The 57,679-nt window shown below is 32.5% G+C and overlaps 4 protein-coding genes and 1 long non-coding RNA gene across 17 annotated transcripts; all 5 read left to right on the top strand.

Annotated features, from left to right (window-relative positions):
• The first annotated feature begins 16,907 nt into the window (after positions 1–16,907).
• LOC114166532 lies at positions 16,908–18,247 on the top strand. Its single transcript, XR_003599949.1, has 3 exons — positions 16,908–17,009; positions 17,119–17,184; positions 18,221–18,247. It is a non-coding gene; the product is annotated as an uncharacterized LOC114166532 (long non-coding RNA).
• Positions 18,248–19,592: 1,345 nt separating this feature from the next.
• Positions 19,593–24,844, top strand: LOC114166711 (FRIGIDA-like protein 3). 2 transcript variants are annotated; one of them, XM_028051488.1, is made up of 4 exons: positions 19,593–19,723; positions 20,494–21,548; positions 22,314–22,486; positions 24,185–24,844. In XM_028051488.1, exons 2-4 carry the CDS (start codon positions 20,504–20,506, stop codon positions 24,608–24,610), a joined length of 1,644 nt encoding a protein of 547 aa, XP_027907289.1. In that variant the 5' UTR covers positions 19,593–19,723; positions 20,494–20,503; the 3' UTR covers positions 24,611–24,844. The 2 variants fall into 2 exon arrangements, with proteins under 2 accessions (XP_027907289.1, XP_027907290.1); XM_028051489.1 differs by having other exon boundaries at positions 19,598–19,723; positions 20,478–21,548.
• Positions 24,845–27,439: 2,595 nt separating this feature from the next.
• Positions 27,440–33,266, top strand: LOC114166688 (FRIGIDA-like protein 3). 3 transcript variants are annotated; one of them, XM_028051455.1, is made up of 5 exons: positions 27,440–27,626; positions 28,006–28,055; positions 29,359–30,416; positions 30,583–30,755; positions 32,664–33,266. In XM_028051455.1, exons 3-5 carry the CDS (start codon positions 29,369–29,371, stop codon positions 33,081–33,083), a joined length of 1,641 nt encoding a protein of 546 aa, XP_027907256.1. In that variant the 5' UTR covers positions 27,440–27,626; positions 28,006–28,055; positions 29,359–29,368; the 3' UTR covers positions 33,084–33,266. The 3 variants fall into 3 exon arrangements, with proteins under 3 accessions (XP_027907256.1, XP_027907257.1, XP_027907258.1); XM_028051456.1 differs by lacking the exon at positions 27,440–27,626 and adding an exon at positions 27,700–27,803; XM_028051457.1 differs by lacking the exon at positions 27,440–27,626 and adding an exon at positions 27,706–27,811.
• A 7,207-nt stretch (positions 33,267–40,473) lies between these two features.
• Positions 40,474–43,504, top strand: LOC114167306 (feruloyl CoA ortho-hydroxylase 1). Its single transcript, XM_028052360.1, has 2 exons — positions 40,474–41,019; positions 42,635–43,504. Exons 1-2 carry the CDS (start codon positions 40,532–40,534, stop codon positions 43,215–43,217), a joined length of 1,071 nt encoding a protein of 356 aa, XP_027908161.1. The 5' UTR covers positions 40,474–40,531; the 3' UTR covers positions 43,218–43,504.
• A 10,435-nt stretch (positions 43,505–53,939) lies between these two features.
• On the top strand, positions 53,940–57,628 carry LOC114165845 (ubiquitin-like-conjugating enzyme ATG10). Of its 10 annotated transcripts, none has more exons than XM_028050450.1 (8): positions 53,940–54,213; positions 54,561–54,636; positions 55,049–55,224; positions 55,304–55,349; positions 55,435–55,522; positions 55,657–55,749; positions 56,617–56,714; positions 57,180–57,628. In XM_028050450.1, the coding sequence occupies exons 3-8, from the start codon at positions 55,091–55,093 to the stop codon at positions 57,390–57,392; spliced, it is 672 nt and encodes a 223-aa protein (XP_027906251.1). In that variant the 5' UTR covers positions 53,940–54,213; positions 54,561–54,636; positions 55,049–55,090; the 3' UTR covers positions 57,393–57,628. The 10 variants fall into 10 exon arrangements, with proteins under 10 accessions (XP_027906251.1, XP_027906246.1, XP_027906250.1 ...); XM_028050445.1 differs by having other exon boundaries at positions 55,304–55,354; XM_028050449.1 differs by having other exon boundaries at positions 54,561–54,693.
• The last annotated feature ends 51 nt before the right edge of the window (positions 57,629–57,679 follow it).

Genomic DNA, 57,679 nt, shown 5'->3' with positions numbered 1-57,679 from the left:
AATCATTTGATGAATTTGATAAAATAAAAAATAATAAAAATAGATTTTTATTATTTTATTCTTGATTATAAAAATAATAATAATAATAATAATTTTATTATTATTATTGTTATTGTACCATATTCTCCTCCATTTTACTAAAACACATAAGTTTTCTTTCTCAAACATAGTTCTTCTTCTCCCCGTTACTCATTCCTTTTCCTACATCTTGGCTGCTATAATAGCACCTCCAATTCCCGTTTATTTCTTTTCTTGTAACCCAACATCCCCACTCTATTATGGACTTGTTGCATCCATATCGCCCCAACCTTCTCCTTGTAACATTTTATTTTAATTTAATAAAACCACTAAAATGAGACAATACAGGTTTGATAATCCAAAACAATTAACACAACATTTAATATAGATTATAAATACAATCATCAAAGAAACAACCATACATAAACAAAATAATATTTGTTATCATATACTCAGATTGCGGGTTCTACTACCTTCCTGTGGTGCATCCACTCCTGCATCATCCCTTGCTCACATGAATGAATGGTATGAATGATGATCATCGCAAAAGAAGAAAATACACAAACAACAAATAACACAAACAAAGTGAGGGTAAGCTAATGATAACTTTAAACATACATAAGTTAACTTCATACATAAAATGTGCACATAGTAAGATATCAAACCCAAGTTAATAGTTCACCATTCCAAAATCACATGGTTATCTTATCAATACATACAAACATAAGCTAGACTCGATTATCCAGAATTATGCATTGACTTGGACATAATAAGCCTTGCACCTATCATAAAACCTCTTAGTGGATTGCAGCAAAGGCTTTGGCTCCACCTGGCCTAACAAACTGATAAAATTCCTCTGAATAAGGTAAGTATGGCATCACATAAGAACCTCCTTTAACTCCCACTACCTAGATTACGACACTTTATGTGAGTTTGTAAGCCTATAGTAGAGTATAGGATGACTTCTGACCAACACATACCCCTAGTCAATGCATAACACTAAATTGATAAGGATTTGTACTTCTTTCTTAGAAGCTAAAACCCCAAACAATCATACAATTCAAAAATTTTCTCATTCCATTCCATTGATCCACTTTCACTCTCTTAAAGTCATCACACTTCCTTAGATTACAATTCACAACTATTTTCACCAACCTTTCCACTTCATACAATACTTGATATCATAGTATAACCTTCCCAATTGAAATTATAAATATTGTAACAAAATTCTATATGGTCCTCATACCCACAATCATGCATAGCTCATCACAACTTTACATTATCCATACTAGGAAATCTCTTATGCAAGATCAATTTTAGTCATCATACATCAACATACATGTTCATACATATTCATGTTCATTAATGAATTCACCACATACATAGCAATTGCAAACAACATACATTGTCGTACATTTTTTTTCATCAAATTACTACATACAATTCAACTTATCACACCAAAAATACAACCACAATGGTCCTCATCCATTCATCATTCACAAATAACCTACATTCTTGACATTTAACACACACACACACACTTGTGTGAGAATATGCAGATTAATTTGGGACTATATACACACACACACACACACACACACACACACATATATATATATATATATATATATATATATATATATATATATATATATATATATATATATATATATATGTACATATATATACATCTATACATATGTATATATACATATATATATATATATATATATATAGCATATTCTCACACAAGTATATAAAGATACAAAATGGTCACTTGACAATATCAATGAAAATTGTTTGGAATTTTATAAATAAAATTGCAAATTGTACAAAACTCCAAAAATTATGTTATTATATTCAAATATAAGTAATTGACTCAAGAATGCGTTGCAAAAAGAATCAACTCAATTAGGTAATTATGGAAAAAGTTATGCATCAAACAAGAAACGAAGGTTAAAGTTGTCAACCACCTAAACTACATGAACCTTACACAAAAAATTGTTCTAACTACAAACATTCAATCAAAGATCACAATGGTAAAAACAAATAATCATATGTCTAGGACCTCTTGTCAAACTTTCAGCTCAATTGGGCAATGAAGCGGGAATCACAATTTTCCCGAAATGACCTATAGAGTTGGAAAACCCAACTCGCCTAGCGAGAGAACTACTTGTCCAACGGGAATTGCCACTGAGCGAGGAAAGCTTTATGCCAAAATAAATTTTGGCACTCACTCAACAAGCGATGGACTGGCTCAGCGAGTTTGCATAGCGCAGAAATGTAAATTCTACAATTTGACAGCACCAAAAGACCAAAAACCCAATTTCGAGCAACAATCAAGTTCCAAACACATCAAATTCATGATAAATAAATAAATCCAACCAAAATCATCACATTCAACACACATACTATAGAAAACCCCAAATTTTATAACACCAAAACCCTAAAGCATATTAATTTAATAAAATTGAAGATCATATACCCCAACTTCAACAATTCACAACAATCAAACATGTAAGAGCAAGGAATTAGCTCACAAAAATTGACGTTCTCAAGCTCCCAAACATTGTTTTGTAGCCCCTTCCCACATAAGAACTCTAAGTGCTAAACTTCAAGGAGCTCTAAAACACAAGATAAAGATTAAATGCAGAATTTAGGCATGCCATTGAACTCATTGCAAACAAATAATCCTAAAAGATGTCCTAAGAACACATGCAGAGCCAAGAATTGTGAAAGCATGAGGATTAACTCTTGATTCAAGAAAAAAGGTAGACAAGGAACTTACCTTATTGAAGATAACTTGTTCAATAGGAATTCTCTTCCTCTAGCGTAAGATTATGAGAAGATGGGTGGAAGGAGTTTGCAAGAGGAGAAGCTCTTCTCCCCGAGCATGCTACTGCTTGAAGATGATGACAAGGAAAAGAAAAGAGAGACTGAGGAGAAAGGGGGTTACAAGTTTTACACTCCCCGTCTCCTATTCAATTATTTACTTGTTGTGGGACTAATTCTCGTGTTATGCAAAATAATAAAAGGAAAGAAATAGAAATGGCATTTGGTAAATTAGTTTGTTATTAAGTGTCTTTCCCATTAATATTCTCACTTCAACAAGGAGGATCTCGGGCTATCCTCCCTTAAATCAATGTATGCACTCTCCCTAAAATTGATGCTTGCACTCTCCCTCAAATCTTCTTAAACAAACGCGAGACACACTTCATCTTTCGAGCTTGCAAATTGTATTTCAGCATAATCAAGAAAATGTTTACTCTTCTAAGTAATAATAAGTTTGTTTTTAACCTTTAAATATAGTTCTTTTATAATTTAGTCCTAGGAAGTTTATAATTATTCACATTTTGATTTGGTTATCATTTTTATAAAAAAAAAACTTGAACTGACACATCAATTAACATAGGGATAAACAGTATTCTAATACAAAGAACCAAATTAACAAAATACCAAATTGTAAAACATTTTAACTATCACCCCACCCACGCATAGCACTCTCGATCCCCTTCCATCCTTCATTATGCACCATCTTCATTCACATTCACTGCCACTCTTATAAAAAAAAAAGAGAAACACACAACTTCTTCGTACAAGTTCTCAACACTTTGGATAGATACAAAATTGGAGATCGCCAAATATACATCAATGAGAGATACAAGAGAAGGAAAATCAAAGAAAAAAAGAAGTGTATGAGCAGCAACACAAGGGAACTCCAAGAGGTAAGTGTCGTGAGCCTTAAGTACTTGCATGAGCATGATCTTGATCATATGTGTGTGGAGCTTGTTGAGTGTTGTTGAATGCTTGAATGAACATGACGTAATTATATGTGAGTTTGCTGCATTTTATCTGCTTTTGTTGTAAAACATGTTGTTCCAATGTTTGATATTGCTTGAGTGAGTGCTGGGAAACAACTTAAACATCAGCTTCATCCTCAACCATTAATCTGCGTTCTTCCTCTCAAACATCCTCCACGCCATTCTCCTCTCCATAGATCTTCCTCCCCTGCATCCCCACTCGCCAGACTCTCACGTTTTCTTCCAACATCGATTAACCTTTTTCATCTGCATTTTTTTACCCACATTTTCATTGTTCACCTACGTAAAAGCCAAAGAAAAATGGAGACCCAAAATCAGCACCCACACACGAACATAAAAACCATAACCATCCCCTTCGGCTCTCACAAGAGCAAATTCAACCCCTTTCATCACCACCAATTCCAACCAACATAATCATTCATCCCCACTCATTCAAACACAAAATTAGAATAGAAAGGGATTCTAGGAGAGGCAATAAGGCTTTCAGCGAAGGCGAACATCGTCGCCAATGGTGCTTATCGGAGGAGGCTTGCGGTATGGGCACATGTATACTTCTGAGTCCTTACGCGAGAGAGGAAAAGAAGGGTAAAGGTTGTGATTGACGCTGGTAACAACTCCGGTGAATACTGGCATTATTGGCGACGTCGTTGGCGTTGTAGTGAGGTGGAAGCTCGACGAGGGCTGCAACTCGCGTGGATGATGGAAGAAGAAGATGTCATGTGGATGACGAAGGAGAAATGTTGTCGTTGTGCCTCTCACAATTGAAAATGAGAATGAAAACCCTTATAGGGTTTGTGTTTGAGGATTTTGAAAGTTGGGTTGACCCAAGTTTTTTTTCTCTCCTCAATGCACCCTTGTTTTAGTGTTTGTACCCCTATGTTACTACTTCTGATTGGGCATGTTTCTGGATTACTAGCTACCTCTACATTTACTACACACACTTTCAATGACTACCTCAGGTACCTCACTCATTACTCATGCACCCCCATATTTTCATTTTCTACTTTTATCCTTTTTAATTAAATTCCACAATTTTCAATTTTTTCTAAAAAATAAAAATATTTGAAAATTATAAAATTTACAAAAATAAAAAAATAAAAAAAAGTGAGAAATATTTTCTTTTTCTTTTGTGTTTGTCCGACCACTTGCATCGTATGACACTAATTTTCAAATAATTCAAAAACACCAAAAAAATATAAAATTTCAAAAATATAAAAATATCAACATTTCCAAATAGTCTTTTCTAAGAACTACGTGATCCTTGATTTTCCATTGCGAGATACGTGGAGCAAGGTCAACCCTTGTCAGGTTCACTTAAAAAAAAATCAAATCATTTTTCAAATAGTTTTCCAAATATCTTTTGAAAAACTACGTAACCTGATTTCTCACTTTAAATGAGAATACGTAGAACCAAGGTCAATCCTTGTCGGGCCCAAAAACCAAATATAGTTTTGTTTCTTTTTAGTATTATTTGTCTCATTATTTTTGGGGAAAAATAACATTTTGAAAACCACATCAACTTTACATGTTTAATTAAAGGTAACCGCCCTTAGACGGGTGTTATAGGGTGCTAACACCTTTTCTACACGTAACTGACTTCTGAACCTAAAAATATGATTTTTTGCAGACTTGCTTTAGATTTATGGTTGTCCATAGTTTTCCAGAAATAAATATGGTGGCGACTCCAAAATCTCTTTTTAAGCTCGTTTCTTTTTTGGTTCGTCATCCCGTTGCGATTCCGGTTGCGACATTGGCCTTAGGTCGTTGGGCCTGCCTAGCACGTCTAGGTCGTCGGGTCCGTTTACACCTCTAGGTCGTTTGACCCTCTTGGCCCGTGTGGGTCGCCAAGCCTGCTTGGTCGATTTGGGTCATCAGGACTGCCCGATCCGTCTTGGTTGTCTGGCCAGTCTAGGTCGTTGAGACAGCCTGACTCGTTTGAGTCATTTTGAGGGTAAGGTTGAATGAGAAGAATTTCAGATTCTACCTATTTTGAGGGTATTTGAATTTTTACTAATTTATCTAACTGAAATACTTTAAAAAAATGTTTTCATTTTAAATGATTTTTAATTTCTTTATCCAAACAAAGTATTTCATTACAAAGAAAACTAAATTCTTAAAAAAATGAATTATTTCATTAAAATGCCTTATCCAAACATACCATAAGAGTGTTAGGATTGTGGCGCTAGGAAAAAATATGCAATAGTTATCATACCTACATATATTTATGGATATTCATATATATTGTTATATTTTATTTTCTAAAAATTTAAATAAAATTACTTAATATATATATATATATATATATATATATATATATTTAGATACAAAATTAAATTTTAAGTATAATTTAAATCAAATTAATTAATAAAATAAAATAGTAATGTAAATAAATTTCATCTTTTCAAAAAAAAATTAAATGGGTTAAACTAAGATATAAATTTTAAAAAATTAATCTTTTATAAAATGAATCCAATCTCACAAGTCTAAATAAAATATATAAAATTAAATTTTAAATAATTATTTCACAATTAATATTTATTACATTAATAATTTTATTTTAATTTTTAAATTAAAAATAATACTTAAATAAAATTCATTAATAATTATTAATAAATAATAAGTATTACAGGCCATATATTATTATATTTTAGAAAGACTAAATAATGAGTATAGTGATAAAATTGTGAATATCCATTTGTTTAGGTCTAAATCTTTATCGGTAATAAAAAGATGCAGGTGAGGGAGTTGAGACTCAGTTCATAAATCTTTGGTAATTATTTTGTATATTTTTTATCTTTATTTTTTCTCTGTTTCTTGTTTTTTTTCACTATAATTCACTTTTTTATACATTTATTTTCCATTTCATTAGAGATATGGATGATGAGGTTTTCATATGGTTGAAGAAATTATGTCACAAAGTCTTGAAGGTTGGCTTTTGAATCCATCTTTTTCTCAATGATCATGTGGGACACATATGCATGCATGTTAGAAGGTGATATATGTCACATCATTTTAATAATGTTTTACGAAAGAAAATTAAAAAAGTAGAATGAACTTTTGAAAAGTAAGATAAATGAAGTTTAAGTTTAAAAATTATAATAAAAATGTAAAGAAGTTATTTACAAGATAGTTTCTTTTTCTTCTAATTTTCTCTTTTTAAAATTCTCATAGAGAAGTCTGTCTAAACCTACCTTTTATGTGTTATAAGTTGAATATATTTATAATAATTTGTAATAAAAAAAACTCTTCTAATATTTGTACATAGTTACTATTTGTACATATTTTTAATTTATTAGACTCAAAGTTGATATTAAATTTAATAACCTCAAATTCAACTTTACTTAAATTAATTTAGTTATTGTATTAAAGAAATTTTCCAAAATAAAAATGTTAATTTTGAAAGAGGATCCTTAATGAGTTAAATAATTCTTTTTATAAATAGTTTTTATTACCATTCTTATAAAAGTTTGTCTCTTGGCCTACATTACCGATATTAATGAAAGGGAAATGGTTGCATGACTATTGCATTTTGATTATTGCCTTTTGACTACTGCATTTTGACTATTGCATTATTTCTTGACATGGAAAATGAAATTTGAATTTTTTTATTTTCAAAAGTGGGAGTGGTACGTGAGGGAAGGAGAATGTTAATGAAAGTGAACATTTGCAAGTAGTGAGAGAACAAAAAACTAAAAAGCAATTTTGCTCTAAAACGACTCACAAACCATTGAGAGAAAGGTCAGAATCTTTAGAAACTCTCCACCCCTCCCTGAGATAGCCAAAAGTGGGAAGAGTGAGAGAAGAGAAAGGAAAAAGGGAAAACGAGTGGGAGAAGACAAAAACGGTTTTCATATAACACTCTCAAGCATCGAAAGGAAAGGTTTCTCGCGTAGGGGTAGGGAGAAGTGGTGAAGACGAAAGTGTAAGGAAGAAGACAACATTTTATGGCACATGTAAGACCTGTGTAATTTAATTAATTAAATAATTAATTAATTAATTAATGCGGGTAGTGGGAGCCTTTATGACATTAAATTCTGACTTATATGATGTGGAAAAGTATTAGGTCAAATGGTTGATAGTATTTATTGTGTTGATAGGACTTGGGTTCAAGTCCTATGTATACCAATTGTGTTTTACTTGATTTGTTATTATTTTTTATAATATGCTTGATCATGTTAGTGATAATATAATCATAGAATTATATTAATCATCATGAAACATGAATTGGTTGAATGGTTGTGCATTGAATTGACATTGGCATGGTATGGGTTTGAACCTTGGTAGAACTAAAGTATGCTTTCTTTTTGCAAAAATTAGTTTTTGTCTTGAATATGAAAGGGCAGAGGAAACCCTAGCGAACCAAGGCAAACAAATTGGGAGCAAGGAAGAATTAAAGAATATTCAAGTTTAAGCAAAGAAATTCCAGGTTAGGGAAGTTTTACACGTTCTATTTTATGTTAAGTTTGAATCGCATGATATATATTGTGAAAAGCATGAATACCCCTCGTTCTGCTCGAATTTTTTGGTTTCTGGAAATTTTCCAGAAATCGTTTAGCAGGCTATGCATAGCCGCCAGGCGACACATACTTGTTGCCTAAATCTGGGTTCCTGAAAAGGAACCGCCTGGCGGTAAACTCCTGACCGCTAGGCAACGCGTGAATGATGAACCCAATTTCTAGGTTTTTGTTTGAACTGTCTGTTGGTGATGAATAACCGTTAGGCGACGCGAGCCATGTTTGCTCGATTTTATGGTTTTGTGCATTCTGGGATGATTTTGATCGGAGGGAAATCAAGAGTTAATTGTTAAGGGATGATAGAATGTTGTACTTCATTAAATTTTAGTATTATTGATGGTTAAATTTGATGGAACAGTGTGAATGAAATCTTAGGGTTTTGATATTGGGGGTTTTGTAGAACTGAGCGTAATAGTTGTTAATTATACTAAAATTGTTGCTGGAATTAGTCAAAGTGATTAATGATGTCACTATCATCATGTTCTTGGAGAGAAACGACTAAGATAGGCAGAGGAGAGCATCAAAAGGGTGTGAGAGATTCTTCGCAGGTGCTGAAAGTCTGGGAATTTGCCAAGAAATACATGTGTCGCCTGGCGGCACGCCCCATGCCGCCAGGCGCCAGCGCATAGGCAGTGGTTCTGTGTGGCTGTAAGACGCAATGCTGGTTTTGGGTATTTTGACGTCCAGTGTCGGAAGAGAATTGAATTGGGAAATTTTATTTGGAGAATTAGAATTGCATTAAGTTGAGGATGGAGTTGGGGTAAGAAGAATTGGAACTTTAGCACCTTACAGTTTAATGCCTAAACTAGGGTCAATAAATGAGATTGGCTGGGAAAAATAAAAGAGAAAAGATTGAGGCATCAGGATTACTGTTAGGTGCCAAATTAATCAAGAATGTAATTAACTTGTCTAAGTGTTGAATGATGTGACATGAGCTTGAAAATAATAACTGAATAGTGGCAGAACCAAGCATGTTAAGGAGTTGGAAATGGTATAAACTGGTTAGTGGAAAGTGATAATACTGAGGGTATGAGCTGGTATACTTGGAGAAAACTCCAAGCTAAGGATATGTTGTTGATTCAATTGACCTTAAGTAAATCAACTTAAGGATATAATGAAATTGGGAGCCATCGAAGATAGAGAGGTTGTAATGATATAACCATTAGGAGAATCGACATTCTGGAAGGGTGCAAGTGCGCGATTGGGAATTAGAAGTTGAATAAAGTGTAGCAAAATTAGAACAGTGGATGTACTCGTATAGCGCCTGGCAGAGTGGTGTGAACCGCCAGGCAGGAGTTACAATCATAGGGAGGCACTTAACGAGTGGCGCTTGGCGGTCGTGAGGGTTTCGCCAGGCGATATCTAGAAGCAGTGGGCACCAGAGGCCCTTGGCGCCTGGCGGTACGCATCCCCCGCCAGGCGGTCTGGAAGCAGGTGGCGCCTGGCACTACGAGACCTGCGTCAGGAGATTTTGCTGCAGCAATATTGATGTTCTTACTCTTGACGTGCGTGATCTAGAATGCTTTAGTGATGTAGGTGGATCTGGTGAGGCTTAGAGCCGGAGCGGGGCTAGACTGGGATTCAGATTTTTAATCTAAATTTTATAAAGTTGGATTCAGTTATTTTATGATTGAATAAAGTTTGAAATTTCCCGCGTTTTTGGGAAAGAGATTTATAATTAATGAGATTTTAATTTCTTATTTTATTCTATTATTTAAATCCGTAATATCCAGTAGGGATGTTTCAGCACATCCTCGGATCAACTTGCCAAAGAAGAACATGGTCTACATCAGGAATGCAAGGAAATTCAACAAAGCAATAACACACATGGATGATCCACAAAAGCGTTTCAAGAGTTCTTTAATAAGAACTCCTTTTGCAATGTATGGTAGGAGGAAACACCATAAATAGTTTATTTAGATGAATTTTGTTTTGTGTAGTTTGGATTTCTATGGTTCAGTTTGGATTTTCTTAAGTTGACATTTACATATGTTAGTTTTAAAACAATTGTATTCCTTATAACTTTGATGAAATTGTCACTGATTTATATACAGTTATAGTTACTGTTATTGAATTTTTATCTTGGGATACAACTTTTGGTTTATGAAAGTATATTGGAGTGGATATATAGCATATTGTGTTTTAGAATTGTTTGCTGTGGATTCAATTCATTGCAAAATACTATTATAGTCAACAGTCCACTAAAACTAGTTTAGAGGATCAGTAGAGTAACAGTAGGCCAAAGTAGATATTGTTGTGCAAAAAGTAATGGGCAGGTCACCATGTAACACATCAGGAGTCACCATTTAATGCATTCACTATTATCATGTGTGTGAGGTGGAAGTTGAGGACCAATAATTGCATATAAATTTTTTTTAGGAGAAAATATACCTTCCATACATGTTTTTGACGTCTTCTAATATACTAGAAATGTTTTAGTTGTGGACTTCCTTAAAACAGATGAGTGGTAAAACTGTTGTGCAAAAATTTCAAGGTAGGTCACCAGTTAATAAGTCAGTGTTCACCAATTATTCCATCCAGAGTCAATATATATGTGAGCTAAATTTTGTGAACCAATTATCTCGCACCTATGTTTATTAGGTTCAATATACCTTCCATACAAGCTTTGAAGGTCATGTGATTCATTGTGAATGGTATACATGTTTAGTACCGTAACAGTAGACCATAGTTGATATTGTTGTGCAAAAAGTAATGGGTAGGTCACCATGTAATACATTAGGCGTCACCAGTTAATGCATCCACTGTTATCATTTATGTGAGGTAGGAGTTGTGGATCAATTATTGCACAATAATTTTTCTTAGGTGTAAATATACCACCATACATGTTATTGACATCTTCTAATACACTAGAAATGTTTTAGTTGTGAACTTCCTTTAAACATAGCACTTGTGAAACTGTTGTGCAAAAATTCAAGGTAAGTCACCAGTTAATAAATGAGTGGTCACCAGTTATTCCATTTTGAGTTATCATATATAATATGGTTTTATTAGTGAGTTTGGCTTAGGTGGATAAAAAAGTTCACATAATAACAGTAATGTCATACATCTACTACATTGCTCCAACCCACTTCCAGGCATTTGAATAAATATCACATGCATGACATGCAACAACTATTTTGTTCATAAACTTCTGTGTATTGTGTGCTTCATCTAACTATTTGTTAAGGATAACAACTTGGGCGTTTCCAGTTGGTTCAGGGATGAAAGTTGTGGCTGAGTTGCAGTGTTCAAAAAATTCTTTGAGAACTTCGTCATCTACAACCAATGCCACACCAAACCTAAACAACCACGACCACCACTATCTGCACTTCAAAAAAAATGCAAACATTCGCCACTTTTTGCTTCACCACACCACAACGACAATGGTTGGGGAAAAGAAAAATACTTTACCTTTAACCAAACGAAAGAAAAGCCTTAGCCTTGGTGGAAAGCAAACACAGTGATGACGCCCAAGCGGATGCAGAGTTTGAACCAAGAAGAACAGATGCAAAAACCAAATATTGCACAACACTCTACATGTTCAAAACCCCCTTTTAGTGGATTTCGCAAGGAGTGGTGGAGAGTTTGAAAGGATTATGACCTTTCTCTCAATAGGGTGGGAGTGGTTTTAGAGCAAAACCGTCGTTCTATTTTATATTCTCTCACCACTTTCAAATGTTCCCTTTTGATTAACCTTCTCCCTCCTCCACATGCAACTCCCATTTTGCAAATAAATAAATAAATCCAAAATTCATTTTCCACATCAGGGAGTAATGCAGTAGTCAAAATGCGATAGTCATTCAACCATTTTCCTTAATGAAAATATATTTCAAACCAAAGCATTTCAAATATATCAATATCAAATTTAGTCTTAGATTCTTTAGTTATAAACCTCCAAAAAGGGTGGTATAAAATATAGCAAGACTGGAAAAAGATTTACAAATAGATTTATGTTTTTAGTATAAGTCTTCATGCTAATGAATCTTTGTATGAATTTTCAAAATATAGACATTTTGAGATGTTGTGAGAGTTTTTAAATTATATATTTTATAACTTCGTGATGATAAAGAAATAAATCCTTATAAAATATTAGAATTTACTAATATGTTTGTCGTTAATGTTATATTTGACTTTATATAAAACCTTCTTTGTAAAAAAAATAATATTTAGTTTAACAAAACAAATATATATATTTATTTTTCCCCCAAGTCTCAAATGTATACTAATCTTTTATATCTCTATCATTTATCATATCGAAATTTGTATCTCCACTTTTTTTATATTTAATATACTAATTTGATTTTAATAATGATTTATTATCTTTTAATTAAATGTGCCAATGAAAATTTTAACACTCAAATAAGCATTTGAATATATATGGAATGAAAATCAGAGAGTTTACATTCATTCTGATTAGTCTAGCTACTCATAATGATGAATCTAAATATAAAAATTTAGAGTTGTTGTCTCCCTCTCATATCTTTCTTTATTTCAATTACCAAAGTGTCTCAAGAGTGTTTAAAAAGAAAAAAATAAAAATCATCCCCTAACATTAAAACATGACTTTGTTTCCATAATAAAATACAACACAACTTTATCTCCAATACATCTTTTGGTGGTCAACAATGGAGCTTTCCTTTCTAGAAAGGTTTCTTATAAAGCTAAGCTTCTCATTCTAGTGCTTAAGGTTTTTATATGATGAAGGTTTCTTCTTGTGACTCAACAACAATATTGTTGTTGAATTACAAAGGCCATATTCAAATTCTTACAGAATTGTCTTTTGGTGCTTAGCGTCGACTTGGGGACTCAACTGCAATACTTTTTAATTCTTTGAAAATTTCGACAAAATCACCACAAACACATTAATTTCCTACTTTTATGTTTCTTAGTACCTCATTTTGTAATTCTAAGCTTAAAAAGGCATGATTTACTTAAGAATGTATCAAATTCATGTATTTTAATTGTCAAAAGCATATATTAAAACAAGTAAATTAGACACTTATCAAAAGCTTATGGGAAAGATTTATATAACCGACATGGTCTCAAATTTCGCAGGAGTCATCATTGACCTCGAGCACAATTGATACTTCAGGGGCTTCTTAGTCTAACAAAAAGAAATTGAGGAATGTTCCCATTAAAGAAACACGACTAGTTGAAATCTTTGGCAACCACCTTAAAGAAGTTATTTTTGAAGTTTTTGTAGGATGGGGTTAAGGGAAGGAAGAGGTAGACACATGGCTTGCCGATCAAAGACAACCACCCAATAGGGTCACTCGGGCGAGTAACATAAAAAGTAAGAAATGTCAGAGCGAAGGTCTGCAACCCTAGCTCCGAACACAACAGTCAAAACATTTGCAAATACCCCTAACTGTTGTGGTGCAATTGAGTAGGGGCTACATTCAATAACCGCAAGACATCTAGGGTGACACCATATATAAAGCAGGAAATAAAGATGAAGATCGGTTATGAAATTAGAATAAAAATATAAAAAAAAAATTGGGGGGCCTCCCAAGCCAGTCACACCATGTTCGTAGACGAAACTCTTGCGTGCAAACACGTTGATGTCTAAAAACTCTCTTCAACTAAAGGAATGTTCTCCATGAAGTACCTCACACGGGCATTGGACCTAAACTTAGAGAATTGCATCCGAGCACTCACATCAATCCAGTTGTACTCGTTTTTAGAACAAATGTGCTGGGAAGAATAGTGTAACAACTATGGTGGAACCCATGACAAAGACACATTATTTATAGAAGGCAAAAGGGAGGGAGAACACCAAGTGACACAACGCCCGACCGTTGAATTGTTCCACATCCAACGGTCACATTCTCCCGACGTTTCACATCACACTTGACAAGCACGTGTTCCGATTTTCTCATGTCTACAAGACCCTTTGTTGGGCTCACCTGATTCGGGCCCAGGGGCCACTATATCGTACGAACCGTAGTCAAAGGAAATGAAATTTTCTTTCAAAAAAAAACTTTGAGCACCCACTCAAGCCTGAAGGCCCAATGAACCATCTTAAGAATTTTTTAAATATATGTCCAAAACAGATATTAGTAGACACTATCTTAAATGTCAAAAAAAAACTTATGAATATAATATTAAAAAGAGTCCAGAAATAGTCATTAAGATCTTCTTTTATCCATTTAAAACAAAAGTTATCATAAGGTAACTCTCTTAATTTAATATTAATAAGGTTGTTGATAATTAATGTTAATATTCAATATCACAATTACTTGAGATTTCAATTCTAATATATGTTAATTCTAAAAATAAAAATAAAACATTTATTTATTATTTTTAACTTTATATAACTAATTTTAAGAATTAGATCTGAATTTTATTTTATTTTTTATATTTTCTCTCTAGGGTAATAAGGGAAAAAGAATAATTGGGTATTACATTATCTTAATTTTGTCGAAGATATAAAAAACTGAAGGAGGGTGGTGGGGCCAGGGCACTGTATGCGGACAAGAAAAGGCTGCTCCTATGGATAGTGCTAACTACCTTTACAGACAACAAGCATAACACAACATTACATTACAAACCAAAGGAAACGTGTTGCCACTCAAAGACAATAGGTTGCCTAGTGTCGGTCACCCATCACACATGTTACCTTATTTTCCTCTTTTCTTTTTCTCCACCATCACTTTTATCATAAGTTTACCCTATAAAAAAATAATCATGTTGCTATATAAAGTGATGCGAATCTTGGAGATCTCGTATTAACAACTAATTTATAATTGAGTAATTTTTATAGATGGGAATAATTTCAATTTCAATTTATTTTTATAAAATGACATTAAAATTTATTATAATAAAATTTGTTGAATTTATTGTCTCACTGTTGTTTTGACTGAAATAGAGTGTGAGTCTTCCAAGATCATGAGAAAAGATTAAATTATTGATTTATAAATAAAATTTTTGATGTTCAAGTTAATAGATGTAAGAAAATATGAGTATAGAAAAATGTATACTAGATTGAAAGCGACTGCTTTATGTGAAAATGCATCACATTTATAGACATGTGTGAATTATTAAGATATTTAAATGATAATATAATTGATTGATGTAATATTATTGATAGATAGATTATACTCTATTTAATTTATTATTTTTATATGTACATCTTAGATATATTGAGATTCATATTTTATGATATATTATGCTCATAATTATATTTATTATGGTATAATAATTGTGTGATATACTATAATTATATTTTGTACAATAATAATATATGTAAATATTGTATGATATTATGAGAACAATTATATTGATTCAATATTATTTTTTAGTTTGAATGAAAGGAAAATACAACTATTATTATAAATATCTAGTTGCAACAAATATAAATCTAACTTAATTTTCAGTGAACTTTAAATTCTTAAAAACCGGACTTTAAATTTAACTCAATTCTATAAAATTAATGGTTGATTCAATAACGATTTGATGATGATGAATAGCACGATAAGTTCAACAAACAACAAATCAATATATTTTATTATAATTTAACTTTCCAAAATCAACTTTATACGAAGAAGTCCATTACAAATTTTATATTTATTAAAGATAAAATCAATTTACTCTATATAATCGTAAATTTAAGCTCACTTTTTAATAATTTAAGATTAAAAAATAATTGTAGAGGTGCTAATTTTATTTTTATATAGGTATATTTAAATATAAATATTTGGACCAATTTACACAATGAAAGTGGAGATAATTCTTCCCTTATAAGTTGATATTGTAAAAATAAATTAAATTTAAACTTCTTTCTTAATAATCTAAGTTTAAAAACAATAATTGTGTTTAAGAGGTGTTATTTTATTTTTTATGAGTCTAAATTTGGGTATTTGAACAAAAATACGCTCTCAGCCATAACATGCAGTTCGTAGGAGTTAAACAAATTTTACTTTTGCTTAGGAGCCATCTGCAATCCATCGTCAAGCCCAATTCAACATAAACTTTGTTTTTTTTTTCTCTATTAATCATGTATTATTTAATATATTGAGTAAATTGTTTAATGGATAGAATAAATTGTTCTTACACAGTTAAAATTTAATAAATTTCAATATATTTTTATATAAATCTATCTTTTTGTGAGACGAATAAGTTTGCAAAAATTAATTTGTATTTAAAATGTATACGAGCAAAAGAAAGTTTTTATGGATTGAAAATATACATTAAATATAAACAAATAAATTAATGTATGTTTAACAATCACATATCACTCAAAGAGTTAATGTAAAAAATGTTTAAATATTATTTACTTTCCCACCTTCTAAAATATCTTTTAATAATACTTCAAATATATTCTGATTGATCCGCATAATGTTATTCAGCGGACTTAAGATCAAAATACTATGTTAAAGAAAAAAAATCACAAATATTATTTTTAAGATTTTAAATTAAAAATTATGTATTAATATATTATATGAATTTTGTTAGAACCCACTAACTACCCCTTTCCACACACTCTCTTCTACCACAGAAAAACACTCCACTCCCTGTATTCCTTCTCTCAAAACCCTCTCACAACCTCCCTCTGAAGCAAGCCATCCCACTTCTAATCACTTCCACTCTGTTGCAGCTGCTGAAACCTGGAACCAGGAGAGGAACTCCTCCTCAAGCTGAGCCATCTCCCCTTTCGGTAAGACAAATTCAGTTCCTCCCAATTCTCTTCAATTATGGGATTTTTGGATTTGATGCTTACCAAACCGAATTTAGGTCTTAAACTCACCCTGAGTTATGAATTTTAGCCCCTTAGGTTGAGGACTTGAGGTGCCCTTGTGTTAGAGCCTTGCTTGTGGTGTTTTTTTTTAAAGGTAAGGGAAGCTAACCGATATTTTGTCCATTTGAGCTGTAAATTATGTTTTGTATGAGATTGGTGTGTTGAATTGATTTCTGGAAATGTCTGTGTGCGTGTATGATCATGTTTGTCTCAAAATTTCGTTCTTGCATGTAAAAACAGTGGGATGATCTGTTATTTTCGCCTAGGCGGGCTGTTCTCGCCCGAGCGAGACTATCAGGAAGACCCCCTCTGCTACTAAGCGAAATCTCGCCTAGGCGAGCTGGAGTCGCTTAAGCGAGACACACTCTCGTTTAAGCGAGCCAGTTTAGCCTGAGCGAGAGTTCGCTCAGTTTTTAATGTTTGCCACTGTTTGATGTCTCGCCTAGGCGAGGTAGCCTCGCCTAAGCGAGATGGTTTCTCGCCTGGGCTAGATTGCCTAGCTTAAGCGAGATTCACTGCAGTAGAGTACCTCAACTTCTGCTTTAAGGGAAAAATGACATGTTTTGCCATGATTCTATGCGAGGAAGCTTTCACATGTTTAATAAGTCATTAATTATTGTATTGTGTGATGAGATTTGAAGAGTATGAGTATATAATGTGATGGTTGTAATGGAATTTCAAGGGAAGTTCATGTGAGTTGTTAGAGTGTAAGGACGTGTGGAATCCATATTTGGTTGGTATCCTGAAACTCCAATAATCATTCACGCTCAGATAGAGTAGAATGGATTATGTCGTGAGGAGTAGCAGGAGGTCCTAGTCTTTGGATTGATCTAGTCCTAGACGCGAAGGGGACTTACCCTGGGAAGGGTCGGGTGATAACCCCTTGTGTCCAGACTCTGCAGAGTCTGGGAACCGTTGCAGGTGCAAGCCACCAAGAGCTCCAATGTCGCTTACACAATCCGGATATCGAGTCTAGAATTTTAATTACTAATCTATGTGTTGTAAGTGATGTACATGATGTTTTGCATTATCTTTCTTTTCTTTCAGTTAGCTTACCCTTTCTTTTGTTCATATGGTTTTGCGCTCGCGATTTCTCCTTTGCTATGATCGCCTACTGTCGGTGTGAGCAGAGCCTAGCCCAGTTGATGATGCCCCCCTTCAGAGCAAGAACTGACCTCTCTTACTTATAGCTGTAGTAGTTTTGAACCAGGCTTTTGAGGAGTCTTAGCTTGGCAAGTTGTTAGACCCCCTTCTTATACTTTTGGATGACTGTACCAAACGCTTATACAGTATATATATATACACACACATATATATAACTGCTAACTCTACTATCTGCTATGCTTGATCACGAATTAATGTTTTGTTTGATAGTGTGAAAAACTATTAAATGGGATGTTACAAATTTGACGTTTCATATTTCACTGATTTGCCGAGAAATATCATTTGCATAATTATAATAAAAAATTGGCATAAAATTATAACAAAAAATGTGATATAGTATATTAAGCAATTAACATGAAAATTAAAAAAAAAGTATAAGGATGTAATATGTGAAAAAAGTTGGTCATAAAATAAGTATAATGATGATAGTTGAGAAATATAATTTTTAAAAACTGTAAAAAAACCCAATTCTAGTATTTTAATGGTTTTATAATTAAACAAAATTAACTTTTATATCTCCAAAAGAATTCTAGTTACAGAAAGTTTGACTTTAAAATATATAATGTTGCATAAAAAACACACATAAATAATACATGAATTAATGTCCAGCGTTATCATCTTCTTTATCACAGAAAAAAAGTACATATAACGTTATCAACTCGTACATTTATCTTTGGAGTTTCGAATTTTAGATTTTGGAAATTTAAAAGAAATTTTTGACATCTATAATAATTTTATCCTAGTTACTTTACTTCTAATTCAAGATACGAGCTTTAACTATTTAAAATGTTTTAATCTTCATACTAATTTATCTTGGTCAAATAAAATATTATATTTTTCATAAAGAAGTAAATGATATAGCAAATAAAAAGATCATATAAGTTAAAAAATCTATTACATCGTTAGTCCCAACTGGTTAAACATGTATTTAGAGTAGTTATAAAATTTAAACGATATAATTAATAAGCTAGTTTTTATTAATAAGGACAAAATGATAGTAAAACATATACATCAAATGGTTAACAAATAATTAATAATTAAAGATTATAAATAAATTAATTACAAATCATATTATTTATAAAATATTATCTTTAATATTTGTTTATTAATTATTTTACTATTAATTAAGAGATTCAATAAAACATTTTTCAATAATGGATTAAATTTAGTAAAATAAATAAACAATGAAACAAAGGGGTAATTAAGTTTTAAATATTATGCTTAAATTATTTTTTAAAATATAATAACTAAAATTACAGATAAGAATTAAAAGAAATGAAAATAAAAATTAGAAAAAAAAAAGTCACCCTCTTCCCTTAAACTAAAGAGCACATCACACTATAATTTCCTCTTCTCTTCTTTCTCTCTCTCTTTAGTGTTGAAGTTGCAGAGAGAAAAAATGGATTGAGAATTCTCTCTCTCTCTCTCTCTCTTTCTCTTCCGCTTTCACTTTCCTTCGGATCATTCTGGTACTTCCTCTTCTTTTCTGTTTCATTTCAATTTTTTTTGTTGTTTTTGTTTTTGTTTTATTTGTTTTCTTTCTATCGGTTTAGATCGGCTTTGTTTGCATGACTAGAAGGAGAATCCACGTTCTCTGTCCATCGTTCGGTTTTCAGTTTAAGTGATTTCGTTGACATTGCACTCCAAAATTACACTCGTAACGGAGCTACAGAAGAATTTTGAGTTTTTATTTTTTTATTTTTTTTATGCTTTTGTTTCTTTTAGGAATTTGAATTACTTAATGTAAGAAAATTCAATTGGTTTTTAGTTTAACTTATTCTCTTTTGTTGTTGTCTTCTTTCTTGCCTTAATTGTTCTGTTGATATTTTGCGCCAATTTTGCTTCCTTCTATCTCTTTAAATAAAATCTTCAGTTTTTTAGGGTTTATGTTACTGAGACTGAAAGATTTGGATCCTGAACTACTTTCGGCAAGATATTTTGTTTTCATGTCAGGTTTCTGTTTTTGGTAGTGTTCTTGGGAGTTTTAGTGATCAATCAAGCCGCTAGAGAGATTATAAAGAAAATAATAATTGATAATTTGGTGAATTTTTTTAAAATAAAATATTAAATTTAGTGAATCCTAATAATCTCAGTGAAATTTGTGAAGCTTTTTACCATAAAGACTTGTCTATAATAGAATAACGCACTACATTGTTCTTATTTATTTTCCCTATGAATACCGTTAGATATTACGTAAGTTGACGTTTGGTGATTCGTATTTAGTTAATTTTTTTTTCAGCTTCTTTGCTATGGAAGACACGGATTCAGTTGCTACGCTGATAGATTCTACAACTTCCAAGATACAACAGCTGCAAAAGGCGTTTGCTGAACTTGAAAGTTACCGTGCTGTTACTCTGAACCTGAAATGGAAAGACCTAGAGGAACATTTTCATGGTCTTGAGAAATCCTTGAAGAGGCGATTTCATGAATTGGAAGACCAGGAAAAAGAGTTTGAGAACAAAACGAGGAAGGCTCGGGAAATACTGGAAAAGCGGCAAGCAGCTGTTTATGCCAAGGAGCAAGCCACGTTGCAGGGGCTTCAGGAGAAACGGGATGCTGCTGTATTTGATATTATGAATGCTCGAGAAAAGCACAGGAAGGTTTCGTCAAGTGAATTGGCTATTGTCTCTAATAGGGGTAATGGGGCACTGTATGTGGAGGAGAAACCAGTAGATGCCGTGTCCTTTGCGGCTGAAGGTAAAGTGGAAGAGGTGGAACTTTCTCCTGAAATTGAAACTGTGGAGCTTTCTTATCCAGATTTGGTAAAACTATGTAAAGAGATGGATGCTGCGGGACTTCACAAATTCATATCTGATAACCGTAAGAACCTTGCTGCTGTAAGGGAGGAAATTCCATATGCATTAAGTGCTGCTCCTAACGCTGCCTGTTTAGTTTTAGATTCTCTGGAAGGATTTTACTGTACAGAAGTGTCAAATCAGGATGTAAAGAAGGATGCTAACTTATTGGGTCTTCGACGAACATGTATCATGCTGATGGAATGTCTGTGTGATTTCCTGAGAAACTCAGATTGTGTTTCTAATGTAATTTCAGATGATATCAAAGACAGGGCAAAGACAGTTGCTGAGGAATGGAAACCCAGATTGGGTGCTCTTGACATGGATGCTAGCAATGGGAATTCCTTGGAAGCTCATGCATTTTTGCAACTTCTAGCAAGTTTTGGTATTGCATCTGGTTTTAACGAGGAGGAGTTATGCAGGCTAATTCCAATGGTATCTCGACGTCGCCAAACTGCTGATTTGTGCCGTTACCTTGGGTTGTCAGAGAAGATGCCTGGTGTGTATTTGTTCTTTACTTCATTTATATTCCTAGAAAAAGATCAAAACCTCAAATAAAGAATCTTAGGTTTTGAACAAAAATCTTATACAGCTAAAGGAAAATGTATTTAAGTGGGCTTGTAGTTTTATATTCTATATACTACGTCTTCATATAATTATCTCATCTTCACGTATCATTTTCTTTGAATATAAATTTGGATTTATGTTATGTGAAAAGTGTTTCCTTATGTTTCTCTTTGGTAATAATAAACGTGGCGTCTTGCTCAAGTACCCTGTGCCTGCAAAATCGTCCATTAGTAATAGGATTTTTCCAGGGCCATTAACTGTATTTGACTGCTTTTCGTGAATGAGCATGCAGGATGCTTCTTGCTAAATTATTGGTAGGAAAAAAAGAAAAAGGAAACATGAATTTTAATAAGTAATGGCTCGCATGCTTTCATGAAAGTGATTGAAGGTTAATCAAATCAGCTGCATTATTGTATGTTAGGATGTTCAACGAAAATTAATGAATATGAATATCAATGTTATATAAATTATCTTGTAAGAATTAAGAAAATCTCTAAAACTTATCTATTGCAAAGTAAGCAGTGATGGACATAACAAGTGCAGACCTTCACCTTAATTTCAAAGCATAATCCCCAAAATGGCTTTTGACATGCATACACCAATGACTTTATCATCTATATTAATCCAGAGAGTGAAGTAAGTTATTGCATCTGTTTACTTTTATTTCTAATGATTGATTTGGATTTTTCATGTGCAGGTGTCATTGAGGTTTTGGTGAATAGTGGGCGGCAAATTGATGCTGTTAACTTGGCTTTTGCATTTGATCTTACAGAACAATTTTCTCCCATTCCTTTACTGAAGTCTTACTTGAAGGATGCTAGGAAAACTTCTTCTCCCGTCAAAAGTGTTAACTCATCTCCCATAGCACAGGTAAGTTGTTTAGAATCTGTTTTATTGAGTAATTATCTCTCTGTTGTTCCTTGTAATAATTTGAACTGGTTCTCTGAAATGTATTTGAGTTCTCCAGACTTTATGCCCTGTCTATTGAAGTTGTCTATAATTTTGTAGTCATCTTGAAATTTTGAGCTTGGTAGTTACAGAGGAATGGTTGTATTGGAAGTGTTTTTAGATTGTAGTCAAAACATATTTCAGAAAGAAAAAGTCATCTAGTTGAGGTGCAATCTTATTAATTCTTTCCCAATCTGACTACGCATCCATATTTGTTTACCTATTTGATTTGATTAGGAATTTGGATTAGGTTACTCATTTCATTGAGGTGCAGTTATTTAAGATCTTACCAGATTCCTTTCCTGCATAAATGACTACAAAATTTTACAAAATAAGTTCTGGCAAATAAGGTAGGAAGCGGGCAGCCCGGTGCCGAAGTTCTCACCTAGTGGGGCCTGGGAACACAGACCAAACCCAGCAAGCAGAGAATTTGAACTCATGGCCTCTAGGTCACGGAGCAGTAATGTCATTGCTGGCACTGCACGGAGGCTCACCCTCACCAATAAGCTCAGAATATAGAAATATTAAAGTTGAAGTTCAAATTTGAAATTTGGCAATAGGATTTTGTTAGTCTATCAGATTATGGTTGCCTGCCTTGTTATGACTTAACTGGTCTTGAATTGGTTTTCTACTTTTAGTTTTTTCCATAGCCTTTCAGCCCAATGCTTTACATATCCCCATGTTTTTGAAACTAATATTTGTTTTTTGGACTATGCATCTTCCAATGCAAAAAGGCATTTCTTGTTGCCCTAGGTTTTCAATGTCAAATTCTGATTGCAAAACTTCTGCATTTCATTTCTCTAAGGCCATTGCCTGCATAGCAACTTCCCAGCTGATGAACCTTCACAAATAATGCGTGATCTGTCTGCTTTGGATTGGAGAGTACATTTGTTTCTTTAAGACTTATGTATCTTTCAAACAATAACATAGGTGACTGTTTTAAATGAGTATGATACAAGAAATTTTCAGTTTGCATACTTTGGAGCCATACCTTTATCAAAACCCTATGGAGGCCCCATGTTGATCACTTCAAGGGCCATTTAAGAATGCATTGTTGATATGTAACTGCTGTAGTGGCATATCCAGATTTGCAACAATCGAGAGTAGCGTATCACTACTAAAATTTTCTACGGGTGTGAATGTTGGACGCTTGATGACTCACGAGAAAAGACCGAGAAGGTTGGGGTAGAATGGAAAATGTATTAAAGGATTTGCTTGTAATTGCCTTTATGATAATTCTATTAATTTGCCTGAGTGTTAGCTTCTGTGATAAGCCAAACCAGCAAAAAGAAACACAATCTTGTTCTGTAAATTTGTCTATAATAGAAATAACGAGATTTTACATTGCTTCCGTTAAAACAACGAGGACAGAAATACTCTGATTCCAAAAAATTAGAGGGATGAGAAGTTAGTCAAGTCCATCCAAAAATTGAGGGAAGAGATATTCACTCACTGTCTTGGTTTGTGTGAGAGTTGTACCAATGCATGACAAAAGCATACTTTGGTCCTTATTTCTATGCTTGAAGATTTCTGATCTTGATGTTTGATTTTAAACCTGTTTGTGTGTGAATATATATTTGTCCCTTATGTGATATTCCTAATTACATGCCACTGTCTCAGATTGATGTTAACGAGCGAGAGCTGATTGCACTTAAGGCTGTAATTAAGTGCATTGAAGATCATAAACTTGATGAGCAGTATCCTGTGGAACCTCTCCAGAAACGAGTGAGCCAACTGGAGAAGGCGAAGGCTGACAAGAAAAGGGTAACTGAAGCAACAAAACCTCAACCCAAGAGACCTCGTGCTAACAGTGGTGGATATGGTCCACGTGTCACTAACTTTCCATCTGACAAAACTTGCTATGCTAGAGTTGCTGACAGGTATCCTCCTCCTCCTCAATATGTGTATGACCGATCTTACATGTACCCTGCACCAGCTGACAATCACTGCGCCCCTCTCATGGCTTCTGCAACTTATAACATCTCTCCTAATCCTGCCAACTACTTTGGGAATGGTTATCAGTACCAAGCCACATATCTCCACTAGTTAGCATGCGCGCCACACACGGTGAGCAGATGACCACGACCCCCTTTGTTTAATATTTAGTCTTAAGTCTTAACCCTTAAGCTGTTGTATGTTGCACTTTATCTATGTAGTTTTAAGAATCGCTGAAACTGATCAAATCTCTCATCTTCAAATTTTAACTTCTGTACTAGAACATATTCTGATCCTCTAATGTATGCACCCTGTTACCTTTCTACTATATTTTCTTCTTTCTTAGATCTCTCATTGCCACTTCTCACTGCATCTTAGGAACTAAACTCATCACTGAATTCATGGTTCTCTCTCTTTTGAACTGTAGAGTAGGCCTCGTGACATAGATCCATAAAATGAGTTTAATAGCTAATGATCTTTAGTGTAAGCTTTTGTACTCTGTTAATCAGATTCTTTCACAAACGCATTTTTTATGTGAATTTTTTTTATCACCACTAAAATATCTTGCTAACGACACATATAAGATCTTTTTGATTGGGATGTAGTGAAGAGCCAAACATAAAAGTAACAAAGTAAATCGGAAGGAAGGACATGAAATAGGTTTCAAGCATTTGGTAATAAAAAAAAAATGCAAGCAACAATTTATGCAGCAGAAATTGACTTCCATGCTCAAATTTGCATTTTTACCTTTTTTCCTTCCTTTATTCTCTCTTTATTTTTTTATTTATTTAGGGGAGAATGTTTATGGAAAATTATAGATTCAATATGATGGTCATCAATTTCTTTTAAGCTTATAGTATTCTTAAAAGTACATATTTAATATATTTTATTGATAGTTTACTTTATAACATCAATTTCCCTCTAGTATATATATTTTTTAATTCAAACTTAGGCTAAGCTAATAATATACTATTTTTTTTATTAAATTAGTCAATTTTAGTTAGAGAGATAAAATAAGAAACTTGATTTTCTTATTAATTTGTAATGGGTGAAGTCAAAACTTGCTGCTTACAAACATTATTCATAGGAGATCAGACATTTTAGTGATTGCATTAATGTGATTTATAATAATAAAAAAATTGCTTTTACAATAATTGCTTTAAGATTAACTGTTTATTCTTAATTGACTTAAATAGAATTTTACTCTTATTTTGATTAATCTATGTACAAATTTGTTTTTTTTAAAGAGACGTGTGATCCTATTAAAAAAATATATACAAATTTGGTTCATTCTTTAATTTATCTACTTTTATTTTTTGAACTTCTTACACTTTAATAATTAAGTAATCTCTTGTAGTACGTTAAATGAATATGTTAGCTCTAGGTCTAATTAAACCAAAAGAAAAATGCAAAATTAAAGATCGAATTAAAATTGAGATGCTTACAGGAGGACCAAAAAAAGGAGTAAAATAAGGATACCAAAATCATGTTTAAGTGTTTTTGGTTAATTGATAATATAAAAACATTTACACTATCATTCTATAACAATTAAACTATCCTTTTAGTTATAATGAAAAATATGATTGGAAAAGTAATAATAAATATTTTCATTAAAATGATGTTAAACATTGTGATGGAATATAGTTCCTACATCCCAAACTTATTACGGTTTTTTGTTTAAATAATTATTTTATTTAAAAAAAAAATCTTAAGTTGCACTAATTATTTAACTTATAAATAGTTGAAAAAATGAATGGGTACACTTTTAACTATAAATATTACATGTGTTTCATTCTAAAGATAAAAAAGTTATATTAATCTTCGTTTTCTATTAATAAGTGATAGATATAAAATTTGTATTTCATCTTATTTCTACTGGGTAATGTATATTCATGTTTATGGCAACTAAATATTAATTCAATATTTTTTATGAAGATGTAATAAAAATATTAAAAAAAAATTAATAAAATACTATGGAAATTTTAAAGCAAAATGCCAAATAACCTAAAATTATTTTAATAATTAAAAATATACATACTGTTTTTGTATGTGATTTAAAAATTCTTATTTCCCAATATTCATTGTCAATCTAGAGTTTGGATTTGTCATCTTTACTATTGAACTATTAACAGAGTATTATTTTTAGTATTATTACCTGATGCCTTAAAATAATTAATAATTGTTGCATACATTCTTGAAAATTACAAAGTATAAAATTGTGTGAATAATATACAGTTTGATATATAATAATATTTGCATACCATTTTAGTATATATAACTGTCACCGATGTTATAGTACGATAGTTAATAATACTATTTCATTTATTATTCTTTTCAATATTTAAATATGATATGACATAAATTTTACATTTTTTTTTAATTTTATGTATTTTAAGATATATTAATTTTTTAATATATTTTAAATTATTAAAAAATACGTGACTGTTGTAACAGCTCCCGAGAAGAATATCTGTTTGTTAACTTTGTCGAAGACACCGTCCATTCACTCCACTCACTCACACACTGCGCAGTTTCCTCAATCCTTTTCTCTGTCTGTTACGGAAAACGCCAATTCCAAAACGGACCTCTCAAAAATAGAAATTCCCATCAAATACAAGAACTAAAATGATTGATTTTAGGTCAAATTATCTTTCACTTTTTATATTTAAAATTATGCTTAATATATGTTACTTTTTTTTAGGATTTCAGACACTAAAAACTAAAAATAAAAAAATACATGCAGATAAATAAAAAAGATTTGGATGGTATTTGTAGAAATAATAAGGATTGACTATTTAATACAGAAAATAAAAAGTAAATTTTGGGTAACTGTAAATATATTAAATAAATTTCATTCTTGTAATTTAATTTAAAAAATCTTATTGTTTAAAAATACTAATTTTAGAAGGAAAAAACAAAAGACTGTAGAAAGAATAGTGAAGAAAGAGTGTCAGAGACACACTCTATTAATTAAACAAACACTCCCACCACATATTCTTTTCTTCGTCTTCTTCTCCTCACTTCTCTCTCTCCTAGGGTTTCACGTTTCTGTGAGAAAATGGATTGAAAATTTCTCTCTCTTTCTTTCTCTTTCTATTTTTTTTTTATTTTTTTTCTCGTCAATTAGGTAACTCTTATTTTCTCTCTCTTTCTATATATAAATATGTATATATTTCCGTGATTTTGTTTTCTTGCTGTCGGTTTAGATCGGCTTTGTCTGCTTATGCGGAGCAGGAATCCGCTTACTGCGTTCGTCGATTGAGAGATTTTCGGAGCATTGTGCTCGAAATCTGCTCACTTAACTGTACTGTGGTGAATTGTGCTAATTTTCTGTTATATGCTCAACTGAACTTTTGATTTTATTCGGTGATTTTTATTAAATTTTTAGTGTGGTCTTGAGATATGCTTTGTTAATTTTTTTATGAGTTGTCTTTTGATGGTTGAAATTGCCTTGCCTTAGCTGATGAGTAGAAATGTTTTGCTGATTTGCCCCTGTTTCCATTTAGGGTTTTTATTGGCGTGATTCGGAAGGGTTTGGATCTGGATATCTTCGTTGGTAAGTTTCTTAACATTTATTTTTAATTTTTGTTTTTGGAGTCTGAAGGTCGTTTTAGTAACTAATTAAGCTGACCGACGAATTATAGAGAACTGAACAGGTGAGGATTCCGTGGAAGGTTAAAATTTGATGCCAAAAATAGTTAATTAAGTAGATTGAACTCGGGTGTTGTTTTGAAATTTTAGCTGGAGCTTTTTGATGATGTAATAAGGCTGGCTTCGCCCGTAGTGTACTTAAATGAGTTGTCTGTGTGGGAAGATGTGCTGGATTCTTTTTTCTTTTTCACTCATAGTATTAACTTTAGCTGTAGGGTACTGCTATTATTGTGTAAGGAACTGTGTGCTCTGCCGTTCAAATTATATTTCAGAGTATAGATAATGATTACTAGTGGACAATCTTCTAATAAGCTTTCTTTTGTTTATTTCGAGTAAAGAAGAAACTGTTGAATGGGAATTTCACCACTATCAGTTATTTCTTCACTCGTGAGAATCGTAATCCTAATGTGTAAATGTCATTGCAAATTGGAGCATAATTTTTCTGAATGCTGATCATTCTTTGTGTTCATGCTAATAATTTTCATTTCTAAATCTGTAAGCAAACTTCACTATATGGATGTAGTATCTATTTTGTGTGAATATCTATAATATGTCATTAATACTCTGTAATAGAAAAAGTTGGATTTTTGTTTGCAATAAAGTCTTCAGTTTGTGTGCTTAACTGGAAAATCTTAAAATCTAGGTCGTGATTGATTATTTTTAAAAATTCTCTCTAAATCTTGCTATAATAACCAATTATTTCTTCATAACAAGCTGGATTAAGCACACACTTTATCGAGGAGGGAGTTTTTGGGGGAGCACACATTATTAATTGTCGGTCTTCATTACAAAATTTGTAAGCTACTGAGTTCTGAAATGTATACGAAGTTAGAAACTTCAACCTTACACCCTAAAATATATACTTCACAGTGTTGTGTTCAAAACACTGCCAAATACTCATGTTTGACAAAATCCTATTCTAGGTAATTGATTATGCTTTGTCATAACCCTAAAACCCTAAGCCATCTTAGCTTTTTCTCTCGACCTTCATCATTGATGTTCTCTGTGACAACTTTTATCTGTCTTTTATTGTTTTATTTTTCTTGCATCTGAATAGTACAAATATTGTTTTCTCATATGGTGAATGTATGACTATCCTCATATCAAGATGATGACTATTTTCCTTGATGGTATATGTTTAGTTCTTGCTACTGCACATGGTCTGTCTACAAAATTCTGATTTGGTTTTGGTTTCATTTTATCTTCAGCTTCTTCGCTATGGAAGACTCGGATTCAGTTGCTACACTGATGGACTCTACAACTTCTAAGATACAGCAGCTGCAGAAGGCATTTGCTGAACTTGAAAGTTATCGGGCTGTTACTCTTAACATGAAATGGAAAGAACTAGAGGAACATTTTCATGGTCTTGAGAAATCCTTGAAGAGGCGCTTTCATGAATTGGAAGACCAGGAGAAAGAGTTTGAAAACAAGACAATGAAAGCTCGCCAGCTGTTGGAGAAGCGGGAAGCTGCTGTTTTTGCCAAGGAGCAAGCTTCGTTCCAGAGGATTCAAGAGAAAAGAGACTCTGCTGTATTTGCCATTGTAAATGCTCGAGAAAAGCACAGGAAGATTTCATCACGCGAATTGGCTACTGTCTCAAATGTTGGTAAAGGAGGGATAGTAGTTGTGGAGGAGAAACCTGTGGATACTGTGTCCGCTGCAGCTGAAGGTAATGTGGAAGATGTAAAACTTCCTGAAAATGGAAATGTGGAGTTGGTGTCTTATCCAGAGTTGGTGAAATTATGCAAAGAGATGGATGCTGCTGGAATTCGCAAATTCATATCTGATAACCGTAAGAACCTGGCTGCTGTAAGGGATGAAATACCAAATGCATTAAGAGCTGCTCCTAATGCTGCCCGTTTAGTTTTAGATTCTCTGGAAGGATTTTACTGTACGGAAGTGTCAAATCAGGATGTAAAGAAGGATGCTAACTTATTGGGTCTACGGCGGACTTGTATCATGCTGATGGAATGTCTTTGTGATTTCCTGAGCAACTCAGATTGTGTTTCTAATGTAATTTCAGAAGATATCAAGGACAGGGCAAAGGCAGTTGCTGAAGAGTGGAAACCCAAATTGGATGCTCTTGACATAGATGCTAGCAATGGGAATTCCTTGGAGGCTCATGCATTTTTACAACTTGTAGCTAGTTTTGGTATTGCCTCTGGTTTTGATGAGGAGGAGTTATCCAGATTGATTCCAATGGTATCTCGACGCCGTCAAACTGCTGATTTGTGTCGTTTCCTTGGGCTGTCAGAAAAGATGTCTGGTGCGTATTTGATCTTTATTATACTTGACATGAATTAAAATTTTATATAAGCTATAGGAAATTTTGAATTTTGAGCTATATTTTTACAAGGAATAAGTTTTAATTATTTTGTTTATTCTATATTTATTTTGTTTTTAGTGTTTCATTTTACTTTTTGGATATGCAGGTGTAATTGAGATTTTGGTGAACAGTGGGCGGCAAATTGATGCTGTTAACTTGGCTTTCGCATTTGATCTTACTGAACAGTTTTCTCCCGTTTCTTTACTGAAGTCTTACTTGAAAGATGCAAGAAAAGCTTCTTCTCCTGTTAAAAGTGTTAACTCATCTCCCACTGCACAGGTGTGTTATTGACTTGAGTTTCTGCCATATTAAGTAATTATTCCACCATTGTGTTCTTTTCACTGCTTGAGCTAGTTATCTGAGATATTGCCTAGCTTTTGTGTTTTCCCTAATATTGTTTTTGCTTAGAGTCATAATTGCATGACACTTGTGTCATTTTGCTAGAACAGCATATAAAAGCTAGGCCTCTTATCACATGAAACGCTAGAAAAGTTTCTGATAGGACACTTGTTTAAGATGAATGGTGGAGTTAGAGAAGGGCTGCCGATGCGGCTATTAGTTTGAATATGAATGATTATTTGGAGAGGGGAAGGAGTGTGATCATCATCAGGAGTTTTTTTCTATTAAAGACTTGAGGGGTTGTGCCAGGGGACTCATCTGTTTCTGAAGAGATTAGCTCTAGGATTACTGGGGTCATCCTTTATAATGGTTTTTCTTTCCAATAATTATGTTTCGTGTTTCTATTCATTCTGGTTCCTACCAGTTTCTTAGCAGATAGAAACACACTCTTCAAAATGTTGAGGCCTGTTGGTAAAACTGTTGAGCTGGAAGGCCTTCTTACGCCATTCATGTTTGTTTGAGGAAAAAAATTTAGCCAACAAAGACTCCTCTACGAGAATAAAATATTTTTGCTTAAATCTATATAGCGGCAACAAATATATTATGGTTAAAAAGTAATTTAGTGCCAAAGCCTCATGAAAGTCTAAATGAAATACAAAAATCACTTGATTTTAGAGCTTGCTGTCTTTGATGTTTAGGACCTAAAGGATAGGCTTGTCGTGAAAGCTCTTGAAGTTTTTAATTCTCAGTATACAATGTACAGTGTACACAGAGCTTTTGGTTTGTTATTTGACTTATGATATGATTGGTCAGTGATTTAGTTTATTGTATTGCTGATCCTCATTCTTCCTTTAAATCTAAACTCTTCTTTTTCTGTAAATTGAATTTCAATGGTTTTTTAATAAGAAATTATCAATAATTAAAATTAACTTTATATCACAATTTAAACTATTTGCATTGTAAATCCAAAATAACTTATATATTCAAATATACTTTTTATGATGATTTTAATTTTATATAATTATTAATTTATATATTAAAAACATTTTTATATTTATGAATTATATTATAAAATAAGTATTTATTTTTTGCAATGCCTAATTTGAAATGCTAGTTTTTGCTTATTAGCCAACTTGGCTAAAATATGCAACAAGCCGTCCAATATCTTTGAACATTTAGTAAGAGAATCTTCACAATTAGGGGCAGGCAGCGTATCGAAGTGGTGGTGGCTTTGTAGTCCCCAAAGTAATCTGTTAGATTTGGCACTATTAACTTGAATAGTGTAACCACAGCTGGGAATAATTTAAGTGGATAGGCAATTCGTACAGTGTTTGCCTTGGACGAAGAAGATAAACGTCAGTGTAAATGGATAACAATATTCCCTTTCTTTATTCATGCATCTCCCAATCATACCCATGCTTGTGGATAGTGGCTTATAGAATCTCTTGGCTAAAGTATGGGATGAGCAGGATGTGGATGGGTGGGGATGCTGACCCCGTATGGGATTAGACGGATAAAATTCTAGTTGTTGTTTGTTTAACAGTCAGTTTCTGTCAAGCTGAATCAGAATAAGTGGACACATCATCCTGTTCCGCATGTAGATGTAATGGCTTTAAGATATTTTACTTATTACTCCTGTTGAAATTTATGAAGCGCGGCATTGGGGTACTGAAATAATAAGCAGACAAAAACTGCTTGATCCCGAATATTGAAGGAATTGAAATACGAGCACAAACATATCTTGCATACTTCTGATGAAATGCATCTGTTTGGTTCTTAATTGGCTTTTTGCGGTGATATACTGTTTTTATTCTCTCCCTTTAATATTTGTACCGACTTTTGTCTCAGATTGAGGTTAATGAACGAGAGCTGGTTGCTCTTAAGGCTGTAATAAAGTGCATCGAAGAACATAAACTTGATGAGCAGTATCCTCTGGATCCTCTGCAGAAACGATTAATACAGTTAGAGAAGGCGAAAGCTGACAAGAAGAGAGAAACTGAAGCAACAAAACCTCAACCGAAGAGACCCCGCGCAAATGGTGCGGGATACGGTCCACGTGTCACTAACATCCCCTGTGATAAAACTTCGTATGCTAGAGTTGCTGACAGGTATCCACAGTATGTATACGAGCGACCACCGTACATGTACCCTGCACCAACTGATAATCATTGCCCCCCTCTCATGAGCACTGCAACGTATAACATCTCTCCCAGCCTTGGCAACTACTTTGGAAATGGGTATCAGTACCAAGCCACTTATCTCCACTAGTTAGGTGAGATGTGAGAACGGGGTAATTATGATCCTTTTGTTTAATATCTAGTCTTAACCTTTAAGCTGTTGTATTGTTGCACTTCCTCAAATGTAGAGGTAAAATTTCATGCTTAAGTTTAACTTTTGTAGCACAACATATTCTGATCCTCTAATGTATGAACTCTGTTCTCGTTTTGTACACTCTTTGCTTTCATGCCTTTCTACTCTATCTTTCTCGCCTTCCATCTGTGGTTGTTTAGGTTAAAATTCATTATAAACCACCAATTTTGGAAGTTTCTCGTATCATGATTTTCTATTATAATTTTGGTAGTTTTTTTTGAGTGTTACTAGTAGTAGTATGTGTTGTGGAGCAACTTTTTCTAAACATCCTTTTCGTCTTTGGGTAGAACGGAAAACATAACCGATTCAGTGTGGATAACAATTTTAAATCATGTACCTTTATCATTGGATACTTGGCAGCTTCTTCGTTGTATTTTATTTACATACCGTTTTGTTTAACAGACTAGTGAAGTATTAATTTTAAATTATGAAAAACAAGATACTGATAGAAAATAAATCGACTTCTACGATAAAATATACAAAGTAATTAAACTTTTTACATAACGTATCATAAATAAAATTCTCTAATTTATTAAAAATTATTTAATTATTTAATTTCTCGAATATTAATTATAGAGTATAGCATATTATACACACTATAATAAAATTATCAGGCCCTTTTATCCACGAAATTGTTGTAATTTATTAGAAATCGCAAGCTTTTTTTTATGTGTTCATCATCATAGGGAGTTTAAGTGATTTGTTTGGATGAAGCAATCTAAGAGAATAATTTATTTATTTGAAGAATTTAATTTTTTTAAAAGTAAAATGACTTATTTGGATAAAAAAAGGAAATTGAAATTAAGAAATTTTTAAGAATGTATTTCAAATTCATTATTATTTGAAATATACTTAAAAAAGAAGGAAATTGAAATTTCACAAGTTGTAGAATCTTCATTGGTCAAAATAAGAACAAGTCGGGGTTGACTCAAGTGACAATTGATCAGGACTAACTCAAATTTTGGTTAGTGTTGACTTCGTCGAAATTCGGTCCAGACTGACTATGTCGAATTTGACTAAATTTCAGTGGGGGTCAACTCGGCCAAGTTTGACCAAATATTTGGTTAGGGCCAACTTATCCGAATTTGGTCGGAGGTGACTCGATCGAAATTTGAATAGGACTAACTTGGTACAATTCAATTAGGGTCTTCTTGGTCAAGTATGGCCAAATTTTGGTCGAGACCGACTTGACTTAATTTGGTTGGGATCAACTCGGCCAAAATTCAACTAGGGTTGACTCGATCGAATTTGGTCTAATTTGACTGAGTTGATCTTGGTCAAAATTTCACCGAATCGATCTCGTTTGAAATTGAGCCGCATTCGGCCAAGTCGACACCAACCTAAATTTAGCTTAGTCGATGCTTACCAAAATTTAGCCAAATTTGGCTGACTTGATCCTGACTAAAATTTCGTCGGATTCGGCTGAGTCATCCCTATTCAAAATTGGTTCAAATTCGATTGAGTTAAGCCCAACAAAATTTGGACGAATTTGATCGAGTCGTCTCTGGCAAAAAATGGATTGAATGCGACCGAGTTGAACCTGACCTAAACTTGGCTGAATTTGATCGAGTTGACCCAACCAAAATTTGGCCGAAATCGGCCAATATGGGATAGTCCAAAATTCGGTCGAATTGACCCTAGCCAAAATTTGGCAAAATTTAGCTGAGTCAACCCTAATTGAAATTTTGCCGAGTTCAAATTTGAACAAATTTAAATATTTTAAGATGTCTAATATATTTTTTAAATTTGATTTAAATTTTTGTATATTAAAAATAAATATTGTTAAATGAAATTTTATCTCATAAAAGAATTGAATTATTTTATCTAAACAAAAAATTGAAATGTAAGATATTTTAATTACTCTATCCAAACACATTATTTAGAAAATAAAGAGAATTCCTTTTCTTCATCCAAACATAAGGTAACAACTTTTATCTTTCCCTGTAAAAAATGTACCATTTTACTTAGAACAATCATTTGTGAAAGTAATTGAATGCATTTTTACCTTTTCAAATGCATATTCAAATGGGGATTTCTTCATGTACCTCCATGTTTTTTTTTTTTTTCATATCTCCACAGTTTTAGTGAAACGACCTAGTTACCCTTTATTAAAGATTTTCATCTCATGTTGTCTTGCCAATTTTCATTACGAGTTGTATAATTTGGAATGTATATTTATATTAGAGATTGTACATTTCAAAATGTATTTTTTCATTTTTTTTAGTCTTTCAAATTTGCATTACTTACAATTGGAAAAATAAATTTGTATTACAAATTTTACAATTTTGAATGTATTTTTGGATTACCTTCCAAATTTGCATTACGAATTATAGAATTTGAAATATAAATTTGTATTATTGTATAATTCAAAATGTAAAGATTATCTTCCAAATTTGTGTTACAAATGATACAATTCGAAATGTAAATTTATATTATAGATTATATAATCGAAATGTATTTTTGGATTACCTTCCAAATTTGTAATACGGATTATACAATCCGAAATATAAATTTGATTTATTGTATAATTAAAAATGTAATTTGCATTCCAAATTATCTTCCAAATTTGCATTATAAATGATACAATCTGGAATATAAATTTTATATTATAGATTACAATTGGAATGTAAATTGCATTTTAGACTGTTTTCTAAATTTGCATTAAGAATTATATAATCCAAAATATAAATTTGCACTACAGATTATATAATTTCAAATATTTACGGACTATACAATCCGAAACTATAATTAAGACACAAAAAATACTTATACTATCTTTTTTATTAATTTCAATAGGGTATAATTAGAATTTTAGAAAGTATGGGATGTAGGAGAAAACATGGGGTGCAAGAAGAAATTCCCCAAAACATTCTTTACTCTCTTTGATTTTCCACGGGGAAACTAAGATCAATGTGATTTACTAACACATTCTTTACATATTTGAGAAAGAACAACAATTTGTGGAAGATACATTATCATTTATTTATGCGTGAGGGTCTTTATTCCTCCAAATTCAATTGTTTATAATGATAATGCAAAAAAGGATATTTTCCTTATGAAATTTTGGAATGACTATTAGTATAAGTTTTTTTAAGAAGTGAAATTTAGTCTTAACTCAACCTCACAAAACTAATTTGTAGGATCTCCAACACTTCTTTCACGCTGATGCATATACACCTCAAGCGTGAAACTATACATTGTGATGGTTTAATAACGATTCGATAACAGGTGACACGATATAGAATAAATCTTGTTAGAATAAACTTTAGACGATTCTGATATCATCTTAAAAAATGAACTTTAAACCTAATTCTTATAAAATTGTCTTGTAAAATCAAGTTCGTTTCGTACTTATATATATTATAAATTTAACTTATTTCTAATTATTGTGGAATCTTCAACCATTCTCAACGACTGCTCCTTAACTTCTTATTCCTTAATTTTTGTTCATGATAATGAAGTTTAAATTTCATCAAGCAAATAATGATCAATGTTTTCTTTTCATTCTTTTATAACAAGTACAACAAATTAAATTTTGATGTTTAAGATTGAAATATCTTTATAATAATTTTTTTTTAGTATGTTCACATTTTGTTGGGAGTCATAATCACATCTCCAAATTTATCATTTAAAAGATAAAAAAAAAAAATCGTGCACCAAATATAAAATTCAATTGTGGTTTGATTTAGTTCAATTAAAGTTTAATATAAAATTTGTCCAAAATAAATGTTTTGTAATTTAGGTTGAATCAATTTATGTGATTTTTTCATTAAAAAAGTGTTAAATATTTTTCTAAAAAGGTTGTAAAATAATTTTTTAATTATTAGTGAAAAAATATTAAATTAGTTAACATGCTATGGATTACTTATGTTGTAAGAACTTGCAACTATGGAGAAATTGTTAAATGGGCTTTGGAAGGACTTTCTTTTGTAAAAAGAAGAAGAAAGGAGTTGAAAAAAATTACACACACTTTATATTCATTATTTTATTTTTTAATCTTTTTCTTTATAAGTAGAAAAAATATTTTTTAATAATCAAAATATTTCTAAAAAAGTTGTCAAGTTGTACAATTAGAGTAAAACAAATATTTTTCTTTTTTTTTAAGAGTATCAATGTATTGTCCTTGCTTATATAAATACACTTTTATGGATGAAACTAAGATGTATTGTCCTTGTTTAAGAGTCAAAATATTATTTTCTTTTGCCTTTTCTTGTACGTGGAATCATGCATGAATGCGATTGAGATGGTTCAACTAAATTTTAATTAAATTATGCATTAAATCATCACCATCATAACTAGATATATATAAAAAATCAAATGTAATTTGGTTCAGTTTAATTTAAACTTAATATTCAATTCGAACTGAACCAAACGTAATGATTCGTGATTCAGTAATTAGTTGACCTTTTGCAGTTTTTGTTATTATAAAACTTAAAAAATATGTTTTAAAAAAATGATATTTTATAAGTATTAGTGATTTAAAAATAGTAAGATTTTATTATTTTAATAATAAAAAGTTTTAGTATAAATAATTTTGTTATAAACAAATTTAATTATTTTAAAATACATGACCTTTCTATAAACTATTTTTCTAAAGTTGTTTGACTTCTCTCTAAGAGTTCTCATTCTCTGTTCGTCTAATTGAAGAATCGAAACTATAGTAGTAATCAGTTCTATTCAACCGTGTAAGTCGTTTCTCTTATCATTTTTTTGGGTCTTTATGTCTTGTCTTGCATGTGACCTTTCTTCTGGTTACATGTTAGGTTTAATCATCAATATGAAATCAATAATCATAACGATATGTCTTGATCGTTCTTGAGTTGTTCCTAGGTATAGATAGAACATCCTGTGGAGCTAAATGTTAGAGTTGTTTGGGTCTTTTGAGTCGCTTGGTTATGTAAGGGAATCTAGTGGTTTTTGGTGTGCGTGAGTTTGATAAATTCGATGTTTTGCATGTTGATGAATCTTGTTGGTATGAATGATTTTAGTATTTTGGACTTTTTGATTAATTGTTGTATGTTGTTGTTTGATCTTGTGGTAATTGAGAAAAAAATTTGAGTCATTGATGAAATTGGTACCAGCTACTATGCTTTAAAAATTGTTTTGGACTAATACCTAAAATATGGGTACCAATTTGAGCTACGAAACAAGTCTATATTTCCAAAAAACCTTAAAATGCATTTGGTGTTATGTGATATGGCACTGCGCGGTAGGTTTCACCACTGAGCACCACATTTTGCAAATTGATCAATGTTTAGCAGCATCCAAGTGGCGTTGAACGCAGTGTTCACTACAGATTTGTAAGTGCTTTGACTCCAATGTGTTGGTGCCAAACTTTAGCGTTGAGCGCCAATTTTTGCAACGTAAATGGTGCATAACGCTAACGTTGAGCGCCAAATGTTATGTTTTACTTGTTTCTACTTTTTGGATGTTTTGCTTATTTTGAATGTTATGTAACTGTGAAGTAAGGCATATGATTAGTTTCTATTATGAAACAAAGGTATGTTTTAAGTTGTTGTAAGGTATTTCTCAGGGAGGAAATCCCATTGATGATGTGTGTTCACTCGGGTGTGCCTTGAGGTTAGGTCTGTTCCATTTTGTAAGGTTGTCCTGAACTATAGCTATTCATATTCATGTAGAGGAGAATGGTTATGTGATGAAAATAGTTGGAGGTCCTGTCATAAGGGTTGTTCCATTATTCTTATAATCAAGGATTAACCTTGTGTGTAGTAGCACGATAGAACAACTCGATAGAGCAGTTTATTTCGCCACAAGTGCTTCACAGGTCTAGCTAAAATACACGTATCCAGATAATACCGAGTCTAGAAGAATTTGGTTGACAAATATGGTTGAGTAGTTGTGTTTTATATTCGGCATGAAATTTATATACATGTGAAATGTATAAAATTTATTTGTATCCTTTGCTCAACTAGCTTACCTTGTTTATTTTCTTAGTTGCCTGATGTTGTGTTATTTTCTTTTGCAATAATCATCTTATCGGTGTGAGTAGATGAAGTTGCAGGTTTAGAGATATATCTGGGGATAAGGAGCCATCCATTATATTAGTGGAAGGTCTCGAAAAATTTAGTAAGTGGTTAGTTTTGGACAGAACTTGTTAGTTTAATTTGAATATATAAATGTTATATTTCTATAATTTTATCTCTTATACGTATGTATTAATATGTTTTATACATGTCTTTCAAATATGATAAAACATTCTATTTTGTTAGTTTTAAACTATTAAAATGAGACACTACAATTTTAAAATTGTTACACTTTAAATAAGTAGATTGATTATGATTTCTAAGAATAAAGGATATATTAAGATTTTGCAAAACATTATTTCGTATATTGTTAATTATAATTTTTTTGTATTTTTAAATTCAATTACGCGGAGGATATTCACTGTTGATAATCACTCAAAAAAATTTTATTAAAAATTAAAATCTAAAAAATATAGACAAAAGTTTTCATGGGCGTGATCTTTGCGTCAGTCTCAAGAGACCCAACTTACCCAACACAGACCATCATTATAAAAAAAAATGATTCAAAGCACCACTTCTAATAAAAAAAAAATTGTATTTTAAAATATGATTTTATGTTTTAATTTTCTAAAAAATAATGGAAGACATGATCGAAATCACAGTGTGTTTGAAAAATTAAATGATAAAATCATAATTTAAAATATGATTTCAACCAAAGATATATATCTGTTTAAAGAGGATTTTCAAGTGCAGGTTTCCTTTTTTTTTTTTTTTAATTTAAATTCAATTTTAAAAGATAATTTTAATACTATTTTAAAAAAAATAAAGTCTCAAAACACAGAAATTGTATCTCAAACACAACCTCTCCATATTCTGTACTTTTTCTTAAAAAGAAAAATCTATTTACTTTAGTATTTATTTTTAAATCATCCCTAAAACAAAAGAAAAAACCTGTATTACAAATTTATGTACACTGCATGCCTCTCACTGTTGTGCAGCTACTTCTGATTATATACATGTATTGACCTAATCTTGCTATTTCTTCAAAGTCAACATGCACCATGCTGGTTTTGTTGGGTATTATATTATGAACAAAATCACACATGTAACTTGCCATTTGAGTTGGTAAGCCAATTATAGCATATCAAACCAAGATTAATTTATTTTATTCTCTGTTATTTTCAGACATGTTTATGCGTTGTAAAAGAAAATAATTTTTCATAAACTAAATTTATTGAAAATAAATTTGACATCTCAAAGTCCATTTTTGTTTCTGGTGGATATAAATAGTTGTTGATGGCATGCATTTGGCAAACACAAGATCAAATAGTTATAAGAAAAACATTGGAAAAATCGAAAGACATGGCAGCAGCAATGTCGGCATCAGATATGAGTGAATTCGTGATGGCGAAGGGAAATGGCGTAAAGGGTCTCTCTGAGATGGGTCTGAAGAGTGTTCCGAGAGAGTACATTCAGCCATTGGAAGAGAGAGCGATGAAGGTTGTGGTTGGAGAATCGATTCCCATCATCGACATGTCGAAAGGGGATGATGATGGTGAAGTGCAAGATGCGATCTGTGATGCTGCTGAGAAATGGGGTTTCTTCCAAGTCATCAACCATGGAGTGCCTCTGCATGTGTTGGAGAATGTGAAGGATGCAACTCACAGGTTCTATGAGATGGGTCCTGAGGAGAAGGTTAAGTTCACGAAAGAGAATTCGGTGTCGAAGAATGTGAGGTATGGCTCTAGCTTTAGCCCTGAAGCTGAGAAAGCTCTGGAATGGAAGGATTATCTGAGTTTGTTCTATGTTTCTGAGGATGAAGCTCATTCAACATGGCCACCTGCTTGCAGGTAATGTTAAGTTTCAACCTGTTAGGGTTTGTCCGTAAACACTTTTTTTGAAGAAAAGATAAAAAAAAATATTAAAAGTTTGAAATTAACTTTGATATAAACTACAAAAAAATATTTTATGAATGATCAATTTTAATGACAAAAAATAATTAGTCATTATAGAGACCAATTTAGATATCAATTTATAAACTAAAAATTATTAATAAGTAAAATAGTTTCTAAATTGGTCACTATAGTAAATTGATGTCTAAATTGATTACTAACATTAACTACAAAGATTTTAGTCATACAAAAATTGGTCTCTAAATTTGTTTATAAATTAGTCACTAATATGACAAATTTAGAAACTAATTCTTTTTTTGTAATTAAAATCTTGATAGCGAACGTCAGTGACCAATTTAAAAACTATTTTAGTTATCAATAATTTTTAGTTTATATATTGGTTACTATGGTGAACAGATTACTTTTTATCCCTAAAATTATTCATTAATAAAAGATTTTCTATAGTGTATTGAGATAACATCTTTAGTTTCGATCAATGCATTTTAAGTATTGTTTGTTTTGGAGGTTATATAAGTCTTAAGAGAAGAATATGTATTTAAATTGTTTTTGATCTGATGGATTCTTTTCCTTTGAGATATTGATTAAGTTACTTATTTCAATATACTTAATAGTTTTACATCACTTACAAATCAAGACTTAGGACAATAATATTTAAGAACATCTTCGTCCTTAACCTTCTAACACATCTTTAAAAAACAAAACTAAGACAAAATTTCAAAACTAACAATATATTATATTTTCATTTTATTTGATATTTTAAAATATATTATAAATTGTTCGATGCATCAAAATAATGTATTTTAAAGATATACTAAAGAAAAAGACAAAAATATAGTAAAGAATATGGACTAAATTGAAGTCTATAATTTTATAAAAATACTTTAATGTGATATCTTCCGTTAAATTTATGTTCACAAATTACTAATTAAACCTAAGTGAAATGTAATAAAATGTAGTAAAAATAATTTTTTTATGATAGATTATGACGAAGAAGTTCGAATAAAGAACTTAACAAATAGAATAGGTCTTTTCAACTAAAGTAATTTTGTATATTGATATAAATATTATGCAAACCAATTAGATTATCTCAAATATTTATTGTAGTCTACTAATACACAGGCGCGATAGCACCTATCGCGCCTGTGTGTACGCATTTTTTAGATATGAATGATAGTATGTTAGTAGGTGATAACAATATAATGATATTATGTTAATATATAAAATAAATTTATATTTATTAAAAATAAAGTGAAATGAATAAATAAATTAATTGTTAATGAATAAAAAAATTATAGAAAATAGGTAAAATTAACCATTAATTTTAAAAAATTTAATAAATAATTATATTGTAAAGGGTAGAATTGGTATTATGAAATGTGGATACCAAAGAGGAAATCCTCTTTATATAAAAAAACTTAACGATCAAATTTTGTCCCACAACATAGAATTCATTTCTCATATACCTCAACATTTTTTTTAGTTTTATATGCTCAACTTGCATGTTTGATATTGTTTTTCCTAACTAAAGAGACAACAACATTTACTTGTATAGGGATGAAGCACTAGAATACATGAAGAGATCTGAAATCTTGATCAGACAACTTTTAAATGCATTAGTGAAGAGGTTAAATGTGAGTAAAATTGACGAGACCAACGAACCATTATTTATGGGTTCAAAGAGGATCAATCTCAATTATTATCCTATTTGCCCTAACCATGACCTAACGGTAGCAATAGGGCGACATTCCGATGTCTCAACCCTTACTATTCTCCTTCAAGACGAGATCGGCGGCCTCTATGTCCGGTCACCGGACCATCGTGACTGGATTCACGTGTCGCCGATCTCCGGTGCTCTAGTGATCAATATAGGTGATGCACTTCAAGTGATGAGCAATGGACGATACAAAAGCATTGAACATCGTGTGTCAGCCAATGGAAGCAAAATTAGGGTTTCAGTTCCTATTTTTGTGAACCCTAGACCTTCAGATGTGATTGGCCCTTTGCCCCAAGTTCTTGCTGGTGGAGAGAAAGCCTTGTATAAAAATGTGTTGTATTCGGATTATGTGAAGCATTTCTACAGAAAATCTCATGATGGGAAGATGACAATTGAATATGCCAAGATATGTGAAGTTTAGTTCCTTTATGGGGTATGCTTTGAAGATGCAGCTATTTGAAGCCATTTAATGCATTATGTAGCATGTGTTTAATAAAATTTAGATGTATGTGTTTTCACAATATAAAGAGGCTTTTAGGGTTAGTTTTACATGAAGGTGTAAGAATCTCTAAAGTCAAGGTTTATATTTGTATTATAAACCAAGTTCTAAAGTTTGTTTTGGTTGTTCATTATTGAGATTCACTTTGTAAGTGTTATCTAGTTGTAATATTTCTTTTTGTGTTAAAAAAATCATTGCAAATATTTTAAGTTTATTGTAAGATAGATCTAGAAGATAATAAACTACAACTTTTACATTCTTCACAAGTTAATACTTTTTTCTCACATTTGAAAATGATGTGAGAAGTTAATGCACTGAGTTCATGGTGGTAAACAATTACATTATAAACCTAATGGTTTAATTTTAAAATGTATTATAAGAATCTTCTATTTTGATTTAAGAACCCGTCTGTATAATTACATTCATTTTAAAGTAATTAGATTTGTTTTGTTAATTGACAAAGGAGTTAAGACCTTTAACATGTGCAACCTTATATATTACATCTTAACAACTGTCTTTCTTCGCTTTTCTCCTCATATTTGTAAGTACCTTCTCAACTTATTCTCTCACTTTTCTTTTCATCGCAAATCGCTACCTACAAACAAAACCAATAAACAAGACAACTTCACACATTTCTTCCTCGCTAAATAATATTTAAATAGAAATAAATAGAGGCTAAAAACAAACAAACCCTTAAAGCTTAAAAAGATCAAATTAACCTAAAAGATTAGTTTTATTTAGTTCTTAGAAATATTTAAATGAACAAAATATAGTTGCTTTATCTTTTTATATTTATTTTGAAGTATGGATTAAAAGAGAAAGAAAATAACAACCATCTATTATTCTTGTTAAAAAGAAAGAAAAATAAAAGGAGAAAGAAACTACACAATTATAGTTTTGTCAAGGTTTAATTAGTCTTTTGGTCTCCTAATTAGTATGTTGGTTCATTTTGGTCTCCTAATTTTTTTTTTTGGGTTCAATTTAGTACTCAACGTTAACAATGTTAAATAATTTGACGACAGAGTGTTTTGATGTGTTTATGTGGGATGTGTGTATTACGTGGTAGTGTAGAGAGATTAGGTGATGTGGAGTATAGTTTAAAAAAAGGACATAATTGGGGTTTTCGTAGAGGGTAAACTTAGGGTTTTTACTGATGTTGAAGGAGTGTTCATCAGTCTTATGGTGAAGAAATTGGGGAACTTGGTGGAGAAGAAGAAGCATTCGAAGAAGAAGCATCCATTGTCGCCTTGGTTGTGGCATTCGACTGTCGTTGGGTTCGTCATGGGATTGTCAGAGGCATATGAGTACCAATTTGAAGGTCTGTTTTTGTGGTTTTTGCATTATGAAGTTGATTGCCTTTGTAGTTGTTTTGTTTTCCTTTTTTACTGTTGAAATATCTATTTTACGAAGGTTGATGTTGTTTTTTGTTGTGTGATCATGTCTTTATTTGTTTTCAATGGTGAATGGGTTATGGTCCCATGCGTTTGTGGTCAATGGATTGTGGTCCCCTTTTAAAGGAGACTATGTTTAACTTTTTTGGGATATAGGTTGTAATATGTGTTGTACTTATGGCATTGGTAGTGCATATAGTAACTTGTTATATGTTCTTTTATTGGTTGGGATATGTGATGATTGATTTGAGGTGGTGGTCCACCATGGAGATACTTTGAAACCAAGGAGATACTAAATTATAGTAATGGGGAAATGAGCATGTTGTCTTGTGACCTAGATAAATCCACCACACATTGTACACAAACGTGTCATGTAATAAAAATTAAAACACGTAATGCAAATTGTGTCAGTGTGTATAGTGCTTCGTTACTTATTTAAATGTCATCAAGAAAAATGACCAAATTGATCACAAATTACAAAAATTAGGACAATTTCGAACATTCGAAAAAATTGAAGACCAAAATGAACAAAGTTTACAAAAATTGGGATCAATGATGTATTTAAGCCTTGTTTTTAACTTGTTTGAAATATAAACAAACTTAAGTTATGAGACCAAGTAGGGGTGATAATGGGGGTTTGGCCTGATGGGCTAGCCTGTAGGTTCTCCAAAAACGTAGGCTGGCGGCCCGCGCGGGTTTGCTTACTGGTCTGTATAAAAAAAAGACTTGCACTTATGTAAATCAATTACTTTTCTTTTGGTCTGGATTTTTGCATGAGTGTTCCAAATTCTTGTGTGAGTGGAAGAAACAAGTAGGGATAAATATGCTTTTGGTCTGTTAAATTTCAGTAAATTTTGGAATTAGTCCATTTCGAAACTCTAGACCAATTTAGTCCTTAATCTCTCAAAATACATGGATTTAGTCATTTTAATCAAATTTTGTTAAGTTTATTTGACATTTCAAACGCGTTTCATAATAGTATTTGACTTAACATTAAAGAAAAAATGTGTCAAACAATTTAAACAACTCAAATACAATCCTGAAATGCCTACGAAACACCAAATAAACCTAACAAAATTTGATTAAAAAGACTAAATCCACGTATTTCGAAAGGTGAAGGACTAAATTGGTCCAAAGTTTCGAAATGGACTAATTCCAAAATTCACTGAAAATTAAGAGACCAAAAACATATTTAACCCAAACAAGTATTATGTAGTTTTGAATGTGCTAAAATTTTAAGAATACATCGTATATGTCAAATTACAAATATGAATATGATAAAAATGTTAAATTATTAATTTATCATCTAACTCCCCAAAAGTCTTTGCTTAATTTTACGAACTTGTTAAAGTTTTCCAAATTGGTCAATATTGAAAGTTTTATCATAAGATTTTTTCCTAAAAAAAAAAAACAAAACAACAGGCTGACCCGTGAGCCCACTTATACGTGAGTGGCCAAACTTTTGAGCTTGAACTTAAAATGTGGAATTGACAAGCCCAACTCGCATTTTGCAAGTAGGCCTAAACGGACGGGTTCGACCTTTCATTATCACTCCTATCACCGAGTTTATTAAATATGTTGATCAACCGGTGTTTCACCTTAACCCTTTCCAACATGATTTGTAGTCAAATGCGATTTGTTGTTGAAAGCGAGCTTGAAGAACAAAGATCCAACACGATCTGAGTTGGGTTGTCAAACAAAGCCGAAGCAGAAGGTAAAAGGTCATTTGACGTTTCATCACGACTAAACTACAGTGAGAAAGCTTCTACTCCGACGAAAGCCCTCTCTGTTTTTGTCTTAAACATTTTTGTTTTGTTTGGTTTTAGGGTAGTTGAAGTTGTGGAGAATTGGCCTAAGAAGCATTGAGAATGTGTTTTTAGAGGTTCCTCCTTGTATGGTGTATTTTCCCCTCTTTTAATGCCTTGTGTTAAACAGGTTTTGACTGTCTTAATTGTTTCATGTTTCTAAGCTTTCTTGGAATACTTTTGGAGGGTTTTGTCATTCTCAGTTCATTTAGATCTTCTTGTTTTTCATAGCACAAGTTGGTTTATATTTTACCCAAATATAGTTTGTCATGAATGTTAATTGTTGAAATAGGAATTAGGGAATAATTAGATATATTAGAATTTGTTCTTTATTTTGTTTGTAGACTGTGACTCTGCTTGAATTTGCCTAATAGTTCCATGCCAGAATCTTTTCTTCATTTGAAGACTCTCTAATGGTCATACACTTATGCACTCTTTTATACTTCACTAATTTCTTACATTTGAGCATAAAACATGTCGATAGGAGCATCAAAGACATTAATATTGAACATTAACGAGTACTAACATGAGTATAGTTGACAACATAACTACATTGTGTACTTCCTAACTGTTTCCTGATCAATCAGAACATTTCCCTCTTGGATGGAATATGAAACCACAACTCAAGTCTTTACGGATGCTTTTGCTTTTACCTTTGACAAGACTTCAGATATTCTAAACGAAATCCTAAAGTGATTCCAATTATGGATACTGTTGAGGGACCATATCAAATGGCCACTATTCATCTTAGTCGGCCACACATGACTTTTATCCAATGATTAAAACCTTCTTTCTATCACAAGTGTCTTTTGGTCATTGATTATAACCTTTTTTACATATGAAAACATACCTGTTGTAGTAGTAGGACCTTTGTCTAACTCAAAAACTGAACTAAAAAACATCTCCACTGCTTTACCATACAACCTTGAAGACACCTCAAGAGAAATTGAATCGTTAGTACTCTTGGTGATGAAACCAATCTGGTATGCTGCTCCCTGGAAGCATTACTTCACGAAGCAAATTTTGAAGCATAAAATTTAATTTTAGTGTTTTACTGATTTTCTGGAAGAATATAGACAAATAGACATAGTGAGCATATATTGTGTAAGAGATTTGCTATGTGGTCCTGAAGCTGTTTACTCAAAGAAAACCTATTTAACAGTTGAAGAGCACGACCATGACTTAATTCCTTGAATTAGTAGGTTGCTTCGGCATTGGCAACAATTACCAAATACTCATCTCTAGTTGTTATGATGATTCTACTTCCCGATCTGAACCAATTGTATTCTCTAACCAAAGACTCTAGTTTGTTAGGCAATAAGTCTGTTGGACCATTATTGTTATTTTCCTAAAAATATGTTGTTATGTAATATGCATATTTATAATAATTGCATATATTTAGGATTCCTAATTAAGGTTGTAAAAATCAGGAATTAGGTTCAATTATCATTAATAATGGTATATGTTATGTATTATTTAAGGAGGTGAATAGAGAAGTGAAGGGCAACGAACAAAGAGAGAGTCCTATTTCGTGACATGGTATCACGAGCCTTTTGACAGAGCCTTGAGTATTCCAATCTTGCTATCGATCCCGTTCATGACCTGCTTCTCGGTTCTTGGGTATTTTCGATCACGTTCGTGAGCTTTGATCCTGTTCCTGTTCCTGAGCTTGCTTCTTGGGTCTTTTCGATCTTGTTTGTGAGCTTTGACCTCGCTCGTTCTCGCTTCATTGTTTTCTCGCACGTGACTCTTTTTTTTCTTAGTTTTCATGGTTACGGAGAATCTTTGCGTTCGCTTTAACGACAAGAAATATGCTGCTTGGGAGTTTCAATTCCAAATGTTCGTGCCAGGGAAAGGCATGTGGGGTCATGTCGAAGGGTCCTCCCTTAAACCCACGACCACGACTGAGTTGGCTACTTGGGAGACAAAGCATGCCTAGGTTATTTCTTGGCTTTTGGGGTCAATTGAACCTTTAATGGTCAATAACCTGCGTTCATTTTCAATTGCCAAAGACATGTGGAATTATCTCAAACACATTTTTAATCAAAATCATTCTGCCAAACGGTTTTAGTTGGAATTGAACATAGCAAATCATAGTCAAGCTAATTCCTCTATTCAGGAATATTATTCTAGTTTCCTCAACTTATGGGCTGAACACTTTACTATACTACACGTTGCTGTTCTGGAAACTTCTTTGGCAGGGGTTTAAGAGGTTTACAAGGTCACTAAATGGACCAATTTCTCATGAAGCTTTGCCCAAAATTTGAAGTTGTCTATGTCGCTCTCTTAAATCGGAACCCACTCCCTTCTTTGGAGGTATGTGTTGGTGAACTTCTTCGCGAAGAGCAGCGTCTTCTTACTCAAGCAGCTTTGTCCCTTGATTCTGTTGTTTCAAAAGCTATTATTGTTGCATATATTGCCCAAGATAAAAGCAAAGGTCGTGATACACGACAAGTTAAATGTTATTCGTGCAAACAATTTGGTTATATTGCTTGCCATTGCACTCAAAAGTTTTGCAACTATTGTAACCAACGTGGTCATATCATCACAGACTATCCCACTCACCCACCATAGTGCCAGGTGCAAGCTTTTCATGCAGCTAGTTCCATGACTGAGACACCTTCTTATGTCCCAATCCATGAGGCTTTCATGCCAGAGAAGGTTCAACAAATGGTGCTTTCAGCCTTATCTGCATTAGGCATCCAGGGTAAGTCTCACAATATATCTTCACCATGGTTTGTTGATTCTGGTGCCTCCAACCATATGGTTGGTACCTCTGAACATTTAACCAATGTTTATACTTTTAATGGTACTCAAAATATTCAAATTCCCGATGGTAATACTCTTTCCATCACTGCTGTTGGTGATATTACACCTTAGGGAAGGTGATCGTGAAGGGGCCTAAACTTTACCTAGCCTTTTGTCTTTTCATTATACTGGAGTCTCAAATAAGTATGCCGATTGGCACAAAATGTTGGGTCACCCAAATCTAGTTGTTTTGTCTCATCAACTGAAAAATGATTTCTTGAGCAATAAAAGTATCATTCTTGATTCATCTTTTCATTATTCTGTATGCAAACTGGCTAAAAGCAAAGCCCTCCCGTTTCGGTCTAATGCTCATCATGCTGACAAATGTTTCGACATTATTCACAATGATGTTTGGGGTATATCGCCTATCTTACATAAGCCAAGTATAAGTATTTTGTGACATTTATTGACGATTATAACCATTTTACTTGGATATATTTTCTCCGTTCTAAAAATGAAGTTTTCTCCATGTTCAAGACATTCTTGGCCTACATTGAGAATCAATTCCACACTTGCATTAGGATTTTGCGCACTAATTCTGGTGGGGAGTATATTTCTGCTGCGTTTCAAGAGTACTTACGACAAAAAAACATTATTTCGCAACGTTCATGTCCATATACACCTCAACAAAATGGTGTCATGGAGCGAAAGAATAGGCATTTGCTTGATGTCACTCGAGCATTACTTCTTTAGGTTTCGGTTCCTTCTCATTTTTGGGTTGAGGCATTGACCACTGCTATCTACTTGATGAATCGGCTTCCCTCCCAAGTTCTTGGCCTCGATTCTCCTTTCTTTCGTCTTTATTCCATACAACCAAGTTATGATGGTCTTTACCCTTTTGGTTTTGTATGCTTTGTTCACCTTCCACCTTCAGAACATCACAAACTTGGGGCCCAATCTGTCCAATGCGCATTTATGGGTTATGGTACGACTCAGAAGGGTTTTGTGTATTATGATGTTGCTGCCCAGCGTTTACGTATCTCTCGGAATGTGGTTTTCTTTGATCATCAAATTTTTTTTCCATTTGTTTCTCTCGATGCTCATGGTTTTGCTAGTCTCTCGACCTTTCTTGAGGTTTCTCATGCTCCATAACAGTTTAAACCAGGTTGTGTTTATACTAGACGCAAGCTTGCCCCGCCTCTTCATGACTCTGACCCGTCACCTGATCATACGCCAATAGCACCTCGTCCATCAAGTCGTATTCCTCGTCCACCAAGTAGGTATGGTCACTCTCCCACTTCTCTTACTGCCACTTTATTTAGCATTCCTATTCCTACCTACTACTGTTAAAGATGTATGTTGGGTCAAAGTTATGCAAGAGGAGGCACTTCAGGAGAATTACACTTGGGATCTTGTTTCGTGCCCCCTAGTGTCAAACCCATTGGTTGTAAATGGGTATACTCTGTGAAACTTAATTCTGACGGTTCTCTTAATCGTTACAAGGCTTGTTTGGTTGTTTTAGGTAACAAACAAGAATATGGCATGGATTACGATGAGACATTTAAACTTGTGGCTAAAATGACTACTATCCGCATGGTGTTATCCATTGCTGCCTCCAAAGGCTGGTCTCTCCATCAAATGGATGTGAAAAATTCTTTTCTTCATGATGACCTAACTGAAGATATTTATATGACCCCTCCCCAAGGTCTGTTTTCTTCTTTTATTGGTGTATACAAGCTCAAACGATCTTATATGGTTTGAGGCAAGCACCGCGGGCATGGTTTGAAAAATTTCGGACTACTCTCCTTGGCTTTACTTTTACTCAAAGTCAATATGATTCTTCTTTATTTATTCAAACCATTACAACTAGTATTGTTCTTCTCCTTATTTATGTGGATGATATAGTCATTACTGGATCAGATCATGAGTCAATACAACACCTCAAACAACAACTTCAAGCTTCTTTTCATATGAAAGATGTTAGAAATCTTCACTATTTTTTGGGTCTTGAGGTTCATTCTGATCCAACAGGTCTCTTTCTTCATCAACAAAAGTATATTGATGATTTGATCTCTTTGGCTGGGCTCCAAACTGTTGTTCCTGTGGATACTCCTCTTGAAGTTAATGTCAAATATCTACGTGACTAGGGTGACATTCTACCTAATCCATTGTTGTATCGTCAGTTAGTGGTTAGTCTTAATTATTTGACTATTACACGTCCTGACATCTCCTTCGTAGTCCAGCAGCTTAGCCAATTTATGCACAGTCCTCGCCATCTTCACCTAGTTGTTGTTCGACGTATCATTCGTTACTTGAAAGGTACTTCTCATTGGGGATTGTTCTTCCTTACTAGGACGTCTCTTACTTTGGTGGGTTATAGTGATGCTGATTGGGCAAGTTGTCCAAATACTCGCAAATCTGTCACGGGTTGGTGCATGTTTCTTAGTTCTACACTTATTTCTTGGAAGAGCAAAAACCAAGCTCGAGTCTCCAAGTCTTCCACTGAGTCTGAATATCGTGCTATGTCTCTAGCTTGCTCTGAAATTATTTGGCTTCGTGGTCTTTTAACCGAGCTTGGCTTCCCTCAAAACTCAGCTACACCTCTCTATGTTGATAATACTAGTGCCATTCAAATTGCAGCCAATCCCGTCTTCCATGAACGCACTAAACATATTGAAGTGGATTGTCATTCTATTTGTGAGGCTTTTGATACTCGTATTGTTTCTCTTCCCCACATTTCCTCGCAAATTTAGTTTGTCGATATATTTACCAAGGTTGTTCCTCATCTTCGACACCAGTTTCTTATTAACAAATTGATGGTCCTTGACCACCCACATCAATTTGTGGGGGCATGTTAGACAATAAGTCTGTTGGATCATTACTGTTATTTTCCTAAAAATCTGTTGTTATGTAATATGCATATTTATAATAATTGCATATATTTAGGATTCCTAATTTAGGTTGTAAAAATCAGGAATTAGGATCAATTATCATTATAGTGGTATATGCTATGTATTATTTAAGGAGGTAATAAAGAAGTGAAGGGCAACAAAAACAGAAAGAGCCCTATTTCTTGACACAATTGTTGCACTCAATTAGCATCAACAACCACTATGAGAACCTTTTTTCCGCAAAGTCTATTTTTTATCGGATTAATTCCTCTATCTTTTTTTCCCACTTCAAAATCTCTATGGTTCAAACCTCTAAAAGAAGTGCTTCTTTTAGTTGAACTTTTTCAAATGTTTGACTCGAAACTTCTCTAATATTTTCAATGAAAACACTGCCCTCACACTGATTAATAATGCGATTATAAACAGACTTAAGAACTGTAGGTTTTCCTATTAATAATGCGGTTAAACGTCTACCTTCTGTGTAACAGTATTTCTTGCAGTAATATGGATATAAAAATAGATAATTAAAGAAGTAAAAATCATATTAGCTTTGGCTTTCTTTTGTCCCCCTGCTCCACAAATGCAAGAGAAAAACATAGCGCTGCTAATGTATATTTTGATCATACGAAATACATTTCTTTTTTGAAGATATGGACTTAAAGGGTGTTGTTGAGGACATAATCCCTTGGGATGAGACTCTATCTTCAAGTGATTTTTCTCTATCTGCTTGTACATTTTCTGACAAGTGGAAAATGTTCAATCCTTGCTTTCCTCCATGGCAGAGGATCACGTGTCCTAAACAACATTTGGTTGCTTTTTAAACAAAAAAATATTACCTAAATAATAAACGATTTATATAATATGAACTTTAGTAGTTTTAAGCCACATTTATATATTTGTGATATTTTCTATGTTTAGACAATAATTTTATACACATAAGTTAGTTTGGTGTGATCTAAAGTAAAAAACAATGTAATAAATTACAAAATAAACCTAATGGTTCAATTTTAAAATGTATTATTAGAATATTTTATTTTGATTTAATTTTTTTTAACTTTTGCAAGAGTTCCCTTCCATGTATTCTATTCACACGGATGGAAGGGTGATTCTCTTTGTTTGTTTCAATTGATCTATCGATATTTGACAGGTTGAAGGGAGGATGAGATCCTCGCTTAAGTGTAGAGATAAGAGAGTGATTACTTTTCTTTTATAAAAGAAGAATACAAAGTAAAAAAAGAATTAGAAAAGAACTTTAATAATAATAATAATAATAATAATTTTAATCATAAAAATAAAACTGTAATTCACATTTTTAATATATTAAAACATTTTTTATTTATTTTATCTATTAAATCATTTACGAATTTTATAAATTTTATATTTTAATATTTTAATTTTCACATCACATCCCTTAAAATAAAGAAGATATAAATTTTACCTTTTAAATTCGTTCAAATCTATTATTAGATGTGAAAAAAAACTTAAAAAATAAAAATCAAATTAACTTAAAAGATTCTTCTTATTTGGTTCTTAAAGCCGTTCAAATGAAAAAAATAAAATAGTTGCTTTCCCTTTTTAAATTTATTTTAAAGTATGGGTTAAAAAATAAAAATAAACAGCAACCATTGTGCTTGTTAAAAAAATAAAAAGCAACCCAAAGGCATTAGTTCATCCTTCATTGCATCCTAAACCCTAAATAATATTAACAGCAATATTCTAACATCTTTATGTTACAATAAATAAATAAATTTACTTCATGATATTATTTTAATAAAATGTTACAAAAATTAAAAACTTTTATCTAAAAAAACATTATATTGTTTATACTATCAGAGAGAGTGTTAAGTTGATAACCCTAACTTTCTATCGTTTCCATTTTTGTTGATGGAGCTGAATCAATGTTAATGGCAGCTCCTTAAGTCTCTACTTTGTAACTTCCATTAATTCGAAATTTCAATTCCTTTTGTGAATTCTCAATCCCTTCTCTCAAGCCACAATTCTCTGTAAAATCCCAATTCCTTTAACCTCAACATTGCTTCTCCCAAACACAGGAATTAAATTTCGGAGGCTTCGCGGAATACAGGTTTTGATTCTTATCTCTGTTTCGCTGATTAACATGGCGGAATTCATTCAGGTTTAATTGGTGTTTCTGTTTTTCTGATTAATGCTGTTTCATTTTGACGTGCTGGGTGATTTGCATAAGAGAAAATGTGTTTACATTGTCATTTTCTGGTGTACTGTCATCAACCAATTGGATCCCAACGGTCTCTGCACAAGGGATTTCTCGCTGTTTTGCCATTTTCTCCCGTCTCTCCCTCCTTCAAAATCGTGTTGCCTAACTTCACGAACCGAATTCTGAAGCATGAAATTTAATTTTAGTCTTTTCCTTTTGTTCTCTCACCTGAGATGGATTAATTTGATAAAAAACAGGAAAACCAAGATGACCTTTGGAATCCTCACACTCAATAATCTTAAAGAGTTCATCTAAGCAAGAAGAGGAATAAACGTAAGTCTTGGATAATTCTGAGATCCTTGAGTCTTCAAAAGCACCAAAAAAGTGGAGGTGAAATTTTCTCTCTACTCTAGAGCTCTTTGTAATCTGTGAAAGTGTCGACTCCTTTTTGACCTAAACTTGTTCTTCACTTGGAAATGAGGATTGCCTGCTTTCAGATCTTGATTGTCTAAAAACGAATGTAGGCATTATGAATGATATTGTAGATATGTTTTAAAATTTCATATAGGTGAAACGTCTACCTTCTGTGTAATAGCGTATTTCTTGCTGTAAAATGGATAATTAAAGAAGTAAAAATCATTTTAGCTTTGGCTTTCTTTCGGCCCCCTGCTCCACAAATGCAAAAGAGAAAAACATAGCGCTGCTAATGTATATTTGATCATAATAAATACATTTCCTTTTGAAGATATGGACTTAAACGGTGCTATTGCGGACATAATCCCTTGGGATGGGAGTCTATCTTCAAGTGATTTTTTCCTGTCTGCTCGTACATTTTCTGAGAAGTGGAAAATGTTCAATCCTTCCTTTCCTCCATGGCAGTGGATCCCGTGTCCTAAACAGCATTTGGTTGCTTCTCATAAGGTGGGATTTTGTCATTAATTTCTAAATGCTCTGCATTATTGCTCTATGCTTAGCAGCTTTCTTGATTTTTGTCTGTCAGGTGGAAGGATACTTGTCCATGGAGAACATGTGCCATATCAAATCAAGTGAGGTCTGCCAGCAATTTAGTTTACTAATACATAGGTAGTGGTTGATTATATGTAATTCACTGGATTGTGATTGTCATCACAGGAAGAAGAGAGTAATAGAAGTCTGACATGGGAAGAAGATAGCAACGATTCACAGAGAGAAGAGCCCTTTGATTGTGGCACTTTAGTATGTATGACCTATATGATGTCTATAATCTAAATTAATTTCATACGCTAAATTTGGTTATTACTGTTCTTGGGATTTTCAACACTCTTCTTTAATCCTACTACTACTTACAACAGTGTATTTTTCCCTCTCTACTAGGTCCAGAGCATGAAGTAAACCACTATGATTTTCACATCGTCTACAGTTCTTCATATAGAGTTCCAGTCTTGTATTTTCGTTCATACCATAGTGGTATGTTTACGTTTCTTACTATGGAGTTTATGGATGATAAGCATGTTCTTCATATAGAGTTCCTGTCTTGTATTTTGGTTTATATCACAGAACATAGACTTCAAAACTTAACTCAACACTCCTCTCATGATAGGTCTAACAAACTTTGATAGGATATGTTTTAATACCATTTTAGAAAGTAAATTTTAAGTCTAACTCAACATTACAAAACAGGTTTGGAAGATGAAGTTTGCACCTACTAATATATATATATATATATATATATATATATATATATATATATATTATATTTTGGTTATATATGGCTTGCACCCACCTGGTTTGGAAGATGAAGTCTCCAACAGAATGCGTAATTATTAATTATGGCTTTCAGCTTTTCATTAAAACAATTTTGAAAAGCAAAACCACCTTGTATTATTAGAAAACTTGTTACTTTTAAAGTAATCCAGTGGTTCTATTGAATGTTTATATAAGAAATGCTGGCTACATTATTAATCCTGCAGAGCTTATATCTGTCAGGTCGGATGGCTTAAGGTTATACTGCAGTACCATGTAGCCGTGGTCAGATTTTAAGCTATCTTGTGGTTGCAAAAGATATCTAATTTGAAATATGTAGGGAAGTAAACTATAAGGTCTCATATGCCATCCATTAAAACAATTTTGAATATAGATGATCCTAAAATTTGGTCTCTTAACTTTTCTGATCTTATCATCGTTTAGCCATGGAAAAAAGAACTGTTTGTGTGTTGAATTGTACTATCTCATTTATTTACATCTGCATTTGTATATTTCAATATATAATATAATTTCTTTTATTGAAATCAATAATATTCATCACTATATATTTGATGCTGTTTAATTATGTAGATGGGCAACTATTGCCTTTCAATGAAATTGAAAAGGATCTTCCCTGTCACTCTGCAAAGTTACTATCAGAATCGAAATGGACATTTATAACTCATGAGGTAAATCATTGTTTTTTCTTCTGTTTTTTAGTCAGTTTTTTCTCAATTTTTCATGATTATGGTGTACTAAGATTGCGCTTCTGTTGAAAATATACAAAAGTGTATTAATATTTGGTCCACCCGGCCTTCTGATTATTGCTTTAATGAAATATGTTTTATAGATACGGAAGGAAAATGCAGAAACTAAGGATGAGGCATGCCTATGTAGGTTTCATTAGTATAGAACCATTAAATTTGGTCTGTAAATGCAAATGCCATTAACTTCTTCTTATATGATCTGTGGATTACTTTTGAAAAACACAAGGGGAATGAAGGGTACCTCCTGATGGGTTGATTTTAGCAAAATTGAATTTACTAGTTTTTAACTACATCTTATGTTAAAAGTAACCATAATCTGCATACTGTCATTTGATATGTTCTAACCCCTGTACTATACATTAACTGGTTTCAGTGTATATCTTGTAGGAACATCCACATTTGAACAGACCATGGTACAAATTACATCCATGTGGGACGAGTGAATGGATGAAGCTCCTCTACGATGGTGATTCATCTTTGAACAGAAATGGTTTTGTTATTGAACACTATCTGGTTTCCTGGTTCTCAGTCATTGGACAAGTAGTTGGTCTTAAAATTCCTTTGGAAATGCTGGATACTGTAGTTTCTAACGATTCTTAGACGTTTGTTCATGCTTGCACAAAAGCAATATAAATGAATAGGAGACAAAGAAAGTTTCTGCCCGCCATTTACGATTACTGCTGCAGTTGCCATTTGTACATACGATGTTTCTCCAGCATTAAATGAATGGTGAAATATATATTTGTACATGATTTTTACTGGTATATGGGCTATGCAATTGGAACTAAGAGCCTGCGTTGAAATTTCACTCGATACAATGTTGTTTCATTTGCTTACAATTTGGTACAATCAAAATAACTTACTTGCTACGAGTATTTTTTAAAGGT

Source organism: Vigna unguiculata, chromosome 10 (genome assembly GCF_004118075.2).
Source record: "Vigna unguiculata cultivar IT97K-499-35 chromosome 10, ASM411807v1, whole genome shotgun sequence".
Taxonomy (NCBI): domain Eukaryota; kingdom Viridiplantae; phylum Streptophyta; class Magnoliopsida; order Fabales; family Fabaceae; genus Vigna; species Vigna unguiculata.
Note: the sequence above shows the minus strand (reverse complement) of the source record. Positions and strands in the feature narration are given on the sequence as shown.

Bases quoted from the DNA above. Each gene is read 5' to 3' on its own strand.
- LOC114166688 (XM_028051455.1), top strand. From the start codon at position 29,369: ATGGAAGACTCGGATTCAGTTGCTACACTGATGGACTCTACAACTTCT. The intron at 30,417-30,582 runs GTGCGTATTTGA...TTGGATATGCAG, and splicing joins GCTGTCAGAAAAGATGTCTG to GTGTAATTGAGATTTTGGTG. The intron at 30,756-32,663 runs GTGTGTTATTGA...CTTTTGTCTCAG, and splicing joins ACTCATCTCCCACTGCACAG to ATTGAGGTTAATGAACGAGA.
- LOC114166711 (XM_028051488.1), top strand. From the start codon at position 20,504: ATGGAAGACACGGATTCAGTTGCTACGCTGATAGATTCTACAACTTCC. The intron at 21,549-22,313 runs GTGTGTATTTGT...TTTCATGTGCAG, and splicing joins GTTGTCAGAGAAGATGCCTG to GTGTCATTGAGGTTTTGGTG. The intron at 22,487-24,184 runs GTAAGTTGTTTA...CCACTGTCTCAG, and splicing joins ACTCATCTCCCATAGCACAG to ATTGATGTTAACGAGCGAGA.
- LOC114167306 (XM_028052360.1), top strand. From the start codon at position 40,532: ATGGCAGCAGCAATGTCGGCATCAGATATGAGTGAATTCGTGATGGCG. The intron at 41,020-42,634 runs GTAATGTTAAGT...TTACTTGTATAG, and splicing joins ACATGGCCACCTGCTTGCAG to GGATGAAGCACTAGAATACA.
- LOC114165845 (XM_028050445.1), top strand. From the start codon at position 55,051: ATGGACTTAAACGGTGCTATTGCGGACATAATCCCTTGGGATGGGAGT. The intron at 55,523-55,656 runs GTATGACCTATA...CCTCTCTACTAG, and splicing joins TGATTGTGGCACTTTAGTAT to GTCCAGAGCATGAAGTAAAC. The intron at 55,750-56,616 runs GTATGTTTACGT...TTAATTATGTAG, and splicing joins TTTTCGTTCATACCATAGTG to ATGGGCAACTATTGCCTTTC.